Genomic DNA, 67,283 nt, shown 5'->3' on the forward strand with positions numbered 1-67,283 from the left:
ACACACACACACACACACACACACACACACACACACACACACACACACACACACACACACACACAGAGTACAACTAAATAACCCAATAACCACTTCGCTTCAGGAGCCCAGACGCCTAATGATATGCCTCTCGACCTGCATCTAAAAAACAACAAGATAGTATGGAATGAGAATCGGAGGTCCTCAGTATGGTAAAGGTGCCACACACATAATATATAAGGCCCTGGAAATGCCAGAGGCAATCCTAGAACGCCGACTCTCATATTATAGAGTTTAAAGTATTAAACAGAAGCCATAAAAGGTAGTTTTCTAAGAGTATCTAAGCTTAACTTAACTTAACCTTAAATATAAATCCCATACTGTCATTCCTCCATACCTCCATCTCCGTCAGCATTTCACAGACAGTTAAATAGATAAAGGCAAATACAAGAAGGTTACAAATACTGCAGGTAACAAATATACATTTAACATGGCAAGTACACTTAGGCACACCCAATTAATGCACAAGCAAATAATTCAAGTAATATACATATGATGCATGCATGTCCTATGGCTGATGAGGCTCATCTGTCGGTTATCCAGCCAACCCGACAAGTTTGAAAACCTTAGACTATCCCTTGATGTGCATCCCCAAGAGTCTATGCATAGCTTTTCTCAAATAATCAATATTTCTCAATGGGGGTTACATTCCCGAGAATTTATAGTGCCCGATCACCCTTACGTCGTAGGGTCAACAGAGTATCGAGTTTTCAACCTGGTACACGTGGTGGCAAGTCACAGTACTTTATCCAAGGAATCTCATATCTCAGATCATTTAATCATCCAAGCCAAGCATCATACATAATCATTCATTTGAATATCCAGCCAAGTATCATACGTGATTATCCGTAACATTTCATAATCAATTCATCACTTTTCAACCTTACTTCACCTTTAAGTTATCCTTATTTCCTAACTTCATCAGATTATCAGGTTTAACACAATTATTTATGACCAAAGGAATGAAAATAGAGGTGATGAGTTTGGAAAACTCCAAATTAAATTAGTGATGATCAAACATTATTAATATAACAAATTGCAAAATTATTAATTTATTTTAATTCATATGTGTTGATTAATAATTTTGTTGTTTTGCAGGTTATGTATATTGGGCATAAAAACAAATAAAATTCCAATCGTGCTAAAAATACATTTAGCCTTGTGCCAAAATTGTTATATGAATTGTGGCTGAATTGTTATGCTTGTTGGGCCAGAAAAACCAATTTAAAGCCCAACAAGGTGGCTTGTCCGAAATAAAAAAAAGGAAATGGGGCACAATACTCTCTCTACTCATTTAATATGATGAAATCCATTTCTTTAATGTTTTGCTACATGCTTCCAACGGATCTCATTTCCATCATGTGGTAGATTTCAAATTTATTCAACTTGCTTTAATTGCATTGAAAACATGAGAGAGAAATAGCAATTGATTTGATTGCTATCATTAGTACTACACGCTACTAAGCAAAGGGAAGTGGGAAACTTAATTCATTTTTTAGTTCTCTTTCTTAGCTTCATTGATTATTGTTCAAAGTTCTCTCTCTACTCTCTCTTCTCTTTCGGTCACTTCACAGAGAAGAAGATGGAAGCTAATGCAAGTTATCAGAAGCAAAAAGAAGAAGCTAGAAGCAAGCATGAAGCCATTGTGATGATGACATCAAGAAAAAAATATGAGGTATGGAGTGGCTAAGATCTTTACCACAAAAGGTAAGATGTGGTGAAGTAAGTTTAAGCCTTCCATAACTAAAAATGGAAGAAGATCCATTCGCTCAGAGGAAGAAAATCCTTGGAGGGATGGCTCGTCTCTACTTTTGATCAACCACCACAGGAGGTAGCTACTGTAGCTACGTGGAGGATGAGGCAGAAGGTAAGAGCAGATGGAGCTGTCATCATCAAGAACTCATCAAGGGCTAGGAATCCTCCTTGGAGTGCAAGTCAATATGGAAGGTCCGGATTGATGAAGATTGGTGACAAGGAAAGACACAGAGAAAATTGCATGTTAGATTTTACATTCGGTTCCTCTACTCTCTCTCTGGCCGAACCGGTTTTTGCATGAAGAAGAAGAAGTTTAGCTCGGTTCAAGAGTTTCAACCTTGGAGGCTTCCCCTTCTATAAATAAGGGAGAACAGCCAAGGCTTGAAGCAAGAAAAAGAGTGAAAGCACAGTGTTTCTATAGCTACCCCAGCTAACAGAAGTTCTTCTCCTTCAATGTTCTTCATTTTATATTTTTCTATTTAATTTTGTCTGTCTTGAGTCTCATGGAAAAAGACAAACAGTGAGGTTTGTAAGAAAAAGCCATAGAGCGGAAAAAGGTAGAGTGCACAAAGTTAAAAGAAAAAGCCATAGATGTCCTAGAGGTCCTTTGTACATCTGTATTGTGTTTCATGATTCTGTGGGAATCCTCTTGCAAGTTGGGTTAGCACTTAGCAGTTGAAAGCTTGGTGGATTACCAAGTCAAGTTCAGGATTGGGGTTAGATTCTGGACTTGTCCTGGATAGGAAGGGTAGTTCCTAGGAAGAATTGGTGTATGTAATCATGATGATTATAGTGAAATTCCATCATTGTTGTGGTGGAGACTGGATGTAGGCTGCATTGCACTTAGCAGCTGAACCAGGATACATCTTGGTGTGATTTTTCTCTCTCTTCTACTCCATTTCTGATTCTACCGCCTAGGAGACAAAACTGAAAAATATCTCTTGACTGGTTACGAGACAAAAACAAGAAATATCTCCTCAAGTGCACTAAAAGGACAGCAAGTGTTTTTAAGTGAAAAAGGGGCTAAGATTCAACCCCCTTCTCTTAGCCACTGATAAACCATCAAGAGGTTTAGAAGTTTGAAATAGGTTTTAAAACCTTAAAAATCATGTTTGATGGAACAGATGCCACGCGTACGCGTGGAAATGTACAAATGCAGCTCGCGCGCGCGCGTCCCCTTGTCACGCGTATGCGTTGGTGGGTAGTTCATGTCACGCGTACGCGTGGGAATGCTTGCTAGCCCATCACGCGTACGCATAGGGCTACTCGCGTTGCGCAATCAAAATTTTCATCCCACGCGTATGCATGGACAAACCTTTTTCCAAAAAAAAAAAAAGAGCAGATCAACCAGAGAGCTACAAATTCATAAAATTCAGCTGCAACATTACATATTCCACATCCAAACTTCTGACGGGCATAACTTAGCCATTTTAAATTATTTTTCTTCCATTTTTTGAACGACATAAACTTCACAAATCCAATTTCCATTTAAAACAAGTTGGAAACAATTTGAGATTCCAGAAGCCAAGTTACAACCCGGCAAAGTTCGGCTAAAAACCAACTTTAGTAAATTCTTCAAAACCTCATTTTTCATTCAAGATTTCTATTCCATTCATTTCCAAACCTATCAACACCAACTCCAAACATCAACAATACTCAACAAGCTCTATGTCATTCCATCAATCACCAATCAATAATATTACACATTCATACTCCAACAAATCCATCACGCTTTCCTACAATTTACTTATAATCATATAATCAACAACAAAACCATATATTCCTTCAAAAATCCATTTAGTAACAAATTCCATCTCAAAATCAAATCACCAAACCAAACCAAGCATGTTCATCAATCAAATTACTAAACATTAAATATACACCTGCATTCCAACTTATCCTATGGTCATCTAGCCTAAATTTTCACAGAAACTTACATATTAAATGCAAGAAACCTAAATCATACCTTGGCCGATTCTCACGTAGCGACCAAAGCAATTTACCCAACACAGACACAGCCACTCAAAATTCAATAAACGCTAGGCTCAGCTTCCTCCAAGTCCCAGTATTCACAATTTCAAGCTCCAATTATTTATTCACAACCTAATACATATTTATAACACATATATACCCAATTTAACACTCAAAGCTCAAATTCAATGAAATTAAAAATAAAATTATGGTATCCTCACCGTACCCAAACTTCACATAAGCAAGAGTGAACATTTTCCTCAAGCTAATTGGATCCTAAAACATCAAAGAACAAAAAAATTCAATATCCCTGCTTAATTTTCCAAAATTGGGAAAAGAGATGGCTGGGGATAGAAAAATGAATTACCTATGAAATTGTTCCGGAAGAAGTGTAGAGCTCGACGTGGTGGTCGCGTGGCTGCAAACAGTGCGGCAATTGGAGCTCAGACGGAGGAGTTACGTGAGTCAGAAATCACCGTAAGGCTTCGGCATTCTTTTCCTTCCCTGAAGCTTTCAATCTCGTTTTAGATTAAATGAGGATGAAGAAAGGGCGTGGGTCCATTTAAAGATTGGCCCGGTTGGGCCCAGTTTCTGTCCGGTTCAACCGGTTCGGTCCGTTTGGTTCAATCTTAGACCGATTTCTTCGAAATTACTGTCAAAATTCTCGTTTTGATGATCTCTATCCTAATTTAATATCTATTCACATTTCTAATCTTTCTTATTAAAAACTAATTTATTGACTAATTATCTATTAATTTATCAGAGTTTACATCCATAGCAATGCTAAGGAAATTGGCTTCATTAAGGTATCTCTATCCCTAAACTTGATCTTTAGTAAATTTATTTATTACAATAGAGTGGGCTTGGAATTATTGATTGCAAGGAATTTCTGATAACCACCGACTTCTCTACACCTTTTTCTTCAATCTCTCCTCTCTTACACCAGGGTCTCCTCTCACGTTTCCATCAAAGCAGAGAAAAAAAAACATGATGGTAAAGAGGAAAAGCAAAACGGAAGAAGGAGAAGAGCGAGGCAACGATGGTGAGAGACGGCATTCTTGTTGGATCCACGGAACCCTAAATTTCACTTTTTTTGTTTTATATATATATTTCAGCATTTGGAGTTGATTGCTATTATCTTTCCTACAGCCCTGCATCATACTAGAGGCTGATGAAAATTGATAAAATAGGATGGATTCTATAGTTTGTAGAAGAGATCTGATATGAAGTAATTAGGATGTTAATGGTATATAAAGTCCCAAACTTCTGACATGTTGCCTTGCTAATGCTTGCTTTGATGTTTGGAGTTTTAAAACTCCATATAATTTTACCAAAAAAAAATATTATCAAAATTTAAAATTCAATTTAATCTTACGTTAATTTGGCTTAACATTTAATACATATTGATAAAATTAATAAAGAATTAATATTTTTTTGTAAAACTACAAACACATTAATTACAACTAGTAAAATATATTTTTTAATAAATGATAATTATAATTACTATGAGAAATTTAATATGCTCTATTAGTATATAAATTATTAAGGTTATTAAATTAGTTCATAAAATCTAATTAATAATTTTATATATTATTTATTTTAATTATTTATTTAAAATTATAATTTATTTCATAAAATTTATTTTATATACTACGTTTTTTGTTTATTGAAAATAATGAGTTCGTCCACACAGATAAATTTGCTCCTATTTCTGTACAATTTTAATCATATTCGTATATTTTTATTTTTTTATTAATCTAATTTTATTCACATATTTAAATTTTAAAATTATAAATTTTTTATTTAAAAAATTTAGATAGATATAATTTAAATTAATAATTTAATTTAATAAAAATAAACGTATTCGTATTATTTTTATTATTTTAAGCAAAAGATATCTCTAACTATATTTTTTATGTACCTACATATACACTCTAAAGTTATTAATTTGAAAGATTATATATATTCATCTCTTTTGTTGAGATATTTAAAGACCATATTTAACCGCTTTAAAAAAATAATACGAGAACATTTATTTAAAATGAGTCGAATATATTTTTTAAATTTAAAAATTTTAATAAATTTATTTGTATTAATTTTAAAATAGTACGAGTATGTTTATTTAAATAAAAAATGTTTAAAATAATAAAAGTATTTTTTCCTTTTAATTCTTTTAAATTTTTATTTTTGTAATAATTTAATATCAATCTAAAAATAAAATAAATTCAAATTAAAACAAAAAATTTAGCCAAATAGATTTTTAATGTTAATTCTTTTTTCTCTCCTTAATAATTTATTGCTGATTTCTCTCTCCTTAATAATTTTTTAATGCTGGTTTTTTTCTCTCTTTTTAATTAAGGAGCACTAAAACTTCATACAAATTTACTTTCTTTCTTTTAGTTAAAGAGCACTAAAACTCCAAACAACTTTGGAGTATCAAATCATGTCCCATAACCATAAATATATATTGATAAGATCATTAAGCAATTAATGCATTCTTCTTATAAAACTTCAAACACATTAATTATCATCTCTAAAATATATCTTCAATAAAATGGCATTACTATTGAAATTTTTTTTATGATTTACTATTGAGAATTTAACATGTTCTATTCATATATAAGTTATTAAAATTATTAAATTCATTTATAAATTCTAAATAATTAATAATTTTAAATTTTATTTATTTTAATTATTTATTTGATATTATAATTTATCTCATAAAACTTGTAAAATTTGGTCAAATCAAAATTAATTAAATAATAAAATAAATATGAGTGAACATGGTTAGAAAACTTAGCAATTGAAATTTAATTATTTAAATATTATATTGGACTCAGTGAATTTTTCTGAGTCGAAAAACATAGTTTTCTGCGTAAAAACGCGAATAAGAAATTTGACCGGCAGTACCGGCTGAGATTTATCCAGTACTACAGCTGAGAATATTAATTATAAGTGAATAAGGTTAAAAAAATAGAATTTATAATTTGGGAAGATAAAAATATTTAAAATACGATTTAAAATTCCAATTGACGAGCCGTTTGCGACCACGCGTCGTTCTCGTTGCCCTCTTCGATTTCATCTAAGTATTATGGTGAGTTTCTCAATGACATCTGTCCAGATTCATTTTTCTCCTTTTATTTCGAATTTAGTTTGGATTTTGAGGAAATCTTGTGATTTTGGTTATTTAGCGATGCTCTAGTATGAGCCATTGATGAGCTTCGTCAATAAATTCTATGGGTTAAAGTAAAGAACCCTCTAACCCTTGTGATTTATCAATTTTATGAATCCTAGGTTGATTTTAAGTGTGAAAATTGGTTATGTTAGAGCATTGGGTAATTTTTGTGCACAAGTGGGGGGTTGATGTTGTTTGTGGAGCTTTGGTGAGGCTTAGAACTAAGGTTGGTGGAGACTTCCAAAGAAGAGGATTAATTATTTTGGCTTCAAGAGGTACAATTTAAGTTTCATTTGAGTACTGTGTGATATGATGTGAATTCCTAGGTTAGGTTCCCCTAGGATTAAGCTTGAATGGTATGATTGATTGGTATTATATGTGTAGTGGATGATATTGGATACGGATTGTAGAATTGTGCATTGTTGTTGTGTTGATTGAAAATGGTATTGGATAGTGAATTATATGGTGACGAGTTTATGCATATTGATTTGATAAAATATTGGGTCGGAGGCTGGAAAGAGGTAAGGACGGTAAGTATATGGTTGATAATTGATGATTAAATGAATGATAGTAATATATAAGTGTTTGAACATGAGGTTTTGTTGATTATTGAACTTGAAAGATTGGATGTTGTTTGAATTGAATTTTGGAGTTGAGATTCATGAAAGTGGAAAATTGGTAGGTTGTGGCTTGTATAAGAAAATGGGTATATGGTTGAATTGGTAAGTTTGGGTTAGTTTTAAAAGGATTTGGAAGTTGTATGTTTTGAAATTGGAGGTTTTGCTAGTTTTGTGAAAATTGTAATTTTTGGCCAATTTTGGCGAAGCATAACTTGATCTCTGGACTTTCGATTTGTGTCAAACTTATTTAGAAATGAAATTGGGTCTAAAATGTTTATGTCGTTTCAAGAACAGAGGAAAAACGTTTTAAAAGAGGAATTTATGCTTGATCAAAGTTTGGTGTACAAGCTGTAAATTCTAGACTTAGCAGCCTTTTGGAGCTGCTGCATTGCATGCGTAAGCGAAAAGGGCAATGCGTACGCGTGCACCGTGTGTACGCGTACGCGTGTCCCGGGATTTTTGGCGCTCATGCGTACGCGTGACCAATGCGTACGCGTTTGTTTTCAGCAAATATGATTTTTTTATGTTTTTAAAACAGAATTTCAGACCTCTAAGTCTCCATTTTCATCCTTTTAGTCCTAAGTCTTAATAGTAAGCCTAGTAATGAGAAAAAATTAGGAAATGTGGTATCTTGAGGATGAAGTAAAGGGAGGATTAATGACGAAACATGATTAATGAAAAAACGTTCCTTCTTCTTCAACACGCACGAAACCGCTCATTCTCTTCGAATCTCTCTCAAAATCACTCGAACTTCACTCACGCTCTCTGCACAAATCACTACTAGAGAAGAATCGCGAGAAGATTTCGCAAGGAAGAAGCAAAAACAAACCACCACAGCAACAGAGACTGGCGAAGGTATGAGGAAAACTATTGTTAATACTGCAATCTCGCATTTTTTCTAGTTATATTTTAGGTTTACTGGATAGAGTTGCTTCATTTAGTAAATCGACGTATTCTGATTCCATTTTTACAGTGTAGCTAGGGCTTGAAATGAAATGTGTTCTTATTTTCATTCAGTTTAGGGGAGTTGCTATTTTTGATTCACTTGATTGTTAGTATGTTCACTTGACTTCTTTTGCATGCAAAAATACTATTCCTGATGAATGAATGTTTAATTGTTTATAACGTTTTACTCAGCACATGTATGTTGCTCCGTTTAGCGAAGTTACTCATTTTCATTCACTTAATTGTTAGTGTGTTCAGTTAAGTCCTTTTGAATACAGAAATGATTTTGTTGCTGATTCAATGTCTATTAGGTTTTATTCAACACATGAATGGCATTTGGTTCAATGGGGTGGGCCATATTCATTCACTTGATTGTTAGTATGTGCAGTTTGGTCCTTTTGCATGCATGAATGATTTTCTAGGTGTTTCATAATTTAGTATGTTTTATTCAGTGCGTCAAGTGAGTTCGATTCAGTGGGCTGGGGCATTTTCATTCACTTGATTAAGATATGCATGTTTGTGCTTGTTGGTGTATTGAGTGAAGTAATGACCAAACTTTTTTGTCCTTACAGCAAAAATGAAGAAGACAATGGTGACAAAGAAGGAGAAGCCGCGCTATAACGTAAGCACATTAAATATATTTATCTGCTTTGATTCGAATAAAATCTATTTTGTATTATAAATATATCGTGACATTCTGTTTCAAAATCTTGCAGAAAACTCATGATTGCAGATGCCAAACCAAGGCAATAGCGACAGTGTTCAAGAATTTGAGTCAGGAAAAGAAAGATATAGTTGAAGAAATGGGATTCGGTACTCTGGCACATGTCCCAAAACTGAACGTCTCTCACACCCTCTTGAAAGAATTGATTGATTGCTTTGATGAGTATCGTCGATGCCTGAAAACTCTCCATAGAGAAATATACATAACACCTGTCAAGATAACAGCTGTGCTGGGCATAACCCACGGCGGTAATACACTTTCTGCTTATTTTCGGTTCATTGGTTCCTTTGATTTCGGTTCATTTGGGAAAAGAAAATTAAACTGAGCCTTTTTGGGTGATTTGTTGCTATTAAAATATTGTAGGGAATCATTTTCCTGAAAATGTTGAGTATGGCAAACTGAATGAGCAGACAAGCCAATATTTGACAGCCTCAAATGTGTTACGTTGGCGACTTTGACAAAGTCTGTCCTGGATATAAGTGTTGAAGGGGAGGAGAACCGGCAACAATTTCGGAGGACTTTTGTCGTCAGAAGTGCTTTTTGCTGCCGATGACGGTAACCATGGCCTCCTCGATCCATAAGCTGCCTATCTTTCGTGTGGACAACATCCGACAGTGGGATTGGACAAATCATGTGCTCATCTTCTTGAGGAAGGGAATCGAGAACAAAAGAAAGAGAAAGAAATAGTCCATTGACGGCTGTGTTTTTGTTTTGATGCTTATTTATTTCTATGAAACCAAATTCCCTTGCTTGGATGGACCTAATGCTCCCTTGCCACCGTGGGTGGCCCACTGGACAAAGAAGATGATACTTAAGCAGATTTCACAGGAAGCAACAGACACAATGGTATATTTTAAACAAAAATTTCTACCTAAAATTTATCCTAGTTGCATTTTAAGGTTATTGGATTGAGTTGCTTCATTTAGTAGATCGACTTATTTTGAAATGTGATCTTCATTTTGATTGTTAGTGTGTTCATTTGAATCCTTGTGCATGCAGAAATATGTTTTTATGATTAAATGTCTATCACATTTTATTCACATTTTGATTCACCTTATTCTTAGTTTGTTCAATTGAGTCCTGGTGCATGCAGAAATTTTTTTCTAGATGAATGAATGTTTATCACGTATTAATCATCACATGATTGGTATTCGGTTCACTGCTTTAGCTCTTTTTGTTTCACCTGATTGTTATCGTATTTGCTCGTTTCAGATGCTTCTAAAATACTCTACTAACTAAATAAGTTTGTGTTTTAGAGACTTCTGTATAGAAAGCAAAAAAAGGAGAAAAAAATAAAAAGAAAGAAGGTGCAGAAGATACCAACTTTTTTGAAGGGGAAAGAGAAAGGAAATGGGAAGAAAGAAAAAAAAGAAAAATGTTGATCTGGATTCTTCTTCAGAAGAAGACACTTTTTCCGAATTTGAATCCGAATCCGATTCTGACAAAACACCGCCAGCCAAAAGATTGTTGAGACTGATTTAGAATTAACATGAGAAACAGATTCAGAAAGCAGAAGTGAATCCAAAAACTAGTAAGTTTGATGTTCATATTGGTTTCGTTTTACTTGTATTTGGTTAAAATTGTTCTTATGTGCTTGTTCTTATGCATTGAAGAGAAGAAATTGAAAAAACAGCAACAAAAAAAAAAGAAAACAACCACAAAAGGTAGTTACAAAAGAAAGCAAAAAAATAAAGCATGTGCCGACGAATTTAGAGAGCACAAGTCAATCTGAAAGCCAGTAAGTATCGGGTGATGTTAATATATGTGATTATATGCTATCGAACTGGTCTAGTTTTGCTTTTCTTTGCTGAATGTTGTTTTATTCAGCACGTGAATTGTGTTCGGTTCAGTGAGCTTTGTAATTCTCGTTTACTTGATTGTTAGTGTCTTCACTTGTCCTTTTGCATACAGAAATACTTTTCTTGATGATTGAATGTGTATCACATTTTATTCAACAAATGAATCGCATTCGGTTCAGTGGTATTGTCTCATTTTCATTCACTTGATTGTTAGTGTCTTCAATTGTGGTCCTTTTGTAAAAAGAAAACAATTGAGGAAGGTGGCCAAAAAACAAACCAAATCAGCAAAGCTTGTTTTCATAGATTCAGATAGCAAAACTGAATCTGACAAGGAGTAAGTTTCTTGAATCATATTTTCGGTTATTCATGCTTTCGTTTTAGGTTCATTGATACTTATTTTATGAATTTTTAGAATTAAACAAGAAAAGGACAGTGCTGCAGAAAGAAGAAGAAAGGCGTTGGAGATGTTAAGAGAAAAGAGATCAAAGAGAAGAAATGATGGAGCTCAGACAACAAACGTTGCTCCAGATAGATTTAACTCCACAGAAGAACGAAATGATTTCTCTGAGATGTTTGCTTCAGATAAGTTTGACTCCACAGAGGCACGAAATGATTTCTCTGAGACGTAAGATTTGGTTTCTTATATTGAGTTCTTTTTCTTTGTTTGCTAACATTTGATAGAACCTCTTATAATTCCTCTGCATTCACTGAGTAATATTTATTTATCTTGCTTAGACTGCTGACTGTAAATCTGGGTAGCGAACCTATCTTACAGACTCAAGCGAGCTCCACACCGTCTGTGAATGCCCCAGACAATACCAGTCCTGTGAAGAAGCACCGGCATGGCAATCAGAACAAGAATCCTCTGTTGATGTGTAAGTTTTACTGCTTGTACAAATCTTGATAATTTTGGTTCACTACATGATTTAGCTGTCCAAAAACGCAACAACAGTCATGTGAAAAAGCACCGACACGGCAATCAGAACAAGAATCCTCTGTTGATGTGTAAGTTTTACTACTTGTACAAATCTTGATAATTTTGGTTCACTACATGGTTTAGTTATGGTTTAGTTTCATCCAAAAATGAATTCAATGTGCTCTTATTTTTGGACTCTCTTCTGTTTCTTCCAGCTGTCCTAGGGAACCCAAAAAGCAGGCCATAGAGGAATCTTCCCTGAGGAAGACGGAGCCAGAACCTCCGTTGAATGTGTAAGTTTTAATTAATACCATTTTTTATAATCTTATGTGTTATATACTGCTTTTTCATTATTCCTTTACGTTGTAATTAGTATTTTTTAATTAATTTTAATAGTATAGGATAATAATTCTAGGTCGGTAATGAACTCTTTTCTGTTTAATGCACCAGCCCTCCCGAAACAACAACAGCAACCATGCCAACAAGCTCTGGCGGCATGGCAATTGGAAGAAGAAGCACAGCCTGATTTGTAAGTTTTCTGCTTGTTCAAATATGCATAATTTCGGTTCACTAATTTGTTTCGTGTGCAGTACTGCTCGTCCTAGGCAATGGGAAGATGATGTGCCTTCCTTCAGCCTTGGGATAAGTCCCCCAGCATCTCAACCAACTCCCTCGTCTCAAGTGACAGTGATTCAAACAACTCAACCCTCTGAGCCGACAGTGTCAGAACTGGAAGTCCTGGCAGAAATGGTGGTAGATGCTGGGGTGACGACATCATTGAAATTTGCTCAAGCAATAAGTGCCGAGCCGAGCTTCAAAGCTGCTGAACTTTACAAAACTCCGGAGAAAAAGAAAGAAATTATGGAGGAGTTGATAAAAAAGTGTTATCATTAAATGACACATGTGAAACAAACCAATGATAGTAGCAACGAATATGACGTCATATTCGTCTTGAAGCATGAGGCAAATTATGAGGGGTTTAGACAACATTTCATGTCTCTAATGCCCAAACAACAAGTGAAAAGCACGGTAAATTCTTTGCCAATTGCGTTAACATTAATAATTTTTCTAAAGACACTTATACATTATATCTCATAAATTTTCTTCCTGTAGGTGGTCACTATACATAGCATAATTCTTAACCAAATAAAAGGTCGCCAGTTTCAGGAACAAATATACATTGTGCTGCTAGATATTGTGGTAGGCTAAATTTATTATTCCCTACTGATTGATGTTTATCGCGTTTTATTCAAAATATGAATTGAGTTATGTTCAGTGGAGTTGTTCACATTAATTTATTTGACTGTCAAGTGTTCAGTTGAGTCTTTTTTAATGCAGAAAATATTTTTCTTGATGAATGAATATTAATCACATTTTATTCAGCGCATGATTTCTGTTTGGTTCAGTGAAGATGTTCATATTGATTCACCTGATTGTTATGTGTTCTGTTGAGTTCTTTTGCATGAAGAAAAGTTTTCTCTTGATGATTGAACGTTTATCATGTTTTATTCAGCATATAAATTGCGTTCGATTTAGTAGTGTTGGCCAATTAGATTTCCTTGTCTGGTCATTTGTGATTTAACTGATGTTCATTTTGCAAATGTTTATGTTGGGAACCCATGATTTGTGGTCGGTTAAATGGAGTTGTGATTTTGATTCACCTATTGTTATGTGTTCTGTTGAGTTCTTTTGCATTCAAAAAAATGTTTCTCTTGCTGATTGAATTTTTATCACGTTTTATTCAGTATATGAAAGGAGTTCGGTTGATTATTGTTGCTTCTTTTTATTCACTTTTTATGTCCCTTTCAGGGATTAATAATTTCCTAGATGAGGGTTTACGTTAGGGCAGAACCCTTAATGGAGGACGGAGAGGGAGAAGAAGGAGAGTATATCATGTTGAATGGTCAACATACAGAGTAAAAATCTTTCTCTTCTATAGTGCTATTTTTAATGTGTTTTATTTTGTATACTATTAATCGTACTATACTCAATTCTTGCTTAGCTATGATTGTGGCATATACATCATGAAATGTCTTGAAACAATTGATCCTCGAAAGATCAAAAGCAGGAAGAGATATCAATATAAAGCTTGGACACAAGTAAGTAGTTTCAAAATTAATGCAATTCTTTCATTTCTTATTTTGGTTGGGTTCATTTCTTATGTAACTAATTCCTTTTGATTGAAATGTAGAAAGAGATTGATGGCTTCAGGTACGAATATGGTCTAAATATTCTGCTGTACGAAATGAACAAAATCAGAGACCAAGTGATTCGGGCATTTGAAGCAATAAGACTCCCGAAACCATCTGCTGCCTTCGCCAGCCCTTATTGGAAATTCTCATCTGTAGATTTAGATAGTAGATAGGATATACTAGGATTGACTGGTTATAATTAACAATATTTTGCTTAACTTGTTTGAAAAAGCAAACAATGCTTCTTTCAATGTATTTATGTGAATATTAATGTAAATGTTAATATCAATATATGTATCTAATGTTAATATTTATATCTGATTCAAGATGGATAACTCCTTGTCTTGTCGGTCTAAGATGTTAATTTATATATCTGTTGGAACTGTCTGGCTGCTATTTTGTTCCAGGCTTATAGTGAATGGAATCAGGGTATTTATCAAGACATTACGAACCCCAAAAAATACAATGAACCGAAATTACTACACTGCATGAATCAAAAAGTTGCATAAATCAATATAGTAGAGAGCTAATTATAAAAACTGTTTCTATCAGTATTCAGTTTCAGAAACACCCGAACTCTCTGACATAGCACAATAAATTGACTATTTACTAAACAAAAAAGTGACTATTGAATAAAGAATTTCACAAAAAGCTAATATCAAAAACAAAAAAAGTGACTATTCAATAAAGACTAACAAAAAGTCAGAAATCAACCCTCCTATAATATCAGTGAACCGAAATTTGTCCATAGGTGAAAGGAAATTTATGTTAATAAGAATTTGTATAATCCTCTCCTAGATAATTCATACCTGGTGCATTGTAAAATCTTGAACTTGGCTGAATCGTTGGTCCGCCGTCTAAAAGTTTCAACTGCAAAAAAGAAAATAAATCGTATATTACCAAAATGCCCAAATGAATGTTTTCCTAATCGAAAGCAAATCAATTTTACCTCGCTTAGAGCTGGTGTTTTCTTTTTCTTCTTAGCGTTAGAGATCTTTTTTTCCAGGTTTGATCCAAGCCTATTCTTGGGCCAGCCTCTTATTCAGACACGTGGTGGGCTTTGAAGGTCGTTCACATTGCTCAACGTCACTTTTTCATGGGATAACAAGCATTTTCCTTTTCTTCTCTCTTAATATTCTTACATCTCAACCATGACATTGTCAAATGCCCGGTGCAGAATTCCGGTCAGCTCCTCGGACTCTGATGTAAATTCGCATATATTGTGCAACCGAAATACTAAATCGTCAAATCTCTTGCTTCTCGGCTCCAATAAACGCTCGTCTTGGCTGTGCTCGATATGTGTGTGCCTCCTCTTTATGTTCTTGCTCCTGCACTCCAGTATGTATTTTGGTGCCACGTTATCCACTCGCTCGAAGCTTAGGATGCTCAGGGAATGGCGGCACAATATGCCCCTTGACTCAAATAGCAAGCATTGGCACTTTACCTCTCGTGATACTACATCGTAGGTGATCAAAAACTTGTTGAATGTTGAGTTGGAGACTTTCTCTACGACTTCGTATGTTGTGAAACCTAGGGTGGAATGCATTGATCTTGAGATGCAGTTCACCTTTTCTCTGAATTGTGTTTGAACTTTCCTGAACTTCTTGTGGGTATACACGTGTTGAAACTGCGCCTCTATTGCTGATTTTGTTGTGCACGGTATCACGGTGTGAAAATCTGCAACGTCAAATTCTCTCTCTCTTTGCTTTTTGCTTGCTAGGCAATTGTCGTATTGCTTCACGAATTGCCTCAGGGAGCTGTTGCGTGTAATAAACTTGTTGAAAAATGTGTGCATGCTCTCACTCCATTGTGTGCTTCTCATCCCGACTCAGAAATGGTGATCCAGGTAAACTAGAATCCATATATGCCGATCCTCGTACAGCTCTACAGAATGAATCGAAGTAAATAGCTTCACTAAACTAAAATCTGTGCATGTTTTGACCCAAAAAGTAAAGGCATAAAAATAATTCGAATTAAAACCTCGGTTACCTGAGAGCCACTTGTTGCCTCCAAGACTGAACTTTGTGATGAAATCATTTCAGTTTCTGTCGAATGCATCTTTTGTGAACGAGTTCCAAACGACATGACTTATCTCTTGTTCGATTTTTTTGTGCCGCTTGTAGCCGTTTAGTTTGTTTGGGATCTTTTTCATGATGTGTCAGATGCACCAGCAGTGAATTGTTGTTGGCATGCACATCTCAATGGTCCTTTGCATTGATGCGCATTGGTCAGTGAGAATGCCTTTTGGTGCCTTGGCTCCCATGCAACGGAGCCAACACTCGAATAGCCATTTGAATGATTGGATTTCCTCATTTTTTATCAGCGCGCATCCGAGAAGTGTCGACTGACCGTGGTGATTCGCGTCCACAAAAGAATCAAAAACCAGATTGTACCTGCATCAATGCACACTCTCACAAATTGCTTAACCGAATTGTGTACATACTATGAACGTACAGACTTAATTTGGGTGAACTAAATACCTGTTTATGTTGTACGTGGTGTCGAATGAAACGACATCTCCAAAATACTCGCATGCCGCCCTGCTTCTTGCGTCGGCCCATAATGCATATTTGATTGAGAGATCACCTTTGAGGTTGAGCTCGAAAAAAAATTTTGGTTCTTCTCTTTCATTCTTAATAAGTACTTCCCGATTCTTTGGCGTCGTCTTGTTCGGACACATTCCATACTTCACGTGTGATGTAATTCTTCACATCTCTTTCTATAAAACTTAATTCATGTTGACTGCCGGCTACTACTACAAATGATTGGTAAGTTTTGCTAGGTCTAATTCTGGCTTCCTTGTTGGTTTCAATGGTGCGACGCACAAACATGTTTAGCTCCCTATGTTATTTGAGCATCTCTGTCTGGTCTGGACAGCAGGGGTGTGAGTGATTCAAAACAACTTTGGAAATTGTCCAAAGACCCACGTCCTTCAATATGTGTACGTATATCCTAGCTGGACAGTTTATGCCGGCTAAGGAATTTGTCTTCAGAGTAAGAGATATATTGGATTTTCACCTCCCCTCTCTGCTGCATAGAATTAGTTGATTCTTAATCTTGTTTCCGTCCTGAGTCGTGTTCCTTATTTTGGTACAAAATCGGCAAGTTTGGAATAATTTTTGTAGAACATTCCGGCTTCTTCTAATGTCTTGAAAATCATCCCGACCTTTGGCACAAATTGTTCATCCACAACACACCTAGTTTGCAAAATGAACCGAACATGTTGTTATGGTGAAACAACAATATAAAACTAGATGAATGACACATCATCCATTATATAAATTCAAAATCAAACAGCTTTCTGCATAATGAACCGAAAACGTCATTATGGTGAAACAATTCTATAGTACTGAGTAAAACAAAACATAATCCATTATATAAAATCAAATTCAAACAGTTTTCTGCATAATGAACTGAAACACGTACTCATGGTGAAACACCTGTATAGTAGTGAGTGAATGAAACATAATCCATTATACAAAATCAAATTTGAAACACCTTTGTCTACAATTTAAATATTATCAATTTAATTCAAATTTAGAACATCTCCATCCATTCAATTCAATTCAAACAAAATTAGCAATTGCATTCCATTGAATTCAATTCAAAATTGAATAATCCAAACTTCATCAGCTTGATTCGTTTCGGAAGAATAATCCAAATCACTCTCATTCAACTGATTTGAAGTTGATTCATTCATTGTTTTAATTCAGAAGTCCAAATCGAAGAACGAAGTCAATCCAGATCCATAATGAAGAACGCGAGTAGAGAAGAAGAAGAAGAACAAGAAAGAAAACGTGAGCAGAGGAGAATGACGTAGCCTATAACGCAAGCAGAGAAGAACAAGAAGAAGAAGAAGAAAAAGAAGAAGAAAGAAAGAAAAAAAACGCAAGCAGAAAAGAAGGTTTAGGTTGTAGCAGCAGGTTTACGTTGAGCAAAGGTTATAGAAGGTTTACGTTATATGTAGCGCGTGAATCACAAATAATTAAGAGATTGGAGGAGGCGCGTATAGCAAAAAAAACTTGGATAACATCCATGTATTTTTTACATGAATGTGGAGCATTATTGTAACGAAATACCCTCTAAGATGGGCACGCGATTTAGTGCTCCAAAAATAAATGGAGTTTTAAAACTAGAGAGTGAAAGTTTGCATTTAAAGTTTTAAAAGCTCTTAAATACGAAGAAAGAGAAATTTTTTTATTGGTTTTTGTTTTATTTTGGGCTAAATCCAGTAGTGTTTTAATATTGGGTCATCAAAAAAAATTTGTGTCGCAAATCCATTTTAAGTTGGAATTAATATTTTTAATTTAAAACTGTAGTGGGTTAAAATTAAAGACTGTAGCGACAGTAATAAATAAAAAAATATAATTTTATGATTTTTTATTTAAAATTTGTTTGGAATAAAAAAATTTTGTTTTATTATTTTTACTTTGGACTATTTTATTTTAAAATTGATGTTGAACTATTATAATAAAAACATAAAAGGTAAAAAAACTAATAAATAAGAACATCTTTTTACAGTTAATTTTAAAAGACAAAAATATAATTTAAAATTAAGATTATTTAATTTCAATTAAAAATATGATTTAATTTTAAAAAGTAACATATTTTTAGTTAATTTTTAAAATACACAAATGTCCTTTAAAATTAAAAAGTTGTTTGATTGTTTAAATCAAAAAATTTATATTTGAATTTAGAATAATAAAATTATCACTTTTGAGGATTAATTTTAAAATATATATTTAAAGATTAATTAAAAAGTCAAAGAAATCTTTTTAATATTAATGTGTTCAAAAAGGCATTTAAAATATCCTATTTAGGATATATGTTGAAAAGACCAAAATGCTTTTTCAGTATAAGTGTTATTTAATGAAAAGTACTTTTTTCGTTCTTAAGGTCTTGGGGCAAAATCAAAATTGTTCCCGATATTTTTTCTTATTAAAATCATCGTCAACGTTACAAAACGTTAAAAAGTCATCCTTTTATCCAAAAACAACATTTTTTAGATGATTTTACCCTTACATAAAAGTTAAAAAAAACTTTAAAAGAAAAGTTCCACCGGTCACCAAATCCGTCCCCCTTTCTACGCCATACTCTCTCACTTTCTTCAGAAGCCGCAAGCCCTTCTCTTAGTTGTGGCACCTCACGCTTCGGTTACCTTCCACGCCATGACCACGACATAGGTTCCAGCTTCGCCGTAGGTTCCAGTTCCATCGCAACTTCGACAGGGAGAACCGGCCAGAGCAGAAAACTGTTGGGAATAATACACCATTTTCCCTTGAGAAAACACCTTTGATAGAGAAATAAAATAGACACAATCACAACACAAGAATTTAACGTGGAAACTCCAATTACCGAAGAAAAAACCACGGCCGTTGTCAAATGACAACCAGAGAATATCACTATGTGAAAATTGTTACAACACATAGACTTCTTACTCTCTAACACCGGCACCCCAGTACACCCACACTCTCTCAAAGCAAATATCTAACTACACCTCACAACACTCTCTAATCAAAGAGTACAGAGGAAAAGAAAAATCAGATACAAGCTTAAAGTGTTTCTGACTGGTGCAAAAACAAATGGAGAACTTAGCCTCATATTTATAGCCTAGGCCACCCACTCCATTTGCTATCCTAAACAATGTGGGACTAATTCAACCAAATCCTAACAATCTCCACCTTGATTGAAATAGTCACATATCTTCAGCTTCCATTGTCAACACCGACAATTCTTTGCTGCCATTGTCTATACCGACAATCATAGTTCAGAGAACTATCATACTCCACCATGAAAGTATACTCACTTGGAATTAGACCACTCCAAGCATTTCGCCTTTGTACAGATCGAAACCTTGCTAAAAATTCATGGTGCAACTTCCAAATTGGCTTTTCCTGGAAGTTCTTCAGCCATCGACCTAACTCCGCCACACACCTTGCATCTCAACGCCAACCAATGCCCGTGTGCAATTGTGGACCCGATTGCCACAACTTATCCTTATCCATGGCAGTGCGGTAATACCATGAGGATACTTCTTGTCTTCTAGAGAACATCATCTTTTCTCATAGAGAGAGCAACCAGAGATCTTTTCCTTCAACGCCTTGTGCAAACCTGATTGTATCAACACATCCTTGACTTGTATTTGCCACAAGCCAAAATTGATTCTTCCATCAAATTTCTCTATTTCAAGCTTCACAGCACTTGAATATCCTGACATTGTTGCAACCGTATACTGGAATAGTATAACTCAACTGTAGACCATGCACTAGGAAGGGTCCCCAGGAAAGAGAGGTGGGTCACAATGGACACACTTAAATACCAGGTCTTTCCTTAGCCAGAACCTTTCCAAACTGCACTCTCACAGTGTCACACTGCCTTCCAGCAACAACAACAGCAACCAAAGATCAACCTCAAGCTACAGGACAAAATTCTTTTCTGATGTGGAAGGTCAGACTAGGCTGCAACCACAGAGCATACTAAGAATAAATCCCACCGAACCGAAGCTCTGATACCACTTGTTGGGGAATAATACACCATTTCCCCTTGAGAAAACACCTTTGATAGAGAAATAAAATAGACACAATCACAACACAAGAATTTAACGTGGAAACTCCAATTACCGGAGAAAAAACCACGGCCGTTGTCAAATGACAACCAGAGAATATCACTATGTGAAAATTGTTACAACACATAGACTTCTTACTCTCTAACACCGGCACTCCAGTACACCCACACTCTCTCAAAGCAAATATCTAACTACACCTCACAACACTCTCTAATCAAAGAGTACAGAGGAAAAGAAAAATCAGATACAAGCTTAAAGTGTTTCTGACTGGTGCAAAAACAAATGGAGAACTTAGCCTCATATTTATAGCCTAGGCCACCCACTCCATTTGCTATCCTAAACAATGTGGGACTAATTCAACCAAATCCTAACAAAAACGGAGAAGCTCACGAATCTGCAGAATAAGGCGGAGGCGAAGAAGAAAGAGGCGCTGGTGGAGCTGAAGCGAGTGGTGAAGGACCTACAGCAAGGAGAGGACTTGGCGATTTATAATTTTCTGGGTGTTTTTGTACTCTTATAATGGTAGAAAACGGCATCACCAACCCAATACTCCCTCTATCCTCCTCCTCTAACCACATAATCCTCAACCTCTCCGAATCCCAATTCCCCCAATCGTTCATCCTGCTTCAATCATTTCATCTTCGTTCCTCCTCTTTTCCTTCTTCCTTTTTTTACATCATAAATATTTTTTTTTAATTCTTTTTAATTTATGTGGTTACTAATTTTGGATCTGAAGTTGTCATTGATGATTGTTGAATTGTTGTTAAATCTGACATTTCTAGTAATTTATTTTGTGGATGTTGTTGTTGATTTATTTTGTAGTTATTGTTGCTGCTGAATTTGCTATTGTTGAATTTGCTGAATTTGGTTGTTGCTGAAGGAGAGAAGAATTGGAGTTTTTGTCTAGGATAAGAAATTTTGAGAATCGGTATACCAATACGCTTGTTATGAAGAGTTTGTGCAAGCATGGGAGGTTGGATGAAGCTGAAGAGTTCTTATTTGGCTTGGTAGATGGTGGTAAGGAGCTTCATGCTGTTAGGTTGGTTAGGGAGTTTGGGAATTCAAGTTGCTAGGTTGGGATTATGCTTATGGGGTTTGGACAAGGGGCCTTGTACAGGGTGGCAGGTCAGGTTGGATGTGGCCTTGAAGTTTTTAAGACAGAAGAAGGAAGATGAAGGGTACAGTCTTAGTTTGCTGTTTAATATTAAAGGGAGGTTTTTTTTAATTTTTATTTAAGGATAAAATTGTTCACAAAATATTGTTCATGGACAAAAGGATAATTTTTTAACGTTTTATAGCGTTGGAAGTGATTTTAATAAGAAAAAAAAGGTCGAGAACGATTTTAATTTTGACTCAAGACTTTAGGAACTAAATAAGTACTTAACCCTTAATGGAATTAAAATGTTCAAAATTAAATTTTGATTTTAAATAACTAAAATATATCATTTTAATAAAGATGTTAAAATAAGTCAAAACGAATTGTTAAAAGATAAAACAATTAAGATTTAATGCTCCCCAAACTAAAAAAATTTAGTAAATCACATCGTCAGACTTACGAAATTTTATCGAAATTGAACGAGACGAACTAATCGTCAAATTAATATTTGTTTTGAAAATACTGGTGATATATACACACACAAATAAAATTATGATTTATGAACACGCGCCTTTCTCTTTTTTTTTTTTCATTGTTTGTTTCATTTATTTTATTTTTTATTTTTTATTAATCTTTTTAACAAATAATTATAATAAAAATAGCGTTGTCACTTGTCAAACAGCCCAACGTGACCGGTTTAGACCCAATTAATTATAAAAAAGATTTAGTTAACTTATTAGTTCTTTTAATTTTATTATATTTTTAATAAAATCAATATAATCTTTATCTTTATAATATACAAATGGAAAGCTTATATCTTTATAATCTTTATAATATCTTTATAATATACAAATGAAAAGTTTATATGCTGACGTGGCACTCATACGTTGAGTCTGAGAGTTTATTTGTTTAGGTATCGTCACTAGAAATTTTTAGAATTATATTTATAAATTATAAATGATTATTTGCTTAGGTTGTTATTTTCAAATTCAAAATTATTTGTTTGGGTTGTTTCACTTAGGTTGTTATTTTTTAAATTTTAAATTATCTGCAAATTTAATTCAATTTTAAATTAAAGTCAATTAAATTTAAAAAATTTTAGTCATGAGTCAACTATAAAAATATAAGTTATGAGGTATATAGAACACCACAATTCAAAGTACATCGATTGCTTTCTTTACATATATCCAAAATCTAAAATTACTCTACTTATTTTAATGGCTGATATTCACAAAATTGCAGAGACCAATCCTACAATTGACAATTTGTGTGTACATATACAAGTGATACGGTTATGCACATTACCAAATTACGAAAATTCGCAATTGCCATACTCAATTGAGATGGTTTGACTCGATGAAGACGTGAGTTTCTTACTAATTTTTTTTATATTCTTTTAAATTTATATTATTTATATTTTAAATTTATTTGTTTATCACAATTTAATTATTTTTTATTTTTTTTAACAATTATAGGGAGGAATAATACACGCTCCTTAATTAAGAGAGCTTCTGTGTCTCGATTCGTGAATTTGCTAAGAGAAGGAATATCTTACCAAATAAGATATTTTGGTGTTGGGAAAGAGTTGTGTAGAGATACTTGATCCACTTCTATTGATAAGTTTCAACCAATATTTAGTTCTAAAAACATTAGTGATGATATTTTTAAGGAAAAGTATAAGGAACCAAAAGCTTATCAGCCAAAAACTAAACAAAACTACATTAATTTATATTAATAATTAATTAATTTTAATTTTTTAAATTCAAAATTTAAAAAAATTTTAAATTGATTAAATAAACCTAATTAAAACCTATAAAAACTTTCCTCTTTTCTCTCACATTAACTTATCCACTTCTAACAATCACAAATTCAAAAAATATATAAAAGAACATCCATTTAATATGAAAAAGAAACATTCTGATACTTAGTAGAAGAAACATCCATATATATTAACTCGTAGTGATTTTGAATTCATCCAAAGGTATTTGGCTGAATTTTGGCTGATATGCTTTTGGTTCCCTAGCTTTACTCTATTTTTAATGGTATTTTTTATATTTTTTATTATTAATATATTATATGATACCCTGCATTGAAAGGAGATCTATCAGATACACCTGCACTTTTTCTCAACCTAATTGATAAGACCTTTCTCTTCATTGTTGAAGTTCAAATATATGATAATCCACATTTTCACCTTTTTTATAAAGTTAAGAAGATGACTGATAATGTAGATTTCATAAATAAATTTAAAAAGGCTAACTCTATTCAAATTGTGAGTCAAGTTATAAGTGTATTTTATTAAAAAACTAATTTATTTTTTGCTTCTATGGTTATTAGTAGTATCTAATTTATAAATAATAATTAATAATTTAATATTTATAATTTTAGGATGTTGACTACACTGGTGGTTTGCTTCCAACTTCAAAAGCATTCTCAATTATTAAAGGGGAGGAAGTAGAAGGTGCTAAGGTATTTGTTCAAAAAAATGAATTTTTTGTTTGTTTGTTTTCTCAAAGTTAGAGTTTAATTTTATTCAAAAAACATTATTGAGATAAAATTAAACATGAGAATGATGTCTTTAATTTAATATAGTATTTTGTACATAATTTATTGCTTGAATTCTCCAATTAAGTTATGGACAATGATAAATCTGAAGTGTTGGAAAATGCTATTACACCACCTAAGCGACTATCTTCGGAGTCGAAAGATTCGGAGGTGGAAGGAGAAACCTTAACTTACAGGAAGATCAAGATTGAGAATGAAAATTGAGAATTTAGATGTACATGTTTTGGAATTCCTTTTTAGAGTCTATCTAATAGAATAATGCCAAACATATGTTTGTTTTGGTAGAAACATTACTTTTTTTTAGTTGTTAATTTTTTTTGTTCTTTTTTATTTTTATGTTTAGAATTTAGAAAATTTTTAAATATAAATGAAATTATTTGGTTATTACTTATAGTTTTATTTTTCAATTCGGTTCATACCGTTGATATTTTATTAATTTCTGATTTAGTCTTTAATGTCATAACTCATAAAATTATAAATTTCTCATATGAATTATTATTGATACAATTAAGTTAGTTATTAATTTTTAATGTGTACTTATTCTAAAAAAAAATCTAATTTTAATTTTTAATTAAAGTATTATGTTTAAAATTTTAAATTTAAATTCAAAATATACTTTTTTATTTTTAAGTAAGCAAATGGGTTTAAGAATATTTTTTAAAAAATTTATATAATTTATCTTTATAGTATACAAATGGGAAGCTCATATGCTGACGTGGCACTCATACGTTGAGTCTGAGAGTTTATTTGCTTAGGTGTCGTCACTAGAAATTTTTAGAATTATATTTATAAATTATAAATGATTATTTACTTAGGTTGTTATTTTCAAATTCAAAATTATTTGTTTGGGTTGTTTCACTTAGGTTGTTATTTTTAAAATTTTAAATTATCTGCAAATTTAATTCAATTTTAAATTAAAGTCAATTAAATTTAAAAAATTTTAGTCATGAGTCAACTATAAAAATATAAGTTATGAGGCATATAGAACACCACAATTCAAAGTACATCGATCGCTTTCTTTACATATATCCAAAATCTAAAATTACTCTACTTATTTTAATGGCTGGTATTCACAAAATTGCAGAGACCAATCCTACAATTGACAATTTGTGTGTACATATACAAGTGATACGGTTATGCACACTACCAAGTTACAAAAATTCGCAATTGCCATACTCAATTGAGATGGTTTGACTCGATGAAGACGTGAGTTTCTTACTAATTTTTTTATATTCTTTTAAATTTATATTATTTATATTTTAAATTTGTTTGTTTATCCCCATTTAATTATTTTTTATTTTTTTTAACAATTATAGGGAGGAATAATACACGCTCCTCAATTAAGAGAGCTTCTGTGTCTCGATTCGTGAATTTGCTAAGAGAAGAAATATCTTACCAAATAAGATATTTTGGTGTTGGGAAAGAGTTGTGTAGAGATACTTGATCCACTTCTATTGGTAAGTTTCAACCAATATTTAGTTCTAAAAACATTAGTGATGATATTTTTAATGGTATTTTTTATATTTTTTATTATTAATATATTATATGATACCCTGCATTGAAAGGAGATTTATCGGATACACCTGCACTTTTTCTCAACCTAATTGATAAGATCTTTCTCTTCATTGTTGAAGTTCAAATATATGATAATCCACATTTTCACCTTTTTTATAAAGTTAAGATGACTGATAATGTAGATTTCATAAATAAATTTAAAAAGCTCACCTATTCAAATTGTGAGTCCAGTTATAAGTGTATTTTTATTAAAAAACTAATTTATTTTTTGCTTCTATGGTTATTAGTAGTATATAATTTATAAATAATAATTAATAATTTAATATTTGTAATTTTAGGATGTTGACTATACTGGTAGTTTGCTTCCAACTTTAAAAGCATTCTCAATTATTAAAGGGGAGGAAGTAGAAGGTGCTAAGGTATTTGTTCAAAAAAATGAATTTTTTGTTTGTTTGTTTTCTCAAAGTTAGAGTTTAATTTTATTCAAAAAACATTATTGAGATAAAATTAAACGTGAGAATGAGGTCTTTAATTTAATATAGTATTTTGTACATAATTTATTGCTTGAATTATTCAATAAAGTTGTGGACAATGGTGAATCTGAAGTGTTGGAAAATGCTATTACATCATCCAAGCGACTATCTTCGGAGTCGAAAGATTCGGAGGTGGAAGGAGAAACCTTAACTTATAGGAAGATCAAGATTGAGAATGAAAATTGAGAATTTGGATGTACATGTTTTAGAATTCCTTTTTAGAGTCTATCTAATAGAATAATACTAAACATATATTTGTTTTGGTAGAAACATTATTTTTTTTTGAGTTGTTAATTTTTTTTTTTTGTTCTTTTTTATTTTTATGTTTAGAATTTAAAAAAATTTTAAATATAAATTGAAGTTATTTGGTTATTACTTATAGTTTTATTTTTCAATTCGGTTCATACCATTGATATTTTGTTAATTTCTGATTTAGTCTTTAATGTCATAACTCATAAAATTATAAATTTCTCATATGAATTATTATTGATACAATTAAGTTAGTTATTAATTTTTAAATTGTACTTATTCTAAAAAAATCTATTTTTAATTTTTAATTAGAGTATTATGTTTAAAATTTTAAATTTAAATTCAAAATATACTTTTTTTATTTTTAAGAAAGCAAATGGGTTTAAGAATATTTTTTAAAAAGTTTATATAATTTATAAGCAAATATGCTAATTTCAAAAGATTATATTAAAGTAAATAGAATTACCAATCTTATTAAAATGTAAGATTCTTATACTATTAAAAAAAATTAATTTAATATTCTTTTATAGTTAATTCTATCTCTAATGTTGTTATGACAAAATTAAATTAAATAAATTTAATATTCTAAAAAATTTAAATATTTTTTCTAAATTTATGTAATTTATAAGATTATTAATTTTTAGATTGTATTTAATTTTATTTATTTTTATTGATAAATAATAGGATTGATACTATTTATGAAGAAACTAAAAAAAATTATTTTTAAATTAACAAATTTCTATATTTCTAATGAACAACGATCATTTAATTAGGAAATTTTATTTAAAAATTTAAAATTTGCACTAGATAATTAGGAAACTCTATTTAAAAATTTGAAATTTGAAATTCTAATACAAATTCCTAATTAAGTGATTTTTTAACCGTTTCGATTTTTAAATTCAAATTTTTTTTATCTGTCACATTTATAAATTTTCTCTTTACTCAATTTACAATGTTATTTTAGATTGTCACTGTACAATAGAAATAATTTCATCTTTTTCTCTTTAAATATTTTTTCTAAATTTACGTAATTTATAAGGTTATTAATTTTTATATTATATTTAATTTTATTTATTTTTATTGACAAATAATAGGATTGATATTATTTATGACGACACTAAAAAAATAATAGGATTAAAAAATTTATTTAAATCATGAAATATTAAGTTAGTTTTATATTTCTAATATGAAACATTGTTGATATAATTAAGTTAGTTATTAATTTTTAATGTGTAATTATTTAAAATAACCTAATTCTAATTTTTAATGGCTAATTTAAACACTTTGTTTAGACTTTTCAATTTAAAAAATATTTTTTAATTCTTAAATAAGTAAATGTCTTTAAAAATATTTTTTTTATTTACATAATTTATAATAAGTAAATTTGCTAACTACAAAATATCATATTAAATTGAATGAAATTACTTATTTTTTTAAAATTTGAGATTATTTATACTATTTTAAAAAAATTAATATATATTTTTCTATACCTAAATTATTTTCTATCGTACCTAAAAAATTGAACTAATTTAGTAGTTCAAAAAAAATGGAGAATTTTTTTGCTGGTGTGACGCTAATACATTGAGCTTGAAAATTATTTACTTAGGTGTCATTATTAAAAATTTTTAAAACTTTATTTATAAATTATAAGTTATTTATTTAGGTGGTTATCTTTTAAATTTGAAGTTATTTGCTTAAGTTGTTTTACTTAGATTTTTATTTTTTAAATTTATGTTATTTACTTAGGTTGTTAGTTTTAAATTTTTAAATACGATTTCTTAAATTATTATTTTTAGATATTTATATAATTTATAAGGTTATTAATTTTTAAATTGTAATTAATTTTTTGTTTTTATTGACAAATAATAGGATAGATATGATAAAACTAAAATAATTATTTTTAATTTTTATTTTTTGATTAGATTAAAAGAGTTTTATATTTTAAAATAATATTAAATTTTAATTTTTCTCATGCCATTATTTTAAAAGGAGTGTAAAATAAAAATATTAATTAATTAATTAATTTAATGATAAGATCAGGAGTGACATATACAGGAGGTTAGGATTCAAGATGTAGTTGTTAGGGATGAAATCTGTGCTTTTAAATAAGATAAATGTGTTATTCTAGCTATTCACATCTTTCACATGTAGCATGAGATACATGTTTCATAATTATCAAGATACTCTAGCAATTTGTAAGAAATATATGGATATCTTGATCTCTTATTCACAATGACATGTAACTCGAGTTGGTAAGATTTTGGTAGAGTTAATAGTCCAAAGAACTTAAAGGTTGAAAACTGACCAAATATATTATGTAGAGTGTTCAAAATTAAGCTTGACGTGATAACCTCCGATTTTAAGCAAGGGATACCATTCGAAGTGCAAGATACATGTATTGCTCATCATTTAACCTTATTTTTAGAAAAAAATTTCGTTAAATTATTTGCACAGTTATATATTTATCAAAGTATATATATAAAATAGATAGTTTATTTATAACATATTATTTTTTTATCTTTTTATTATAATGATGTATATGGTAGAATTCTAAAAGAGAAGTCCACTACATATTCATATTCTTTTGTGGTTGAGTGGAGACCACAAAATAACAAACACAATTCAAATTGACCGATTAATATTGTTAAGATTGTTCGACCGTGTTCGGCACCCAAAATTATTTAGAGCTATGTCTACATATATAATTCATGGACCATTTGCTCAAAATCTCCCTACATGAAAATGGGTACTAAACTAAATATTATCTTAAAACATTCAATAACACCACAGCTATTAATGATAGTGGATACCTATCATGTAGAAGATAAGACACAAAAGTAGTCACTGAAAGGAAGAGATTCCATATGGATAATAGGAATGTAATTTCTTACAATGCATATCTACTAATGTCTTATCAAGCGCATGTTAGGGATTAGTACTACAACAAGTCAAATACTATTAAATATTTGTTCAAGTATATGAATAAAGGTTCAGACAAGGTGGCACTTGAGGTTTCAAAAGAAACTTTCCGTAGAGAGGATGCTCAAGTTATTATGAGGTCAAACAATTTTTTAATTGCGGGTATTTGTCTGCACGTGAGGTTGTGTGGAGAACTTTGACATATGATATTCATCGGAGATGGCCTTCAGTGATGAGATTAACCTTTCATTTGTCTGAAAAGAAAAATATCATCTTTAAAGACAATGACAATCTTAAAAAAATCATGGAATAAGAGAAAGAAACAGATACGATGTTCTTAGAATGGATGGAGGTCAACAAAGAATTTAAAGCAAGTCAAACTTTAACGTATGTTGATTTTCCAAATCAATTTGTTTATGATAGAAAAGAAAGGGAATGACATTCACGCAAGAGAGGGTATTCTATTGTGAGGTTAAACTATGTTCTACCGGGTATAGGTGATATCTATTATATGAGAATTTTGTTAACTGTTCAGAAAGGTTGCACAATATATGAGTCTATTATAACAGTTAATAGGATTAGATATCATAACTTCTAAGATGCTTTTTTTTTATTGGGACTACTGTATGATGATAGAAAATTTATTACAGCTATTAATGAGGTTTGGTCACCAATTGAGAAAACTATTTGTGATGTTATTGATATCTAATAGTGTTAGCAAACTAAATTGTATTTAGAATGTAACTTGGACATTATTAACTGACGGGATACTATATAAGAGGAGAAAAATATTGAAAAACTAAGGTATTTCATTGTGGTAATTAAATCATTATTACATGTAAGACTTTACTTGCCAAAATCAGTATTCACCTATGGACAGCTTTACGTTGCTTTGTCAAAAGTTAAGAGTCGCAATGGCTTGAACATTCTAATTCTAGGCTAAGATAGCAATCTAAAGTCATTAACAACAAATGTCATGTTCAAAGAAGTTTTTAATAATATTTAGGTAGAAAAATAGTATTTTCGTTTTAGTAACATGTGTTATGATTTATACTTTTGTACGAATATTTGTCATAAATTTAACTAATTTATCTATTACTATACTTTTAGACTTAAAATAAAATGTGTAACATAGAGAACAACATCGTATGGCAATTGTTTATCTAATGATGTTCGTAAAATATTTTATTGTCGATCAACTTTTGTTAGTTTTTTGGTATAAAGTTTAGTGCAAAATTGATATGCTATCAATACAGTTATATATATTCTTATCTTTTTAGGTCTCTTTTCTTATTGTTCAAGAATATAATAAATTTTAAACAGATTTATTTGTATTTTATTCAAATAAATATAACATAACATATTTAATACACTTATTATATAATAACGATAATTGTATTATACTAAAGTTAAAAAATTTATGATTATAAAATACTATTTTTAATTTATCATATCAAATTAAAATATAAGTCCGTGCATCGCACGAATCTAACACTAATTTACAAAATTTATGATTGGAGTTTTATATTAATGAAAAATATGTAATTAAATTTTTAATAATTATTTTTCTTAAAAAATTAGAAAATAGGAATGTTTATTTTAAAAATATTTTATAATGCATTTTATGAGGACTTAAAAATAATTATAATTGGCGAGTATATAAATTACAAAAAATTATAAAGAATAATTTTGGTTTCTCTAATATTAAAATTCTAATTTCATCATTGTATATATAATGGGTGAGTACGAATGAAATATTTTTTTTCCATTGACTACTTATATAGTTTTATTCGTGTCTTATAAATAATATAAAAATTTAGAATTATGAGGTGCATACTAAAATTAGTGATCAGTATAAAATATATGTTAAAATATAAATATATATAAAAAATAAAATAAACTAAATATGTATTTATATACCAATATATTAGTGACTGATTTTACTTATTTTAGTGACTGATTTTAATGTTCAAATAATATTTTTAAAAAATTTAACATATTTTGATGATATTCTCCTGTTATTACGTTATATATACATGAGTATTCAATTATTTTTTTTAATCATATGAAAAATTAGTAAGCACTTTTTTTTAATAAAATAAATCTTATATATTAGAAAACTAACAAGAGTTCATGCTCACATGAAATTTTCTCTCTTTTTTTTTAAATAATTTTTTTTATTTCTGCAGTCAAGTTAGAGAATATATTTATTAGATTTCGAATTCTATGTTAAGTTTTGTAAATGTTAGTTTTTTTTATTTCCAACCCAGTTTTTCTTTTTTATTTCTGATTTGTTGGACAAAACGGAAACCCAAGTGCCCAAAGGAAAGAAACAGCTATGGCTTCCGCATCTCTCTTCTTCTTTCTTCCGTTGAGTAATGTTTGCATTTTTATTTAAACCTTGTTCGTTTCATAGTCTGCATTTCTAACAATTTTTCTTTAAGTTCAACCGACAATACCTTCTTCTTCTCTGGATATACTTCAAAACTCCAATCGTCGCTGCTGTGCTCTTTAATAGAAATTGCCAAATTTCAAAATAAAATAAATATAAAACGAGCAAATGGATATTGCAACCAAAACATATGCATGAAATTCTCACAACCAACAAGAATGCCAATGGAGGCAAGTGGCATACCAGTATCACTAACCTCCAGATGCAAGTGTCATCTAATCTTTTCAGTTTTCATAGCTTTAATATAGAATTTCTAAAAACAAAGTACAAAAATAAATCAAATGGATGAAAAATGTAAAACATAATCATATGTGAATTGATTAGCCCATAAGACGGAAAATATCATAATTTAATCTTTAATTTTGTGAAATCAATTTAAAAAGAAAAATAAACCATTGGCAACATGGTCAACCAAATGCATGAAAAAAATTTATCCATAAGCACCTAATAGAATAACTAACTCATGGACTAGTCTTCTAAATAGAGGGATAAAATTTAAGTTTAATCCCATTAAAGAGTATCTGATTTCTCCTCCATGACCCCACAACGTAAGAATTCAAAAAAAAAATAAAAAAGAATCTGCAAAAATTTATATAGAAGGAAAATAGACTAACAAACCTCTGTGACAGCTTGTTTTCAGTTCTAAGATTTGTACTATCAGTATGGCCATTCCCAATTGACATCGCAAGCCCCTCAAACCCTTTCAGTTTCTTCATCAAACCCCGATTAGAATTTGCAGATTTTGGTGGCATCTCCATACTTAGAGGTGTCCCAGTCTTCAGCATTGCATCAATAGAAATGAAACAAAAATTAATATCATTCTATGCCTAAATTAGGAACTGATCTCAGAAAACATCATAGCTTACAGCAGGTGAAGATGGAACTCCTTGTCCGTGTGGATATGGCCCCTATGTTTTAGAAATATATAATTCACAAGAACATAAGACATAATTCCAACCAATAAAGCCTAAATAATTACAACACCAAAAAAAAGCATATATAATTAAGCACTGAAAAGCTTTTATGATAATAAAATAAATAAATATAAATATTTGAATTATCTAGGTACACAAACAGGATCAAAGAAAACACATTTGACATTTCAGTATATTAGTTTCTCTTATCCTATTGTGAACTATTGATTGATATCATTACAGTAGAAGCCAAACATTCATGGGCAATGAACAAAACAAGCTCCAATTTTTTATAAACCATGAAATAAATTGCATGAAAGTAGCTAGACTTACAATAGGAACTTACAATAGGAATGGCAGGATGAGTATAAACCCCTCTAGGTGAATAAAGTGCTGCATAAGGTGGCATCATAGGCTGAAAGAAATAGAAAAAGTTGGCAAGTTAGATTTGGCAAGTAGTCAGCGAAACACCAATGAAACCAAACCTTGAGTTCAATTTGAAGAAGAAAACTTGTGAAAAAACAAAACGGTACCTCTAACTTGTCAGCGAAATACAAGATCTCACACAGCTAGTTCCAATTCCAAGCACTTTCAAGTGCCACAATTAGAAAGAAGTGGAAAATGGGGCATGCAGCAGCCCCTGTGAATCTTTCGAAGATGTTTCATCCTTGGAATTTTTCTTCTCTGCTGCAGCAGCCTTGCCATCTAATAAAATATTCACCCGTGTTAAACTAACGCAATTTAAGATCCAAGAACTTAAGACAGTTATTTAACATTGTAAGTACAAAAGCAATTGAATGGTTTAAAGCTTGCTGATCTTAAAAATATGGTTGAAGACTTGAGTAGTAATGAGGGAGGCCAGCCATGTTGGAGGTACTTTAAAATATAATTTCCTGTATGCTTAACAAGAAGACTAATATTTTTTTAATATGATTCAGGCAAATGGATCTGTATGAAGACTCTCCAGCCAGTTCTGAATACAGTACAGGATCAACTATCCTCCCTCTCTCAGCTGGTGACATTATGGAACACTCTTCACACCGAGATATAGAAACTGAAATGAAGAACATACCATTTAGGACATTGCCATATTCTAAAAAGGCTTCAGCTAATTTCTCTTTCGTGGTAGAAAATGCTAAACCTGCACCAAGATTTTCATTCAGTTCATCTCACGGGCAACAGCAAAACAAGAGAATTTAAATTTCGGGGCAAAGGCAAAAAGTGCACCTTCTCCTGTACATATGCATTGCAATTAATTAATTAATCTGCATTCATTGCATCACCAGTTACTAATAATATAATCTATTCTAAGCTGCTCATTACTCATAACTAATATACTAACGTTGTTCATGTTGAGAACAGTAAGAAGCTGGTTTTTGTATTCCACTCCCTCACACCTGTGAATGGGTGAGGTTAAGCCATGGTGGTTTGTTTGATCCCTCTTTAGTGTGTTTATGACCTAAATCACCAATCATAACAAGAACAGGAAGGAACAAGAACATGCATGCAAATTCCAGATAAAAAATCTCAGCAATTCAGATATATAGTTCATAAACGAATTTATTCTATATCACAATCATAGAAATTGTTATGTTTCAGATTTCACAAATTACAGGAATATACAAAATTCATACCTTAGAATTTAGAAACTCAGTTCTCTGCAGCAGCAACAGGGAAGGGACAAGGCTAGGGTTAAGGATAATGAAATCAGTTCAGTCATTAAATCAAACACCTATTTCAAAAAGCAGTTCAGTCATTAGATCAAACACCTCGTCTGCACAAACACAACATTGAGCACATATATCTATCTAATTATCCACTGAGACTAATTAACAAACAGGCCTGAAAAACAGCACATTACTGCATATGAAAATCATGTAAATATTTTAAAGCTCATACCTTCCAAGAAGAACCTCTGAATTTACAGCACCTAGAGCAAGCTGAAACAAAGAACACAGTTTATTAACATCAACTGATATTTGCCAGAGTAATCAGATTTATGAGATGGTTTACGATATTGATAGGGCACAAAATTATTGCTGTTAATCTCATTCTAATCAGTCACAGAGTAATTTCAATCTATGTACTTAGCAGATTGCATTTCATGAACTGGTATTTATAGTTCCTTCAAATGTAAAATTCAAACAACAAATCTTCCAATTTCTTTTTCCAATTTAAGACTATGGTAATCTCTCCATCTTACCTCAGAAGCAAAACTCCAGAAGGCACAATACATTATCTTCAACGCAAAACTTTTAGCCATAACAATTAATGGAGCTACTTCCAAAACCAAATTCGAACCTTGAAGAAGATTCAAGAACAAAAATCTAAACTATAAAACAAAAGTGGAACAGATCGAGTTTTAGATGCAATAATAACATATGAACATTTGAATTCAACAAAAAAATATAGCTTAATAGCAATTCCAGAATCTAAAATAAATAAAGAGGTACATGTAGGTTTCAGATCTGGTGACACGATGACTCAAAGAGGCTGTGAACGGTGAGGATGGATGGCGCGAGACAGAGAGAGACATAAGCTGAGAGGCGGCAGAGGGAGCTCGTGCAACGCGAGCAGCAGAGGAGGGAGCTCATGCGAGCGAGCGGCGGCGGAGGGAGCTCGTGCAAGCGAGCAGTGACAGAAGGAGCTCGTGCGACGCGTGTGGCGACAAAGCAGAAACGACGGAGAAGTCACACTTGCCCTATTTTCAACTCGAATCAAAGAGAGAGGAGAAGAGCAAGCTTAAAGGAAGGATAGGAGAAGATGAACGGTGATTTGTGTTGAATGAAGTTTCATCATGGTGTGTTCATCAGAGTTTAACTTATTTTAAATTAGCGAGGGATTTATTAGATGTTACAGAGGGATTTTGTTATTGGTGATAGTTTCAAATTTCAATTTCAATTTTATCGACAAAGTTACCGAGGGATGTTAAAATCTGTCGGTAAATTTTGTGAAAATATTTTTATCTTTTACCGACGAAAAATTTGTCGAAAATTCGTCGGTATTTTCGACAGTAAAATTTTGTCAAAAAAATCCGTCTGTAATCTGCTATTTTCTAGTAGTGTAAATTATAAATTAATAAAACTAATTATAATTAATTATATTGTTCCATTCTTGACTGATTATTAATTTGTTCCATATACTTTTTCATTAATTAATGAGAATAGTAAAAACCACAGAGAAAAAGAATGACTATGTCAAAATTTTAACAAAGATTTAGTTATTAATTTAATATTTTTGTAATATTTAAATTTTAATAGAGGTACATTATTCTATATTTCTATAACAATTTATTTTAGTATAATTTTATTTATATAATTGATTTAGGTAATTAATAAATTAAAACTTTTTTTTAATATTGGTAACAGTAGATTTAGTGAATCTTCTAATTAAAAATTATATTTTATATTTTATGTAGGGAACGGTGGCATCTTACTATATGAAAGAAAAAAAATTGAAATCAAATAAAATCAATTCAAGAAATAATATGCGAAGAACATGAAAAGAATCGGGCCAAGTTAATAATAATAATTTTAGAAATATTTTCTTTGGCTCCATTATATCTATAAATAGAAAGTTACTTCTTCCACTAATACGGAGAAACAAATAAAAAAATATGGGCCTGCTACACATACAAGTTTATAAGCTTACAAGTTGGCCCAACCCAAATAGAACTCACGCGCATGAAGAGAGATAACATGGCGCGTCAAAATTACGCGCTCAACACTCGAACGGTTACGTATGACAGACTCTTCCACTTCTTCCACTTCTTCCACTTCTCAAAGTGCTTTGAAAACAAGGAAACCCTCCCATTTTCGAGCGAAAATCAAAGTTCAAAATATACAAATCGTTGTTCGAAACCTCCATCAAAACACCATCAAACTTTCCGTGAAGAATCTGAAGAGAAAACAAAGCAACAATACTCAACGTAAGTTCATTAAGATTCCTGTATATTTTACTTTTCGTCTACGTCGTTCTTCTAGGGTTTACTATTATTCTTGCTTCTTTGTTACAATGTTCTAAGTTCTACGTCGTTATTCTAAGTTCTACGTCGTTCTACGTTGTTGTTCTAAGTTCTCCTGCTATTGTTGTTGATTTTTGGGGTTTATTCCGTAGATTGGAGGGTGTATACTGCTTAACCTTGTAATGTGGCTTGATATTGAAGCATGGTTGAGTGATATCTAACTAATATCTATATGCATGCATCTGAATAATATCTATGGGTGTATCTCACTGTTATCAATGGGTGTATGACGTCGGGATTTTTGCCAATAAAGAATGTCATAAAAACAGTCGCGTTGTAGATGTAGTCTCTAAACCGACAGAAATCCCTTCGTACAAACGTTTTGGTTGTCACAAGTAACAAACCCCTAAATAAATTGATAACCGAGTATTTAAACCTCGGGTCGTCTTCTCAAGGAATTGCAGGGAGGTATGTTCTTATTATTGGCTATGAAAAAGGTAAAATTGGGGTTTTGGAAGTAAGGTGCGAATATATTATATGATAAGTAAAATAAAATAAAATAATAGCTGTAAAATAAACCTTTGGTAAGGTATAAGAACTGGAGGTCCTTTCCTAGTTATCCTTATCAATTGTGATGAGGATTGGATTTTTCTCCCACTTTGTTAACCTCTAACTATGAAGGTAAGTTAAGTGGATGAATTCCAATTTTCAATCAACAATGAGTTTGATAACTCTAGAGTCACCAATTATTTAACCAAAGCCAAAAGGGAAAAAACTAAATCTACTAGAATAACAATATCCTCAGATTGGGAATAATAAAAAGGGACAATCATAAACTAAAATACCTCAAATATCATTAAATAAAAATGTCATCAACAGCCAATTGGGCAACATCAATCAAACATAATAAAAGCTTCAGAGTAATCAAAATATAAAAGAGAGATTTAAATAGAAAATAGGAATATTGAACCTGGATCGAAAGTCACTTTAGAAAGCTAAGAGAAGTCCTAAATCCTAGTTTCTAAAAATCCTAATTTCTAATCCTAATCCTAATCCTAAGAGAGAGAGGAGAGAACCTCTCTCAAAACTAAATATAAATCATGAGAAGTGAATTATGAGAGCATGATAATGAATGGACGCATTCCTCCACTTTATAGCCTTTAATCTGTGTTTTCTGGGCCGCAAACTGGGTCAGAAACAGTCCAGAATTCGCTGGTTTCGAATCTGGCCACGCTGGATTTTTCGTCATTGCGACGCGGCCGCATGGATCACGCGGTCGCGTCACCTAGCGTCAGGGCCACTATGGCAAATTATATATCAAATCGAAGCCCCGGACGTTAGCTTTCCAACGCAACTGGAACCGCGTCGTTTGGACCTCTGTAGCTAAAGTTATAGCCGTTTGAGTGCGAAGAGGTCAGGCTGGACAGCTTAGCAGTTTCTCCAACTTCTTGTATTCCTTCCACTTTTGCATGCTTCCTTTCCATCCTCTGAGCCATTCCTGCCTTGTAATCTCTGAAAACACTTAACACACATATCAAGGCATCTAATGGTAAAAAAGAAGAATTAATATTAATAAAATTAAGGTCAAAGAAGCATGTTTTCAATCAAAGCACATAATTAGGAAGGCAAATACAAAATCATGCAAATAGTATAAATAAGTGGGTGAAGAGTTGATAAAATCCACTCAATTAATTATAAGATAAACCGTAAAATATGGGTTTATCAACCTCCCCACACTTAAACAATAGCATGTCCTCATGCTAAGCTCAAGAGAAACTATAAAGATGAAGAGGAATGATAAGAATGTATGAAATGCAACCTATAAATGCAACTACATGCTAAAATATTTCTACCTACTTGGTTAAAAATAAATAAGTTCCTTAAGACAAAAATAATTCAAATTCCACTAATTCAAATCATATAAAATAAAGACAAGTAAACTTGTAAGAAGATAGCTCATGAAAGCAGGGAACATAGAATTAAGCACCGAACCCTCACAGGAAGTGTATATGCACTCTAATCTCTCAAGTGTATAGAGTTAATCACTCTACTCTTCTCTAATCATACTTTCTAAACCTTGTTCTTCATCTAACCAATCAACAATTATTTAGCATACCAATGCAAACATCATGAGGTCTTTTGTTAAGGTTGTAATGGGGCCAAGGTAAAGGTAAGGGTATATATAAGGCTAAGTAAGCTAGTAAAGTAAATCCTTGATTAGTCCAAGATCTCACCTAACACATACATACTTTGTAAAATTTAAAATGCTTTACCTAGCTACCCAAATTTTCCCACTTTTTGTATTACATGCTCATGTATCAAACTTATTTTGTTGAATTTTGTCCCATGTGCATTGATTCTTTTTATTTTGCATTTTGGGGTAATATTATTTTTCTTCATCTTTTTTTTTTGTATCCCCTTATTTAATTACTTAATATTTTTTTTTCAATGCACATGGTAATTTAATTATTTTGATTTCACATGAGCATGCTTCCCAAATTTTCAAATAACTTATTCAATTTAATTCCCTACTTTTTTCATATCATCCCATGTTCCCATAAAATTCCCCACACTTAAATTATACACAATATCTATCTTAAGCTAACCAAGGATTCAACTTGGGATTTTTATTTTGTTTTTCTGCTTAAGGCTAGTAATATGGTTATAAAACAAGAGGGGATTTAAAAGCTCAAGGGGGCTAACAAGGATGATGTAAAAGGTAGGTTAATTTTGGAATAAGTTAGCTAGAATCAAACAATGGCCTCAATCATATGCAAACATGTAAATACATTAAATATTGGACATATAGAATGGAACAAAGCAAAGATTGCAATCATAGAGAAGTGAACACACAAGAATAAAAATTTATGGTTAAATAATGTAACCATGTAATTAAGCTCAAATCTCACAGGTTGTGTGTTCTTTGGCTCAAACCATGTTCCAATTACAACTTCAAACAAATTTTTAACATAAAAATTTTCAATTTAAATTAGTGAAAATTTTCAAAAATAGGGTCTTAAAAGAAATTTATTATTTTAACCAAGCAGTGCACAAAAATTAAATAAACATGCAATCAAACATGCAAATGCAACAATGAACAAATAAAAATAAGAGTATTGGTGTTGAAAAGAAGGTAACTAACCCCTGGAAGTCGGTATCGACCTCCCCACACTTAAAGATTGCACCGTCCTCGGTGCATGCTAAGATGTGCAAGTGGACGGGTGGTTTCAACTGATGCTTTTCTCTATAGATTGTGCAGATTGACTTGCCTGTCTCCCCATGTAAACGTCTTCCGGTTCTCTTCCTGGTGGCCATCCTGAAAGAAAAAGGGAAGAAGAGTAACCCAGAAATAAAGATAGGAAAATAAATACAGTATGGGTGGGTTAATGCCAAATAATAAGGGTCTCAATCACATGGTAGCTACAACATGCAAGTGAGAAGATAATAGAAGTCATGGCATACCAGTGGTGCAAAAATTGCAACAATGGGGAAGAGGGTGTGGGTAATGCAAAATAGTGTAAGTACATATCAATGCAAAAGGAATATCAGTATTATAAAAATTAGCATTGATTTATGAATAATAATACCCAATTATAATAAAACAAGTCATGAAGCACCAAGATAATACCAGAAAAGATATAACAGTTGAATAAGAACATGTGACACCAATGGTAAATTAATAAATTTAGAAAAGAAAAGAAAAATATGCACAAAATTGAAATGCAATGAATGAAATATTCAAATAAAATAAAATAAAAGATAAGAAGAATGAGAAGGGAAAGAAGGGAAGAGGAAGTAAATAAGAAAGGAAAAGAAAAATTAGGATTTGGAGGAGAGAAAGATAAGATATGTGGCAATTTTAGGGTGAGCTGTGCGGCGCATGCGACGCGGCCGCGTGGGGCACGCGTTCGCGTGGGTGCGCGTCAGGTAAGACGACGCGATCGCGTCAGTCACGCGGTCGCGTGACCCGTGTTGCACTGCTGGCGCGAGTACAGCCTCGCTCCAGCACAACTCTCTGTTCGATTCAATTTAATTGCCAAAATTGGGGGACGCGATCGCGAGAGTGTGCGTCAGAAAATAATTGACGCGGCCGCGTGACAAGGATTGTGTTTCCAGCACCACTCTCGCACAATATGGCATTGTGCACCCTTTTACGTCGAAAATGCAGGGCACGCGGCCGCGTGGGGCACGCGGTCGCGTGGGAGGCCATACTTCCCATTCGACGCGGACGCGTCAGCGACGCGGTCGCGTGGGTCGATATGTGCCATTAGCACGCCTCCAGCCACGCTCCAGCGTGACTCTCTGTTCACTTTTATTTTTCTTTTCTCTCCAAGCGACGCGGACGCGTCGCTGATGCGATCGCGTCGCGTAGCGAATTTTTTTTTTTAATAACTGAAAAATGCAGAATGCAGAATGCAATGCTTAATGTGAATGAGATGCAAAATTCCAGGTTCAATATAATAAATAAAATAAAACTTGTAAACAAACAAAACTAAATAAAGAGAAACGATCATACCATGGTGGGTTGTCTCCCACCTAGCACTTTTAGTTAAAGTCCTTAAGTTGGACATTTGGTGAGCTTCCTGTTATGGTGGCTTGTGCTTATACTGATCCAGGAATCCCCACCAATGTTTGTACTTCCAATAGCCTCCGGGATCCCAAACAAGGCGCAGAAAGCCTTCAAGCAAGTTAAAGCAAGTGACAAGGCCCCAAGAGTGGTGATTGGTAGAATGCATTCCGGGGTCCCAGACCTTACCTTTGCACCCGTCTTTTGGTTGAGCAATATTGTTCCCTCCGGGTGGCAAGCAATCTGAATTCTCACTAAAGGCGCCAAACAACTTCCTAGACCCATTCAGTTGAGCTCTATACCAACTTTTACGTTTAAGCTTAAAGCTTCCAACCATGATGAACCTTGCAGGACAATTCTTACCACTGACCATCTTCCTTTTACTCTTAATGCCACAAAGAGCTCTAAGTTGACCATCTGTCTCCAGTAGCCCATATTCAAGTGGGATTAGAAAGCTATGGGATATGAATTTTACCCACTTGAATGTTGTGAAGGATGATGGCGACTTAGGGGGAGGTATCTTTAATGAAATTGCAAGCTCCACTCCCTTGTGCTCTTCTCTAATAATTACCACCTCTTTGCAAGCTTCTTTAATTTCAACCTCTTCCTCTTGGTAGCTCTCTTTCAATTCAATCTCCTTTTCATTGCTTTCCAAGGGCATGGGAGGTTGTGCTTCTTCTTCTTGAATCTCCATCTCTTGATCAACCTCTTCCAAGTCTTCAACTATGATATGCTTTGGAGGTTGTACACCCTCCTCAGCATCAATTTCAACCGTCTTAGAAGGAGGCTCTATGTCTTGACTTTCCCATGGAGGTTCTATATCTCCTAAGTCTTCAACCACTTCTTCTTCTTCAATAATTTCGGCTTCCTCTACTTGTTCCAGTACAAAGTCATGCTCCGTACTGTTCACTGGAGTTTCTAGTATCTCCTTCATACTACGTTCTTCATTAGATTGTCCACATGAAGCCATGGGGGTTCCTTGAGTGTCCGAACGTCGGGAGGCTAATTGACTCATTAGGAGTTGCCCCAATTGATGAAGGGTTGCCTGACATCGATCCACTGTTTCCTTGAGACGATCCTTTGTCTCTTGATGCACTCGGTTTTCATAAGTAGGATCATAATGCTCTTGGATTGATGGATATGGAGATGGTGAATATTGAAGTGGTGGTTTTTGTGAGTAATTGGGTTGGAATTGGGGTGGTTCTATATATGGTTCATATGGCTCATAAGGTGGTTGGTATGGCGGTTGAGGGTTATGGTCATATGGAGGTGAATGGCGGAAAGGGGCTTGTGAGTGTGGTGGGTTGAGCTTGTGTTGAAAGGATGATCTCTGAGCTAGGGTGGGGCTTGTTCGTAGTTACAAGGTTGTCCACCATATCTATCAGCTTGGGATGCATTGTAGCCTGGTCTTTGTCCATGATATCTAGGATGGTGTTGTTGCCTAAAGGGTTGATTAGATCCTCTTGGCTCCATCCATCCTTGATTGGTCTGACCTTGATGCATATTCCTGCTGTGGTTTCTATTTCCTTCAACAAAGTTAGAACCAAACTCAAAGTGAGAGGGGTGAGAATTCATAGTAGTTATCAGAAATAAAGGGGAAAAAGGAGAAACAAATAAACAGGTAAAAGAAAAATATTTTTTTTTAGAAAAATATTTACAATAACCAATAATAAGGCACACGTTTGCAATTCCCCGGCAACGGCGCCATTTTGACGTCGGGATTTTTGCCAGTAAAGAATGTCATAAAAACAGTTGCGTTGTAGATATAGTCTCTAAACCGACAGAAATCCCTTCGTACAAACATTTTGGTTGTCACAAGTAACAAACCCCTAAATAAATTGATAACCGAGTATTTAAACCTCGGGTCGTCTTCTCAAGGAATTGCAGGGAGGTATGTTCTTATTATTGGCTATGAAAAAGGTAAAATTGGGGTTTTGGAAGTAAGGTGCGAATATATTATATGATAAGTAAAATAAAATAAAATAATAGCTGTAAAATAAACCTTTGGTAAGGTATAAGAACTGGAGGTCCTTTCCTAGTTATCCTTATCAATTGTGATGAGGATTGGATTTTTCTCCCACTTTGTTAACCTCTAACTATGAAGGTAAGTTAAGTGGATGAATTCCAATTTTCAATCAACAATGAGTTTGATAACTCTAGAGTCACCAATTATTTAACCAAAGCCAAAAGGGGAAAAACTAAATCTACTAGAATAACAATATCCTCAGATTGGGAATAATAAAAAGGGACAATCATAAACTAAAATATCTCAAATATCATTAAATAAAAATGTCATCAACAGCCAATTGGGCAACATCAATCAAACATAATAAAAGCTTCAGAGTAATCAAAATATAAAAGAGAGATTTAAATAGAAAATAGGAATATTGAACCTGGATCAAAAGTCACTCTAGAAAGCTAAGAGAAGTCCTAAATCCTAGTTTCTAAAAATCCTAATTTCTAATCCTAATCCTAATCCTAAGAGAGAGAGGAGAGAACCTCTCTCAAAACTAAATCTAAATCATGAGAAGTGAATTATGAGAGCATGATAATGAATGAACGCATTCCTCCACTTTATAGCCTTTAATCTGTATTTTCTGGGTCGCAAACTGGGTCAGAAACAGTCCAAAATTTGCTGGTTTCGAATCTGGCCACGCTGGATTTTTCGTCATTGCGACGCGACCGCATGGATCACGCGGTCGCGTCACCTAGCGTCAGGGTCACTATGACATATTATATATCAAATCGAAGCCCCGGACGTTAGCTTTCCAACGCAACTAAAACCGCATCGTTTGGACCTCTATAGCTAAAGTTATAGCCATTTGAGTGCGAAGAGGTCAGGCTGGACAGCTTAGCAGTTTCTCCAACTTCTTGTATTCCTTCCACTTTTGCATGCTTCCTTTCCATCCTCTGAGCCATTCCTGCCTTGTAATCTCTGAAAACACTTAACACACATATCAAAACATCTAATGGTAAAAAAGGAGAATTAATATTAATAAAATTAAGGTCAAAGAAGCATGTTTTCAATCAAAGCACATAATTAGGAAGGCAAATACAAAACCATGCAAATAGTATGAATAAGTGGGTGAAGAGTTGATAAAATCCACTCAATTAAGCACAAGATAAACCGTAAAATATGGGTTTATCAGTGTATCTTGCTGATATCTTTGGGTGTATCTGACTCATATATTTGGGTGTATCTTACTGTTATCAATGGGTGTATCTTATTGTTATTAATGGGTGTATCTGACTCATATATATGGGTGTATTTTACTGATATCTTTGGGTGTATTTTTCGTTTCAGAGAAAATGGCAGCAGGAAACCAAACAAAAGACCTTAAGTGTGCCACACATCTCCTAAGTGATAAGTTCAGAAACATGACTAAGGAGAAGAAGGCGATTGTGAGGGATCTCGGATTTGGTGGGTTGATGCACATCCCACCACTAAGGGTGGATTACCAACTCTTAAGGGAGCTGGCAAACAACTTCAAACTTGGGAAGAACAGACTGAAGACAGGATATGGTTCTTTCCAAATAACCCCAAAAAAAATAGGTCATGCGCTTGGCATCAATGCAACAGGCAAATAGCTTAAAATTATAGGTGTATATTAAGTTGTTGCTTGGGTGAATTTAAGTTGATGCTTGGGTGTATTTGAACCGAATTGGATACTTTGTTGTCTTCCTTTTTGTAGGAGATCTATTTCCTGAGAAAGTTGAGTATAAGAAACTTTCTGATAATGACAAAATAATTTATAGAAGATTCCAGGGTAAGACCCTCAAAAGTCTTACCGATGAAATGATGGATATCGGCGTTGGCAACGAAGAGGAACGCCTGATGTTCAAGAGGATATTCATCCTCTACATACAGATGGCGTTCCTTTTGCCAACGACGATAAACAAAATATCGCCCGTGCACCTGGTCCCAATTTTAAGATGGACAGCATATCAGAGAGAAATTGGGGGGGGCATGTTTTGACCTTCATGGTAAAGGGCATCACAGACTACCAGGAGAAGAAGAAGAAGGCAATTAATGGCTGCCTCTTCGCCCTGATGATAATCTACTTTCATCTTTCAAAAAATAAAGGCAAGAACAGGGCTGAAAGACCACCAAAGCCCTGGATTGCCAACTGGACTAAGGAGCAGTTGGTGGAAAGAATGACTGCAGAAAGAGAGGAAATTTTGGTAAGTAAACATAATAAGTTGGTGTATTTTATTTACCTGAATGCTGCTAACTAAAATATCTCATGTTTCAGGGGATTGTGAAGATGGTAGAGACAAGAGAAAAAATGAAAAAAAAAAGAAAAAAAAGAAAAAAAAACAAGAAATCAAAAAAACAAAAAAAAGGAAGGCGAGTCCAACATCGTCTTCGGAGACAGAAACTACTGACAGTGCACTTCTACCTCTGAGTCTGAGGCTCAAGAAAACTCAGAGGATTCAGGAAGAAAACACCCCAGCAAAAAGGGGAAAAAGTAAGTACCATACTTGGGTGTAATTTCTTTTTCGAGTTGGGTGTATTTTGTTTGATCACGTTGGGTGTATGTAGTTTATTAAGCAGGGTGTGTTTCGTTTGCTGCATTGGGTGTATATTGTATATTCAATTGGGTGTATCTCGTGAATTCATTTGGGTGTATTATTAGTGTGTTCTAAATGATGATTGTTTGCCTTCCAGAATGGACTCCAGAAAAAGAAAGCAGAGGCAAGAGGAGTCAGATTCTGATTCAGAATCTGAATCTGAACCAAGTGATGAGTAATGTCCTGAAATTATTACTCCTTTCTTTTGGCTTCATTATAAAGATTTCATGTATTAACTGAAGTGTCTATTATTAACTTATAGGAGCGAAGAATCATCACCTGCGGAGAAGGAGAAGAAAAAGAAAAAAACAAAAACAACACCAAAAAAGTAAGCAATTCTTTGGATAATATTCTGTGATAAAATTAATTTTTTATTTCTGATTGGTACTCTTTTTTTTCCACCCAGAACACACAAAAAAAAAAGAAAAAAGTTGTTGTGGAGGATTCACCTCCTGAAGAAGATCAATACTTTGACGGGTACAGTACCTCGTAAGCTATATTACGGTCTATCATCGTAATTATTTTTGTTAACATCTTATTTTATGAATGTAGTGAGAGATATGAAATATCAAGTGACGAACTCGATGAATGGCTAAGGGAAAACGTTGATAAATCTGCTGCAGAGGGGTATGTCTTGCTGGGCTGTGTATTTGAGATTTTGGTGTCTTTTGTTTGCTAATAATTGTATCTTGTTTCGCAGGGAGAATCAAGCTGACCTGCGATCGACAGAAGGTCGCTATGTGTCCTCTGAAACGTAAGAAGCTTTATTATTTAATGAAATCTTGTTATCATGATTTGGATGTATTTTATGGAACCATTTGGGTGTATTTTGTGGATCAATTTGGGTGTATGTTGTTTACTAAGTTGGGATATTTCGTTTGTTTTGTTGGGTATATATTGTCCATTCGGTTGGTTGTATCTTGTGCATTCATTTGGGTGTATTTTATACCTGTATCTTATTTTGTCTGAATAACATGAAATCTATTTAGACTACCGGCTGTGAACTTGGGAAGTGATGATCCTTCCTCTCAAGGATGCACAGAACAGAGTAGTGTAAACCAGCCGTCACAGAGCATGTAATTTCTTTTTCAAATAACCGTTACTTTTGTTCTTCTATTACCTTCTACTTCTAATTTTGTATATATTTTTTTTAGAAAAAAAAGCCCTTTATTATTTTATTCAAGAAAAAAAGGCAGCAAAAAAAAGTAAAAACTGCAAGTATGTAAGTTCTCAAAAAACAAAGCCTGTCTTCTTTTTGAATTGTTCGGGTGTATTTTTTGACCTTCTTTGGATGTATTTTAGGTTGAATCCGACTGATTCGAATATGATGGTTGTGAGGGAACAAACACCGTCGGAAGCGCTTGCAGTGTGAGTTTTCCCAAGAATATTTCAACCTTATAACCTTATTATTTTCAAATACATTGTTAACCTTTCATTTTTCTTCTTGTTTAGAGTCCTGATCCAAGTTTTTGTGCCGGCATCCCAAACAACCACTGAGACAGATTTCGAACCAACCCCTATGCTACGGATTGAAGGGACTACAGAAACGTAAGAAATAGTATTGGGTATATATTTGTTTAGGGTTTGGGTGTATATTTGCTAACAGTTTTGGTGTATATTGTTCCTGATCAATTTTTTTTACGCCATGATTAATTTTGTGTAACTGTGCAGCACTCCTAAACCCCCCAAACAACTTCAAGAAACCACACCCACACTTCCCCCAGCTCCAACTAAAATGTAAGTTCATCAGACTAAAATCAATCTTTGCTTATCATCCGTATATTCTTATTCTTACTCTTATTCTTATACATCATGACGCAGTCATCCAGCCGCAGAAGACGCTGCTACCCTGTTGATGATGGCACGGACAGCAACCTATGTTCCTAAAACAGATCCAGGGATGCCATCATTCAGCCTTGGATTGACTGATTCAAGCCAGGAGGGGGCGTCAACGCAGGAGACAGAAAGGGAAAAATCTCCAGAAACTGCAAGTATGCTAGAACAATTAGACAATTTGGTCCAAAAATTAGCAAGCAATGCGGCGAAGGGAAAAGACGAAAGTCCACAAATTCAGAGGGAGACTGGGGGAGAAAGTTCTGCAAAGTTTGAAACTCCTGGGGGAATAAATCAAATTCCAGATGATATGAAACAAAAGTGCTACATCTGGGGGACGAGACTGAAGGAAGACGCAGATGGAAATACTAACGAGTATGAGGAGATGTGCACTCTGATTGGCCAAGGAGAATACATTTTGATGAGAATGCACCTTGCATCCCTCCAGGCAAAAAGTGATATAGAATCTCAGGTAATATTAGACTAATATTAATGTTTTTACACCAAAGTCAACTGCAATGTTTATTAATGTAAAATTGATTTCGGCATATATTTCTAGATTGTATCTGTCATCTGCCTCATCCTAAACCAGAAAAATGAAAAGAGGTTTCAAGAACAAATATACTGTCTCCCCCCGATATTGTGGTAAGTGTTACTTCTACGAACCTTGAGTGTATTTTCTCTATTAATTTGGGTGTATTTTCTAGGTTCGATTAGGTGTAAGTCGTGTATTTTCAGTATTTCATTTCTTGTTTCGCAATTCTTGCAGAGCATGGCACTTTCGGATCACCCAAAGGGGGAATTCATATCACCGAAAACGAAAAAGGAATTCAGGGTAGAAGTCTACCCGAGTTTCATTCCCTTCATAGATAGAAAAAAATTAACTTCACATCCATATGTAAGTTTTCGTTTGCTAAATTTGTTAGTACGCTTATTTACTTATATGCCAAATAAAATAACACACTGTTGAAAATGTGACAATCCTTCAGATTTTTGCTCCTGTTTGCCACTCGGGGCATTGGTGGTTATGGCTGATAAATACAACAAAGCGGAAATGTCAAATATTTGACCCACTACACAAAAAAGCTCCAAGCGATGAGAGAAAGGACATTGATAAATTCACTGTAAGTTGCCTCTGTCTTCTTTACTTTAATAGATAGGTCTATTTCGTTAGTTGTGTTGGGTGTATATTGTCCATTCAGTTGGGTGTATCTTGTCCATTCATTCGGGTGTATTTTCTGATTTGTTTTGGTATTTAAGGGATATGTATTTTCAAGATTGATAACATATGCCGGCGGAGAACCTCTGCAGAAAGGGGAGAACGAGAAGAAAATTAAAGCATCATATGTTAAAATATCAGGCCAAAAAACAAGGTATAAATTTGTGACTCTGAACATTAAACTTTCCTAAATGAGGTTTGTAATTTATTTTCTTCGTTTTCAGCTATGACTGCGCTATCTACGTTATGAAGTGGCTTGAGTTAATTGAGCCGGAAAACATCAAAAAGGGGAAGTATGAATGGGATAATTGGCCACAGGTAACTGTCTTTAGAACTATATAACTCTGTATTACTTTACTGAATTAATATTGCTGTTTAAACAGAATATACTTTTTAATTGTAGGATGAGGTGGACCACTATAGAGTGGAGTATGCTTCCCGGATACTATTCAGTGAGATGAATAAACAGAGAGATCGGGCAATTAGAGAGAGTAGTGCTATAAGGCTGTCGAAGCCATCCTCTGTATTATTGAGTCCGTTTTGTTAGATTAATTCTGCTGATATAGAAACTGGTTAATCCAACTGCTGGGTAGTATGTAAATTGAACAAATGATGTAAATATTTGCCATTTATCAACAACTTCTATTCCATGTATATTTTTTCCCATAGTTAAACTATCTGTGCTGGTAAACTGTCTGTGATGTATTCAAAAACTGTATTACAGGTGGTAAAATATGAAGCAAAAAATCAAGGCATATATAAACGCAAATTATAAAATGTTACACCCAACGCAAGTCTAATAATACACCCAAGATTGCATAAAATATACACCCAACTGTCTGTGCTGTATTCAAAATGTATGAATTACATGTACTAAAATATAAAGAAAAACATCAAATGAAATATACACCCATAACCTGCGAATTTTTACAGCTTTTGTTCTATATGTATCTATATATGTGTCTATATGTAAATTGTGAATTAACAAAAATACACCCAAAAGAAACAGTGCTTTTACACCCATATTCTATAAAACTATACACCCAAAGAGTTATCCCCTGCTGCTGGTACCCTGAACTGATAATTCATAACGTGTCCTTGATATTGGCTGGAATTTGAATGCGCCGCTGATGCAGCATCAAACAGGTTTATCTGAATATAACACTCACACATTAGCTAAACTATTAACGAGAAAAATAAACTCAATCGCCACAAATTTAAAGAACATTACTTTTACCTCGCTTAAAACTTTCGTCTTCTTCTTCTTTGTGGCATTTGCAATCTGTTTCTCCAGCTTTGAACCTAGCCTGTTTTCTGGACGTCCTCTTGTTCGAATCCTTGGCGAGCTTTGAAGCTCGTTAACGGATTCCAAGTTGGCGTTTTCGTGGGATAAAGAAGATGTCCCCTTCCTTTTGGCTTTTAATGCTTCCATCTCGGCCATGACGTTATCGTACGCACGGTGCAGAATTGCAGTCAGCTCCTCCGATTCGGAGGCAAATTCGCAAATATTTTGCGAACGAAAAACCAATTGGTCGAACCTCTTGCTTCTTGGCTCCATTAGTGGCTCGTCGTGGCTGCTCTTGATGTGTGTGTGTCGCCTCTTTACCTTCTTGCTCCATCGTTCCAGTATATATCTAGGGGACACTTGGCTTACTTGTTCGAAGCTTAACACACTTAGTGCGTGACGGCACAGTATCCCTCTCGACTCGAATAATAAGCACTGGCATTTTACCTCGGCTGCAACTGAGTCGTAGGTAACCGCGAACTTGTTGAATATTGAGCTGGAAACTTGTTCTCCGACTTCGTATATTGAATAGCCTAGAGCGGAATTCTTTAATCTGGTGATACAATTCGCCTTTCTTCTGAATTGCGCTTGGACTTTCCTAAACTTTGCATGAGTGTACGCATCTTGAAACTGAGCTTCAATGGAGGATTTGGTTGCACACGGTATGACCGTATGAAAATCTGCAGCATCTGATTCTCTCTCTGCTTGCTCCCTGCTTCCGAGGCAATTATCGTATTGTTTGACGAACTGAATAAGCGAGCTATTCCGGGTGATGTACTTGTTAAAAAATGAATGCATGCTCTCGCTCCTTTGTGTGCTTCTCATCCCTGCCCAGAAGTGGTGATCCAGATAGATAGGAACCCATATGTGACGGTCTTCGTACAGATCTGCATAATACACCCAAACACAGACTGTAAAATACACCCGAGAGAACATACAATTTACACCTCTGCTGCAGATTTTAAAAACACATTACCTGAAAGCCACTTGTTGTCCGCAAGACCAAAATTCAGCAGAAAATCGTTCCAATTCCTATCGAATGAGTCTTTGCTATGAGAGTTCCAAACAACATGGCTCATTTCTTGTTCGATATCGGCATGTCCCTTGTACCCGTTTAATTTGCTTGGAATCTTCTTCATGATGTGCCAAATACACCAGCGGTGAACTGTTGTTGGCATACAGGCCTCTAAAGCCCTTTTCATTGACGCGCACTGATCGGTGAGAAACCCTTTCGGAGCGTTTCCTCCCATGCAACGAAGCCAGCATTGAAATAACCATTTGAATGATTCAATTTCTTCGTTCTTCATCAAAGAGCATCCGAGAAGTGTTGACTGACCGTGGTGATTCACCCCGACAAAAGAACCACAGACCAAATTATACCTGAAACAAATTACCATGGTCCAGAATGCAAAATAATTAGGTACACCGCAACAAATGCTTCGAATACACCCAATGAAAGAGCCAATATACACCTCTGCTGCGGATTCGTAAAAATAAATTAATTTAGCATCATAAACAGGGACAGTTTGTTATCTGTTTGTATTGTAGGTGGTGTCGAATGAAATGACGTCTCCGAAATACTCAAAGGCGGCTCTGCTTCTTGCATCGGCCCAAAAAGCCAGCTTAATCAATTGATCCTCCTCGAGTTCGAGCTCAAAAAAGAAATTCGGATTCTTCTCTTTCATTCTTAAGAAATATTTCCCGAATTCCTTTGCATCTTCTTGTTCGGAAACATTCCGCACTTCCCTGGTAATGTAATTCCTCACATCTTTTTCGATAAAATTTAACTCGCGGTGACCCCCGGCAGCCGCAACAAATGATTGGTAGGTTTTGCTTGGTCTGATACCGGCCTCCTCGTTATTCTCTATCGTACGACGAATGGACATGCTTAGTTTCCTGTGCTGTTTGAGCATCTCTGCTTTGCTTGGACAGCAGGGGTGTGAATGATCCAGCACAACCTTTGAAATGATCCAAGCACCGACATCCTTCAATGTGTGTATATAAATTCTTGCAGGACAGTTTAAACCGGCTGTCGGATTGGTCTTCTCGGTCGGAGATATTTTAGATTTCCATTTTCCCTCTCTGCTACATGTAATCAGTTGATTCTTAATCTCGTTTCCCTTCCTATTTGTGCACCGAACTCTTGTAGAGAAACCTGTAGCCTTGGCGTAGTTCCTGTAAAATTTTCCAGCATCTTCAAGGGTGGTAAAGGTCATTCTGACCTTCGGAACAAGCTCGTCATCAACAACCGAGAGAGGCTGCACAATACACCGTGTCAGAACTGTGAATACACCCATAGATATGATTCAAATACACCCAATAATGTCTAATATGATACACCCGAACCGCAACAACTCAACTACAGAATGACCTTTAAAGCCATAAACTGTAAATACACAGGCTGCAGAATACACCATGTCAAAAACTAAAAACACACCCAATCATGTCTGATATAATACACCTGAATAACAACAACTCAATTAAAATAACAAAAAACCAGTAAAGTGTAGATACACCCACACTTCTAGCTAAAATACACCCAAAGAAGAATTGATCTACACCCGAGCGTCTGCTATAAATTCCAGGTAATTAATCACAACTAATACATTGAATCGACAGATTCATGTTAACGTGTTACTTTCACAGTCAATGTTCAGCAATTTTTCAACTACACAATGCTATACAAATTACTGAAAGAAAATTCATACTAATCCTATGTAAATCAAACCTCAGGAACTTCGTTAGTTTCAAATTCATAATCCACTTTGCCTGGATTCAGCTGACAATCTGAGGTTGAATGATCCATTATCTTCAAAACGAGTTCAAACTTTGATTTCAGAAAATAACAAATCAAAATAGAAAACGAAGCTCGAGTTGCAGAGAGAGAAAAAGGTAACGTAAACGAAGAACATACCAGTGAGAAAAGGAGAGGAAAAGAACGATGGAGAAGAAGGAGGGAAGACGCGCGAGAAGAAGAACAACCAAATCTCAAAATAACAAAAACAAAGAAGGAAACAAATATTTTAAATTTGGTAGTTAGATATACGCGGGATGTTATATAGCACGTGTAATCAACGTACGTGGAGCAGTGCGTATTTTGATTTTATTGTTTAATGAACTTGTAAAGCATACAAACCATATGCAGAGCTTTTCCGAAAAAAATATCACTTAAACTTTAAGCTAAGTCTTTTGTACTGTTGTACACCATCATTCTTTTACTATTTTATTATTATTTGTCAGAATACTTTGACTATAATATCAGTGTTCTTGTTATGATATTTTTTTTCTCTTTCCACTTGGATTCTAATTTAGTAATTTTTTTATTTCTTGAAAAAAATGCACAGTACAATTATATGTTTTACTTTTTAAAATATTTTCTTAAAAATAGCAGATTTTCTTAATATTTTAACAATGGTTTATCATCAACTTAATATTTTCTTAGTATTTTTTTTAATAAAAGTGCATTGGTTGTCAATTTCCTTCGTATATTATTTTTTTAATATATAATTGCTTTAGATAATTATATATAGATTGAATACTTATACCTATAAATAAGACAAATTATAAATTTTGTTAAGATTATTGCTGCAATAACTTGATAATATGTACATAGATAATGTATTAACAAATAGTAATAGTTGCTAACATTAAAGTTTTTCTTGTAATACCAGAAAATTAAGCATTACAATCCTATAATGGCGAAAGGAATACTATTTTTTTTTCTGTTTGTCTTTCTAGTACTAATGCAAGTAGGTATAACCCTTTTTTTAGTCTTTTATTTTTTTTCCTCTAATTTTTTTATTGTTCTTGTGTTTTTTTTTTAAATTAATAAGTTTTAGTTGTTATACAAATCCACTCAAATTATGAAATATATAATAATTTTGAAAATTAATGAAGCATAATATCTTACTTTTTAGTTAAATATAAATAAAAATATCTTTAATTATATCCACTCACATCATGTAAAAAATTCAAATGATTTCATGCGTAATTATTCTTACTTAGATATTCATATAAATATATTATGTGTATATAAAAGTAGAAATTATTTATAAGCTATTTCATATAATTTCAGTAGTAGCTGTACATATTGTATGTACAAAATAGCTTGATTATATTACATAAATGTTGGCTTTAGCATCAACATGTTTTGGAAAAGCATAATTTTTTTGTCTGGCTATGTCTTTGGGGGGCTCTTTCTATTGCTGTATTTCGCTTTAGGAGGAACATTTCGCACACGAATAGCTGTCCACAACGTTTCTCAGGTCAGGAATCGGTTTTACATTGTATTCGAGATTGTCCAAAAGTCCAACTAGTTTGGCAAGCTTTAGGAATCTCTGATTAATCAGTGGATTTGATGAGTTGGTTCTTACATAATAGCAAACAGCGTCCCTTTAGATTCTTTTCTGGTCTCTGATGGATTTGACATTCGAGGAATAACGAGATCTTTCATCCTCACGAGCATTGGACCACAGACATGGTGATTGGTATGGCTTTGTCATTGAAAAAAGAGTTTCGAAATATTTTTGAGTTTCAACGACTGTCTATCCCCTCCACCATTAGTGGCTCTTGGATTCTCCCTGGGTACCTTTAAAATTAATTATGATGCTAACTATCCTGGCAATGGTGCTCGAGTTGGTTTTGCTTGTGTTAGCAAAGATTGGAAGGGAATGTGGCAACGAGGCTGTCTAGGAACAATTAAGAGTCGTAGCATTTTGCAAGGAGAGTTGCTTGCTATTTGGAGAGACTTTCTTTTAGCATGGGACTTGGGACAAAGAGATATTATATGTGAGACAGACTGTATAGAGGCTTTTACTATTCTCTGGTTGATCTTGAGAGATGCAAATACAGTAGCAGACATCATAACAAATACTGCAACGAGGATCCTTTCTTCCCAAGTGAAACTTCCATTGCCTTGGAAAGAATTTGAGAATAGTATTCAACGAGACTGCCGAAACTTAAATAATTTTTTGTTTATTTTTTCTTTCTTAGTTGTTGTTTATTTTCTTTTAAGTCACCAAAAAAACATTTTCGTTAAGCTACGTAAGGTAACACTTCCAAAAAACTTTTGTGGTATGAATTACCTTGAAATTGGTATATGCACAACTATAAATTTAAATTCATATATTAATTAAAAAATGAAAAATTAGAATCAATTTTAATTTTATTTTTATTAACTTTTATCTTTTTTTTTTTTTTTTACATAATAATCACCGTTAATAGAAAGTGCATTTGACGGGTTTTGAATGGTGTCCTTTGTAATAAACTTAACCAGGTACAATTGGCTGCATGAGACTTTTAGCAAATAAAATAAAAATCAATAAAATAAAATAAAATAATGTCTAAACTTTTTATTTCTCTCCATTCATAGCCTCATTCTCAAGATTGCAAGAATCGATTCTGTTAATAAACTGGTAAAATTATTAATTTAATAATTTATTAGTTCGACTGAAATTTAATTAAAATTTAACCGACTTAATTAAATATTAAATAAAATTATTAAAAAATTTATATATAATTTTAAATATATAAATTTAATAATTTTTAATTTAATAAAATTTAAAATTTCATAATTTCACATCATAAATGATCTATAATTAGAGACATTAATAAATAAATTTTCAATTAATTAGAGACACAACTTCACTTTTTTATTTTCAATATTGGGGAAAATCTGGTGTATTATAACGTTATGGGGTTGTATGGTGCTTCACCAAACTGTGACGACTGGGATGAAGAAATCGGACGGACCGATTTCACCACGGAAATTGGACGGTCCGATTTAGGGGCTGGGAAGGAACACAAATCGGACGGTCTGATTTGTGCCCCCAACCAGGTGTCACGCATGCAAGTGTGGTCCGGCACCCATTGTATGTAAAGTTTCGTGAATGAACCCCTCCCTCATTCTTTCACTTTCAGCAACCCTCTCTTCCTCATCAATCCCTCTCTAACCCCACAGCCATGGCCCTCCATTTAAGACGTTGAGAAAAAAAAAATTACACCACTTTGTAACAATGCCTAGAAGAAAAAGAAGATTAAGAGATGTTAATCGTTCGGAGCTTCACATTGCAAATTATCTTGATCATCCTAATTATGTAAGTTTTTATTTTAAAAAATTTTATTTTAAGTAAAATAATAATTATTATTAAGTTAGAGATTAGTAAATTATTATGATGATAATGTTAGAAATTAGTGTAGTAGTAGTAATAGTAGTAGTGTCTGAGTACTTTAATATGATTAGTTAAATTTTAGGAATTAGTAATGTTAGAGTATAATAATGCAGAGATTATAGATTAGTGTAATAAGATTATTTAGAAAAAAAAGATTATGATACATTATAATAAAATAATAAATTAATTATTGTTGTTAGCAAGTGAATGATAATAATAATGCTGTTATTAAAAATAGAGAGATAATAAATAAAATAATGAATATTAATGATTAGTTGGTTATTTATTATTTTACTTGATTAGTTGGTTATTGAATGTTTTTACAGGTACAAGCACTAGCGATAAAGGAAAAGGATACAACCTTAGAACTGATCCCCCTCGTCGGAGCGCTAGTCGGTATATCCCATCCGCTTTTAAAAAGGTTGCGAAGAAATGCAAGAAATTAGTCAAAGATGTAAGATGGGCGATGAGAAAATGATGTTGGACCTACTTATGTACCAGTTGTTGGAGTTATTTATTTAGAATGTATTTGACTTATTTATGAATCATGTGTTGGACTTATTTACTTATAATATATTTGACTTGTTTATGTATCATGTGTTGGACTTAGATACTTAGAATGTATTTGACTTATTTATGTATTATGTGTCGGGCTTAATTATTTAGAATGTAATTGACTTATTTATGGAAATGGTTGAGAACAGGTTTGAGAAATATTTGGTTCGGACCCGAATAGGGTAGCGAAGTCCGAGAAATAGAGGAAATGCTGTCGAAATTTTATAGAATTATAAGTTTCGTTCGAAGTAAATTTTTAAAAAGTCATACAATAACGTAGTACAATAATGTCATATATAAAAGTCATACAATATATAAAAAGTTCAAATTCATGCACTAATTCGCACCCGGATTATTTTCACCACCACCTTGACGACATCTACTACGGTTGTGGCCCTCGGCCCCGCATTGCTTACATCTCCTAGGACGACGCAACATTCGAGTGTCCATCTCATTCAAGAAACGAGTCATCCTTGGCCGACCTTTGGATACCCGTCTAAGGAATGGATTACCAACGAATCGAGGTCCATGATAAACAGGCCATGTTGTTGGATTCCCAAGTGGCTTAAATCTAGCCCTGTATACTCGTCGAACCTGGTCCATCTTGTAAACATCATGTACATACAGTTGCCAATCCAGACGTTGGTTTGCACAACAAACAAACACATGTCGACACGGAAGCCGGTCAACTTGGAACTCACCACAGTCACACCTTTGTTGACGGAGATCCACTGCATACTCCACACCACTAGGACACTCACGCACTTCGAATACCTCATTTTGTCGGTCAAAGCAACTAACTTGAATGTTACCAGCTGCCCGCTGATTTGCTTGCAGTTTGGAGGTTACAAACTCAGAGAACACATGTCCTGCATTAATTCTAGCCTCAGCCTCGGCTCTTTTCCGGGTGAACAATTCATTAAGCTTGTAAAACGTTGCCTTCACAAGTGCAGTGACTGGAAGATTGCGAGCCCCTTTCAGTACGGAGTTGATGCATTCCACAAGATTGGTTGTCATATGACCCCATCGATATCCCCCATCAAATGCTAAAGCATACTGCTCACGCGGTATGCGATCCAACCAGTTGGTATAAGCCTCACCCCGCTCACGCAAACGCTGATAACGCGTCTCGTACTCGCGAATTGTTCGCGAGTAACCTGTCAATTAAAACGTGACCCACCATAAAAAACCTCATCATAATAACTAAGTTAAGGAGTCAATGTAATCGTGAGTATCATACCTATGTTGACGATAAGCTTCTGCAAATACGGAGCCTTGAATTTTCTTAGAAAGTTGGACTCTATATGTCTGATGCAGAACATATGGAATGCTCTGGGAGGAGACCAAGCTCCGTCACTACGATCAACAGCAGACCTAATGGAATCGTGCCGATCGGAAATAAGGCCCACATCGTCACGTCTCACAACATGCTGTCGCAAGTTACTCAGGAAAAAGTGCCAGGCATCAGATGTCTCTCCCTCAACTATCGCAAATGCAATCGGCACGATATTGTTGTTGCCATCCTGTGATACTGCAACCAACAAACAACCCTTGTATTTTCCATACAAATGAGTTCCGTCTACCTGCACTATTGGCTTGCAATGTCTGAAGGCTCTAATACAAGGGTAATAACTCCAGAAGACTCGGTGAAGTACACGAATATTAGGAACCAAGTCATCTCCCTGATACGCAGGCATTGTTTGGAAATGAACAACTGCGGATGGCTCCTTGTGACACATAGCCTCAAACCATATCGGCAAGGCTTCGTACGAAGCTTCCCATCCTCCGAAAATTGACTCCACTGCCTTTTGCTTTGCCAACCATGCTTTGCGATAACTAATGGTGTAGTTAAACTTTGATTGTACTTCCGCAATAACTGATTTCACCCTAATAGACGGGTCAACTTCTACCAATGGCTTTATTGCTTCTGCAACTGTGTTGGAATCCAGCTTCGAATGATCTTGAGAAATGGTGGCCCTAGTACAGGTGTGACTACCATTGTACCTCCTTATCTCCCAACAGAACTTTCTGGACATCTTGCTCACTCTGATCAGCCAATCACATCCTGCATCATACTGGGTGCATTTAGCATAAAATGTCGTGGGTTCTGACTCATGCACCCGATAATCTACACCTCTGCGGATTGTATAATCTTTCATCGCCTTAATTACTGCCTCCCTAGAACTGAATTCCATTCCCACAGTAAATTCACCATCCGGCAGAAGGGGAAGCTCTGCTGCAATCACATCACAAATATTACAGTTGTCAGCAATAATAATCTAATAAATAAATGTCCTGTCCGGTCCAAATGAACTGATCGGTCCAAATGAACAGGTCCATACAAACGAATCGGTTGGTCCGAACGAACTGGTCGGTCCGAATGAACCGGTCGGTCTAAATGAACCGACTTGGGCAAATGAACCGGTCGGTCCGAATGAACCGGTCGATCCAAATAAACCGGCCGGTCCGAATGAACCGGTCGGTCCGAATGAACCGACTTGGGCAAATGAACCGGTCGTAACAATTTCTCCTAAACTAATAACCCATGTGCAAATCATACTTTTAGAAATCTTAATTTAAATTAATGGCGCACCTGCATTTACATATTGAGGAAACTCCGGTGCATGCATGGCCTCCAAATCCAACGACCGCATGAAACTCGGCTCCACAAACGGCTCCTGATTTGCTAGTGCATTTGCCACATCCTCCACATCTGCCACCATAGCATCGTCAGCTTGATCTTCGTCTACACCCGGATCAACGACCACGTAGTTACTTTCGAACTCTTCTTCACTATCACTGTTGTAATCCTGCAATTCAATATCTCGGTCTGCTGCAGATTGCTCGAACTCGATATACAGTTCGATAAACGATATTCGCGACCGACTTCCGAGATACACTGAAAACATTTCTTGCATACTCGCTTCGTCTGTCACGTATTTCGTTTGAAATTGCACGAACCCACCAAATACAGATATGGGATATCTGTACAGAATACACGATACAATCCTTGTTGTTTGAGAATCTATCTTCTCACAAATGATACCTTTTAATTCTTCAAATGACAGTGTAAATGGAATAATAATATCTAATAGATTTTGACACACAAATTTCACTCCTTCTGATGTTTGTAATAAAATTTGACCATCATAATACACTTTTAATCTTACTCTATCATCCATGATAATAGAGAAGAATAGATCTACAGAAGAAGAAGAAAAAGAGATCTAAAGAGAAAAATGTTGAGAGTTGGTGAAGAAGAAGAATGAAATGGGTTGAGTAGGTAAATCTATATATATATATATATATATATATATATATATATATATATGACACTCAAATCGGACCGTCCGACCGCATGCATGAGCATTCGATATTTTTGGAACAAAGAAATCGGACGGTCCGATTACAAAACAGCCCGCCAAAAGTTTTTTGAACCTAGAAATCGGTGGGTCCGATTTTGGTTCTTATTTGAATTCTTCCTTAAATCGTACCGTCCGATTTCAATGCACCAAGCTTCACTTCACACAAATCGGAAGGTCCGATTTGTGTCCCCTAACCCCATGTAAGAAATCGGACCGTCCAATTTCAATCTGTCAGCTAAACGCCGTCACACTCTTGTTAAACACCTATAAACTCCATAACCCAGCGTAACACCAATCTAACCTTCATATTCAAATAAATTAGCCACACAATCACAAATAATAATCATCATGGTGAACAAAATTTACGAGAATTATTAACAAAATTAACTCAAGCAAATAAAATTAACTCAACAAACAAAATCCAACTAATCAACTAACAAAATTAACTCGGCAAATAAAATTCAATTTCTCAGCAACTCAATTTCAAACAACAATAAAACACTAAAACCATAAAAAATGATTCCAAGTCAGAGTACTTACTACTTAATCATTAATCTATTTATTGCAATTAATAACAAGCTAACAACACAACTAACAACTTTTTCCAGGACGGCAGGACCATTGTTCTGCTTATCAGTAGATGATTTGTTGGCACTGACACGTTTTCCTTTCACCTGCAAATAATACAAATCTAAGTGCCTTGAAGTAGATTTAAAAGTGGAGATGAACCACACAAATAAGAATATATATCATAGATGCCAAAACTAAATATGTGGTTTACGATTTCATTATTATACTGTCTGGTCGCAGGTTAAACCCAGGTTCGGAAAATAAGTATTATGTTCAACATTATATTAAAAAACATAATTTCCTCAACAATTTAAAAGGTCATTCCCATATCTTCAGAGCATTAAAACCAATATCCATGGGACTAATGATACGGGAGACTAAATAAAAACAGTGGCAGCAATTTAAAAGGCATTCTAATCTCCTTGTCTGCATACAAGTTCATCCAAATTCCAAGGTGACTTGCTTGATTAAATGATGTGCTTTGAGACCAATCCGAATAATGTTAGGTGTGTAAGGTCGATCACATTCGTCGTGTACACCTGAGACATCCAACAACAATAAATAGTGTCCGGGCCGGGGAAAGGGAGAAAAATAAATAATCATGGTCCAGGTATTTTTATGTTATTTATATGTTAATTTGATTAATATTTAACTATCAATGAAGCTCTAATACTTTTGCACATTCAATTAGCATTAAATAAGTATTTTAACTTAAAGAACTCTAGTTTTATGTCAACTTGACAATGAACATACAGTGTTTTTGTCAAAAACGAATCTTTAATTTTTAGGTAGAAACAATCTTCCACTATTAATAAGTGAAATAAATATATTGGTAATAAATTAGTTATGATATTAATCCAAACTTATCTATTGCTATATATTATTGTTGATAAAATTTGAGAAAATTTTACTTTTTTCTAAAAGATACTAAAATGACATTTTTTTTCTTTTTTACATTTTTTAATAACTTTTAAAAAACTTTATCTTTAACCTATTTTAAATTATATGTATTAATTATTGTCACAGTATCTAAATTGTGTATATTACTAATATGTAGTATTTATTAATTAAATAAAATCAATAACAAAATATTAATTCAAAATGAGTTCATGATCTTCATATTTAATTTTTTACATTCTAAAGTAACTATTTTTAGGATTAAAGTTTCTTAATTCTAATAGAAATTAGAATTTTAAATTTAATTTAAAAAAATTAAAATACTTTTTTAATTAATTTACATACAACTAAAAAATATTATAAGGGAGTCGAATTGTGCTTTTTGATCTAAAAATCAAAGACAATGTACATTATAAATATATAACTCTTCAATTTTTTCCAAATTTTTTCATTGATGTAATTATTTTACTTAATTACAAATTTTAAAAACTCAAGTGAATTTCACTACATCAAACCCAAGGACCATTTATATATAAACATGGCATAATTAGTCTCCTTATAAAATTTTCCTGTTTGTATTTTTTAGTCATTTTAATACATTATGTATCAAGTATATAAATTAAATACTATTAGAATTTAGAAGTATTTAACAGATTAATAAACAAAATAGTTAAATAAATATGTAAATAATTGAAAACATAATGCCAATTTTTAAATATACTTCATAATTGAATAAATAAAATGTTATTATTATAAATATATGAATAAATAAATTTGTAAGTAATTAAAAGAGATACAAAATTATGTATAGAAAAATGGTAAGTTGAATTAGAATATGAGCAATGTTACATAGTCGCTAGCATATAGTATTATTTTTTGTTAACAATAATTTATATCTATATTTACAGACGTTTTATATACAAAAGCATATAATTTGTATTTATATTTACTAGAATTTTATACACATAAATCAATACAGTTTGCATTTATATTTTTTAGAATTTGCATAAATAAATTAATAAAATTTATTTGTTAAAAATAATTTAATATTTGTGCTGGCTAAATAATGACCAAAATTACTAAAAGTTGCTATTCTCAAAAATTTCTCATAAAATATTAATTTACAAATGAATTAAAGAAAGTCAATAACTCTTTTTTCATTTTTAAATTATACAAAAAAAAAGCTTTTTTTGATATATATTATATAAAATTAGTTACCAATTTTCTCCATCAATTAAAAAACATATATGCCATAATTTTTGTAAAAAATAAGTATATCAATTAAAATTAAAGTCATATTTTAGCTAATGAATATTTTTTTTTATCTTAGCTAATTAATCTTATTATTGGTATTAAAAATTTAAAATTCTTTTTCTTATTTTTCTTGCCGGACCCATTAAGAAGAAAAAAAATATCAAGAAAATCAAGGACCAACTTATATATAAAAAAAAATCCAATGCAATATAAATGACTTCTTTTTTATTGTGCCTAACCAAGCCAAGCCACCAACTTTCTAGGTCACTGCAGCTGGCCAAATTGCTATTTAGAATAACTATTTGAATATCAGGAATAATAAATATCTTATGTCATAAAATCATTCACTAAAGATCGAATATCTCTAAATTTCATTGTACAAATATTTCATTGGCTCTCCATACTTTTTCTTATTATTATTATTATTATTATTATTATTATTATTATTATTATTATTATTTGGAATATTTTTTGCCGTTTTGTTTTTTCTCTGCGTATATAATTTATGCACACGGCGAACAAAAAAGTATATAATAATCCAGTATATATATACTTTAAATGAATAGTCTAAAATATCATTATTTTTTTTAACCATTAAAGAGTATAAACTTATATGTAGCCCAGAAGATCAATAATTAACTAACAAAATCAACTAAAGGAGGAAAGTCTAAAAATTGTAATAGAATAATAGATTTTATTTTTTGATCATTATTTTCTAATTTTATATCACCCTTAATTTTAAAAACACATATAATCGAAATATTAATTACATAAATAAAATTTAGAAATTAAAATAGAATACTCGACGATGACATTCATCATTTTATTCATAGTCTAAATAATTTTTTTGTTAATAATTTACTAATCAACATAATATAAGTTGAATATAATTATTGAAAATCTTGCTTTCATAATATAACTCTCCTACAAATCGTGATAATTAACTAACAAGCACAATGACATATATGTTTATCATAATTTCTGCAATGTCCTCCTTTACAATGTTGTTGACATACTGAATTGCAAGTACTGTCGACACAAACATCATTACCAAGATGATATTCCCAACAACATTTCGTTACTTCAAAAGATTTCATACAATCTGAAAATCATCAACAACGTTTCTTTCAACATAAATTAGAAGAAAAATTAAACACATCCAAAATATACAAAATAGTTTATGTAATATAATCAAGCTATTTTGTATATACAACATATATATAGATACTACTGAAATTAAATAAAAATATCTCTCAAATATAAAATGACTTATAAATAACTTCTACTTTTATATATACATAATACATTTATATGAAATATTTAAGAAAGAATAATTATGCATGAAATAATTTAAAATTTTTATAAAATGCAATTGGATATAGTTAAAGATATTTATATTTATATTTAACTAAAAAAAATAAGATATTATACTTCATTAGTTTCAAAATTATTATATATTTTATAATTTGAGTGAATTTGTATAACAATTAAAAATTATTTTTTTTTTTAAAAAAACACAAGAACAATAAAGAAACTAGAGAGAAAAAATAAAGGACTAAAAAATAGATTATACCTGCTTGCGTTAGTACTAAAAAGACAAACAGAGAAAAAAGTAGTATTCCTTTCGCCATTGCAGGATTATAATGCTTAATTTCCTAGTATTACAAGAAAAACTTTTATGTTAGCAATTATTACTATTTTTAGTACGTTATATATGTACATATTATCAAGTTATCGCAGCAATAATCTTAGAAAAATTATAATTTGAATAATTTGCCTTATTCATAGGTATAAGTATTCAATTTGTATATAATTATCTAAAGCAATTATATTATATATTAAAAAAATAATATATAAAAGAAATTGACAACGAATGCACCTCTATTTTTAAAAAAATACTAAAAAGATATTAAGTTGATGTTAAATCATTGTTAAAATATTAAGAAAATTGGCTATTTTTAAAAAAATATTTTAAAGAGTAAAATATATAATCAAACCGTGTATTCTTTTTCTCAAGAAAATAAAAAATACTAAATCAGAATCCAAGTGTGCAAGGCTTGGAGTGGCAATAAAAAAAAAAAGAGTATCATAACAAGAACACCAATATTATAGTTGAAAGTATTCTGGCAAATAATAATAAAATAGTAAAAGAGTGATGTTACCTTAAAACTTAAAGTGATATTTTCTATTTGTTTGTGTTTATTAGTGGGAGAAGTAACTCTCTATTTATAGATATATTGGAGTCAAAGAAAATATTTCTGAAATTATTATTATTAAGTTGACCTGATTCTTTTCATATTTTTTGTATATTATTTTTTGAATTGATCTGATTTGATCTCAAATTTTTTCTTTTCTTTCATACAATAAGATGCTACCGTTCTCTATATAGAATATAAAATATGATTTTTAATTAAAAAGATTCACTAAATCTATCATTACCAATATTTAAAAAAAATTAATTTATTAATTACCTAAATCAATTATATAAACAAAATTATACTAAAGCAATTTGATATAGAAATATAGGATAATGCACCTCTATTAAATCTTAAATATTACAAAAATATTAAATTATTAAGTAAATCTTTGTTAAAATTTTGACCGTAGTCATTATTTTTTATGTAGTTTTTACTATTTTTATTAATTAGTTTTTGATGGATGTTACAATACTTCTTTTAGAATTTTAAAATTTCTTTATATTATTATAATGTGTGTTGATACATCATTTTAGAGATATTGCAATACTCTTATATTATTTGAAGTTTTAAAATTTCTTTACATTATTAATATTATAATTAAAATTTTTATTTTATTTGTTTTTTTGAAATATGGACAAAACCCAAGAGAAAAAACCCAGTAAAAAATTTGGACCGTGTGAATTACCCCTCTCCTTCAATATGTTGAACCAGAAAGCAAGACTACCTCCCTAAAAAGTCAAGGTTCCACCAGGCCGCTGCCCTACCACGAGTTTCAAGCCGCCGCCGGTCACTACACGCAACTCTTCCAGGACGCCGTCAGTCTCTGACCACTGCTGTGCCACTACAATATCCGGCACTCTTTTTTCTCTGGTCGTGATACTTCCATGGTCGTCTAGAGTTTGGACAAGAAACCGCAGATCGTCTTTTTGTCATGGTAGGTTCGAACTTGAATTTCATATCTGTGGTTTTGCATCTCGTATACCTAGTGAATCAGTGCCCGTTCCTCTTCCGACTTCCGTTATTATCTATGTCACACGTGGTTTCATCTTTCTCGTATTACTATTACAAATAAACACTATTCTCTATGGTTTTCTCTTGTTTTTGATTAACTGCAAAGATTTAAATTTTATCTTTTTTTATTTAAATAAAATGTAATAATTTTTTAATTGTCTAGCTGCTTTTTTATTTTTAAATATTATTAAATTAAAATTTTTGCATTGAAATATCCATTTGCTCATTTTATACTTATTTATTTTGAAATTTGACAATTTCTCTTAAAGAGCACAGCAGCGACGATTGGAGTTTTGAAGTATCGCCGAGAAAGAAAAAGGTATTATCGGTTGGGTTTGAAGGGGAATTGTTAGAAATGCAAATTATATATGAAACGAATAAGATTTAAATAAAAAATACAAATAAAATTACAAACATTACTCAACAGAAAGAAGAAGAAGAACATAGTGCATGTTTGGGCGCCATTATTTTGTTAAAAAAAGATCTTTTTTCAATGAAAAAAGATCTTTTTTTATTTTTTAATGTGTTTGGCAAATTTCTAGTAGTAAAAGTAAAAGCACTAGTAAAATAAAAAAAAGATCTTTTTTGAGAAGCTGTAATTTACATCTTTTTTTAAAAGATCTTTTTTCCTTAAAAAAAAGATGTTTTTCATGTAATAAATAAACAAAAAAGTACTTTTATATTGTTATACCCAAACGTAATTGATTGATAAAAAGACCTTTTTACATGAGATATCCAAACATAAAATTACTTTTACTTCTCTATAAGATCTTTTAAAAAAAAGATAACTCGAAAAAAGATCTTTTTTAAAAAGCTCACCCAAACAAACCCATAATGCGAAAGCCATAGCTGTTTCTTTCGTTTGGGCACTTGGATTTC

General features: G+C 32.8%; 6 protein-coding genes across 14 annotated transcripts; 2 read left to right on the forward strand and 4 right to left on the reverse strand.

Annotated features, from left to right (window-relative positions):
* Window positions 1-15,274: 15,274 nt before the first annotated feature.
* LOC148573054 (protein FAR-RED ELONGATED HYPOCOTYL 3-like) lies at window positions 15,275-15,958 on the reverse strand. Its single transcript, XM_088505649.1, has one exon. It carries the CDS (start codon window positions 15,956-15,958, stop codon window positions 15,275-15,277), a length of 684 nt encoding a protein of 227 aa, XP_088361775.1.
* Window positions 15,959-29,485: 13,527 nt separating this feature from the next.
* Window positions 29,486-35,776, reverse strand: LOC107624961 (G-box-binding factor 3-like). Of its 9 annotated transcripts, none has more exons than XM_088505362.1 (11): window positions 35,148-35,776; window positions 34,844-34,884; window positions 34,287-34,676; window positions 34,172-34,209; window positions 34,017-34,085; window positions 33,478-33,649; window positions 33,291-33,359; window positions 32,897-32,938; window positions 32,649-32,806; window positions 32,038-32,087; window positions 29,486-29,832 (listed from the first exon to the last, which is right to left on the reverse strand). In XM_088505362.1, exons 7-10 carry the CDS (start codon window positions 33,354-33,356, stop codon window positions 32,060-32,062), a joined length of 294 nt encoding a protein of 97 aa, XP_088361488.1. In that variant the 5' UTR covers window positions 33,357-33,359; window positions 33,478-33,649; window positions 34,017-34,085; window positions 34,172-34,209; window positions 34,287-34,676; window positions 34,844-34,884; window positions 35,148-35,776; the 3' UTR covers window positions 29,486-29,832; window positions 32,038-32,059. The 9 variants fall into 9 exon arrangements, 8 of the variants coding, with proteins under 8 accessions (XP_088361488.1, XP_088361492.1, XP_088361493.1 ...); XM_088505366.1 differs by lacking the exons at window positions 32,038-32,087; window positions 34,017-34,085 and having other exon boundaries at window positions 33,478-33,998; window positions 34,086-34,177; window positions 34,287-34,403; ... (1 more) ...; window positions 35,148-35,276; window positions 35,398-35,743; XM_088505367.1 differs by lacking the exons at window positions 32,038-32,087; window positions 34,017-34,085 and having other exon boundaries at window positions 33,478-33,998; window positions 34,086-34,177; window positions 34,287-34,403; ... (1 more) ...; window positions 35,148-35,245; window positions 35,398-35,684.
* Window positions 35,777-36,555: 779 nt separating this feature from the next.
* LOC107628192 (uncharacterized) lies at window positions 36,556-45,935 on the forward strand. Its single transcript, XM_088504746.1, has 4 exons — window positions 36,556-36,872; window positions 44,780-45,055; window positions 45,168-45,657; window positions 45,729-45,935. Exons 1-3 carry the CDS (start codon window positions 36,686-36,688, stop codon window positions 45,449-45,451), a joined length of 747 nt encoding a protein of 248 aa, XP_088360872.1. The 5' UTR covers window positions 36,556-36,685; the 3' UTR covers window positions 45,452-45,657; window positions 45,729-45,935.
* A 741-nt stretch (window positions 45,936-46,676) lies between these two features.
* LOC107628190 (uncharacterized) lies at window positions 46,677-49,290 on the forward strand. Its single transcript, XM_088504747.1, has 9 exons — window positions 46,677-46,801; window positions 47,350-47,415; window positions 47,500-47,595; window positions 47,719-47,784; window positions 47,869-48,352; window positions 48,440-48,525; window positions 48,652-48,778; window positions 48,870-49,004; window positions 49,141-49,290. Exons 1-9 carry the CDS (start codon window positions 46,677-46,679, stop codon window positions 49,288-49,290), a joined length of 1,335 nt encoding a protein of 444 aa, XP_088360873.1.
* An 844-nt stretch (window positions 49,291-50,134) lies between these two features.
* Window positions 50,135-51,877, reverse strand: LOC148573055 (protein FAR-RED IMPAIRED RESPONSE 1-like; the record flags this gene model as incomplete). The annotated part of the gene is made up of 3 exons (XM_088504749.1): window positions 50,135-50,251; window positions 50,337-51,271; window positions 51,361-51,877. Coding segments are annotated over 3 exons (1,569 nt in total), but the record flags the coding sequence as incomplete, so codon positions are not given.
* Window positions 51,878-57,445: 5,568 nt separating this feature from the next.
* Window positions 57,446-60,291, reverse strand: LOC107626865 (uncharacterized). The gene is made up of 3 exons (XM_088505650.1): window positions 59,846-60,291; window positions 58,350-59,101; window positions 57,446-58,266 (listed from the first exon to the last, which is right to left on the reverse strand). Exons 1-3 carry the CDS (start codon window positions 60,289-60,291, stop codon window positions 57,446-57,448), a joined length of 2,019 nt encoding a protein of 672 aa, XP_088361776.1.
* Between the last annotated feature and the right edge of the window lie 6,992 nt (window positions 60,292-67,283).

Source organism: Arachis ipaensis, chromosome B2, assembly GCF_059453495.1.
Source record: "Arachis ipaensis isolate K30076 ecotype BB chromosome B2, ASM5945349v1, whole genome shotgun sequence".
Taxonomy (NCBI): domain Eukaryota; kingdom Viridiplantae; phylum Streptophyta; class Magnoliopsida; order Fabales; family Fabaceae; genus Arachis; species Arachis ipaensis.

What these genes read in the sequence shown, in the direction of transcription:
- LOC107624961 (XM_088505363.1), bottom strand. Translation starts at nt 33,356, where the DNA reads ATGATGCCACCTTATGCAGCACTTTATTCACCTAGAGGGGTTTATACT. An exon ending in GAGTTCCATCTTCACCTGCT is followed by an intron (nt 32,807 to 32,896) that starts GTAAGCTATGAT and finishes GCAATGCTGAAG; the next exon opens with ACTGGGACACCTCTAAGTAT. An exon ending in GAAAACAAGCTGTCACAGAG is followed by an intron (nt 32,088 to 32,648) that starts GTTTGTTAGTCT and finishes TTTCTATTAAAG; the next exon opens with AGCACAGCAGCGACGATTGG.
- LOC148573054 (XM_088505649.1), bottom strand. Translation starts at nt 15,958, where the DNA reads ATGAGAAGCACACAATGGAGTGAGAGCATGCACACATTTTTCAACAAG.
- LOC107626865 (XM_088505650.1), bottom strand. Translation starts at nt 60,291, where the DNA reads ATGGATGATAGAGTAAGATTAAAAGTGTATTATGATGGTCAAATTTTA. An exon ending in CCGGGTGTAGACGAAGATCA is followed by an intron (nt 59,102 to 59,845) that starts AGCTGACGATGC and finishes GTACAATGGTAG; the next exon opens with TCACACCTGTACTAGGGCCA. An exon ending in GAAGCTTATCGTCAACATAG is followed by an intron (nt 58,267 to 58,349) that starts GTATGATACTCA and finishes TTTAATTGACAG; the next exon opens with GTTACTCGCGAACAATTCGC.
- LOC107628192 (XM_088504746.1), top strand. Translation starts at nt 36,686, where the DNA reads ATGACAGACTCTTCCACTTCTTCCACTTCTTCCACTTCTCAAAGTGCT. An exon ending in ACAAAGCAACAATACTCAAC is followed by an intron (nt 36,873 to 44,779) that starts GTAAGTTCATTA and finishes TTTTCGTTTCAG; the next exon opens with AGAAAATGGCAGCAGGAAAC. An exon ending in GCTTGGCATCAATGCAACAG is followed by an intron (nt 45,056 to 45,167) that starts GCAAATAGCTTA and finishes TCCTTTTTGTAG; the next exon opens with GAGATCTATTTCCTGAGAAA.
- LOC107628190 (XM_088504747.1), top strand. Translation starts at nt 46,677, where the DNA reads ATGTCTTGCTGGGCTGTGTATTTGAGATTTTGGTGTCTTTTGTTTGCT. An exon ending in ATTGAAGGGACTACAGAAAC is followed by an intron (nt 47,596 to 47,718) that starts GTAAGAAATAGT and finishes GTAACTGTGCAG; the next exon opens with CACTCCTAAACCCCCCAAAC. An exon ending in AAAGTGATATAGAATCTCAG is followed by an intron (nt 48,353 to 48,439) that starts GTAATATTAGAC and finishes ATATATTTCTAG; the next exon opens with ATTGTATCTGTCATCTGCCT.